The sequence below is a fragment of the Sycon ciliatum genome, chromosome 3 (assembly GCF_964019385.1).
Source record: "Sycon ciliatum chromosome 3, ocSycCili1.1, whole genome shotgun sequence".
Classification (NCBI taxonomy): domain Eukaryota; kingdom Metazoa; phylum Porifera; class Calcarea; order Leucosolenida; family Sycettidae; genus Sycon; species Sycon ciliatum.
In genome coordinates this window covers 6,790,495-6,851,442 of record NC_088645.1, presented here as the reverse complement: position 1 = coordinate 6,851,442, position 60,948 = coordinate 6,790,495, and the positions used below count along the sequence as shown (strand labels likewise).

General features: G+C 48.9%; 2 protein-coding genes across 2 annotated transcripts in view; one reads left to right on the top strand and one right to left on the bottom strand.

The window, feature by feature from the left end:
* Positions 1–357: 357 nt before the first annotated feature.
* Positions 358–27,941, top strand: LOC135811293 (target of rapamycin complex subunit lst8-like). Its single transcript, XM_065324510.1, has 10 exons — positions 358–855; positions 2,411–2,462; positions 2,928–2,977; positions 4,659–4,771; positions 5,617–5,692; positions 6,356–6,442; positions 6,817–6,894; positions 10,786–10,910; positions 25,011–25,153; positions 26,459–27,941. The coding sequence occupies exons 1-10, from the start codon at positions 733–735 to the stop codon at positions 26,578–26,580; spliced, it is 969 nt and encodes a 322-aa protein (XP_065180582.1). The 5' UTR covers positions 358–732; the 3' UTR covers positions 26,581–27,941.
* Positions 27,942–30,106: 2,165 nt separating this feature from the next.
* The window catches only part of LOC135811291 (DNA-dependent protein kinase catalytic subunit-like), a 174,372-nt gene continuing 143,530 nt past the window's right edge, over positions 30,107–60,948 (bottom strand). The window contains exons 91-105 of the mRNA XM_065324508.1: positions 60,858–60,946; positions 59,687–59,771; positions 59,139–59,288; positions 53,495–53,614; positions 53,109–53,256; positions 52,722–52,789; positions 51,735–51,857; positions 50,271–50,368; positions 46,368–46,469; positions 45,370–45,456; positions 44,455–44,526; positions 33,042–33,504; positions 32,023–32,065; positions 31,423–31,509; positions 30,107–30,250 (exon numbers count right to left, since the gene is read on the bottom strand). Coding sequence (XP_065180580.1) covers positions 30,240–30,250; positions 31,423–31,509; positions 32,023–32,065; positions 33,042–33,504; positions 44,455–44,526; positions 45,370–45,456; positions 46,368–46,469; positions 50,271–50,368; positions 51,735–51,857; positions 52,722–52,789; positions 53,109–53,256; positions 53,495–53,614; positions 59,139–59,288; positions 59,687–59,771; positions 60,858–60,946 — 1,746 coding nt within the window. The 3' untranslated portion in view covers positions 30,107–30,239. The remainder of the gene's footprint in view (positions 30,251–31,422; positions 31,510–32,022; positions 32,066–33,041; positions 33,505–44,454; positions 44,527–45,369; positions 45,457–46,367; positions 46,470–50,270; positions 50,369–51,734; positions 51,858–52,721; positions 52,790–53,108; positions 53,257–53,494; positions 53,615–59,138; positions 59,289–59,686; positions 59,772–60,857; positions 60,947–60,948) is intronic.

Here is a 60,948-nt window from a genome sequence, read left to right as displayed (position 1 = left end):
TTGCTTTCACGCAAGGTGCCTTGCCGGACATGTCGTCGACAGCACAGTGTCGGCAGATCCACGTTTGTAGGCTGCAGACCCGGCAGACGTTTTGATCAGCCCGGCCTGGTGGTGAGATTTCGGACCCGGGAGTACTAAAAACTGCTCGCATCCCAGGGTGCTCAGTTTCGCTCTATCCGATCGAGTAAGGCTTCCAGAAAGGCCCTCAGGTGCGCGGCCTGCGGTGCCATAATATACCTCCCGGGCCGCGGGGCCGGGCCGCGGGGCCGGGCCGCGGGGCCGGGCCGCGGGGCCGCCTAGCCTGCAAGGTACCAGTGCAGTAGCTAGCTTGGCACTGTTTTTCCTCGTTTTTTTTGTGCTCTTGACTTGCTTGTCTTGAAACACAAAAAACAAGGATTTGCTTCTTCTCTGATCTTCAGCAGTCAGGGGCTATTTGAAGTTAGTTGTAACAAATGGATCTTCGAGAGCCTCACCGTAGTGTACTCCTATCTTCTTGTAATGTACTGGACAGGACGCAACATACTCTCATCACAGGATTACTCAACTACTAGCATTCATGTTCCATCGTGCCTGAAGGTGGCTAAGGAGTATTACTAGTATTCGCCACAACCCGTTATTTGGCGAGATAAGCTTTTTGCTCCAACGCCTTGGAAAGGTGGAAAGAATATTTGAATAGCTCTTGGTGCTCCTTTGTGGAGCTGACAACCGGCAGAAAAACTGGCGCACCGAAAGATGACTGGAGGTGTGGACAGCAGCGCTGATGTTCTGCTGGCCACTGCCGGCTACGATCACACGATTCGTTTCTGGCAAGCTCACTCAGGCATCAGCCTGCGAACTCTGCAACACCCAGACTCGGTATCCTCAATCAGCGGAGTTCTAGTAATCACATAGACTAGATGATAGTGCTACTGCATGTACCCGGTATGGTAGAAGTCCGTGTATTCGTGCAGGGTTGCATGCTGCGTTGCTGGTGCGTGGGGACAGTGTGTAGTGGGGCTAGCTGTGACTAGAAAGCCATCAGTTTGCACTGCCTCAAGTGCTTATGTTTGTGTACTCAGTGTATCTACGGAGAGAGAGAGGGAGAGAAAATCGTTATGTCGATACGCACAGGAGTTATGTAGAGCACTCTTGCTACGCAGCTGTTGCTGTAGTCACCACTCAAGAAAGTACTGTCGTGGACTTGGAAATCCTGTCGTATGACCGAGGCCGGCGCCCTCAGTGGGTACAGAACGTTGCATGCGCAGTGCACATGTTGATCGTATGCGAACTCACGGCTGCATGGCCAGCGCCCTGGGGTGCTTGACCTCTGACTGGATTTCCTTGCCCCCCCCCCCCCCCCCCGACAGTACGTGGAATAGGTTTGCTAATGGCCTTGAGCAGTGTGGCAGAAAGTCAACCCCTTGGAGGTTGTGTTCCATTACCCATTCCGCACCCGGGGCTGAACATTCTTGAATGTCCAGAATGAGCGAATCTCGGCCATGTCAACCAACAACTGGAGTTGGTAGTGATTCTGTACTCACGATCTATCGTTGTACAAAAATAATCGTAACGGTTCAATTCATACGAGAACGGCTGTCTTGAGCCATTTGTTTGTGCCTAGCAAGCTATGTCTAACGCGCTGTGCAGCGGGTGCAAGAAGGGATTTTGATGTGCTCGGAGTCGTGTGTGTTTGAATTCGCCCGTTGTATCGTTCTGGTTGATCTGAGTGGGACGAGTACTGTAATTTCACAAATTTTCGGTGTACTTTTATTTTCGGTACTTTCGTTGCGTCTGTTTCATACCTAAAATTTCAATACACCGAACAAACGCTAACACACATAATCCAATAGGGAACTGCTTCTATGTACCGAATATTTCTGTTCACCTAACCTGGCCGGTTGCGCTCATACCGAAAATATTGAGCACCGACAATTTCTGAAATTAGAGTACTGTAAATATACAAAATTTCGGCGCTGCAAAATTTCGGCACTTCACGATTTTTGACATTTCGGCGGCGATTTATTTTCGGCGTGGGGTAGAGGGCATGGTATTGCGACAAATGCTGTGAAAAATTTCATCGGCGTTTTAATTTAGGCGTTTTGGGTCGGTGCCGAATATAGCCGAAATTAAATAGCTGCCGAAAATTTGTATATTTACAGTACATCGAAATAGGGAGTCAGATGAACAGATGGCAATGCTATATTCACCTAGACTGCATCTTCAGTGCATCTCTGACTATGCCTCCAGTACTCCCTTCGTTGTATCCACCATCGGGCAGCACGGTTGATGAAAGACGTGCTACCCGTGCCAAAGTCTGCGATAGCTGCTGAGCTCGCAGAGGACTTACAGTAATGTGCGAGTACAATGTACGTGTGTGTGGCATTGTGTGTCGAGTTTATTGCCTTTTCCTTGACTCTTGACTTTCTTTTAGCAAGTAAATTGCTTGGCCTTCTCGCCGGACCGGGTTATTATCGCTGCAGCAGGTAAGATGTACAAGCGGATTGTACTGTGTTGGATGGCGGAAATTAGGGTTGTGTGTGGTCACCTCTGGGGCGGCTTTCATCTGCTTTGTGAGTTGTGTGGAGAGGTGAAAATCGGTGGCCAGGGGAACTATCGACCGTGTTGTGTGTGGGTGGGTGGGTGGGTGGGTATGAAGAAGAGTACGGTAACCCCCAAGAGTGTGCAACTGCCGCCGACAACGCTGTCCCGACTGAATTTCAAGTTGACGTCCTTTCAATGATGCTATGCTCAAAACCTGTCTAAGCCGACTGCTCAAGGAACCTTCAAAATGTGGTCCCTGTGTACCGGTGGTCTCCCTACCCAGGGTCATTTGACTGGGAATGACATCCCTTGACCTTGTTGCTGGTTGTAGTGGTCCTCTGCTACTGGTGGTAGCCTTGACAGGTTTTTGCTGTACGTGTGCTTGTATTGGTGTGGTTAATCTCCAGGCCATCAGCATGTCCGTATGTACGACGTCAACTCGAACAATCCGAATCCGGTGAGTGCCCCTGGCTGAATTGTTTCTGTGCTTTAGTTCTGCGGGATTTCTCTCTGCTCTACTCACCTCCCACCACTCTAGGAGCTGCATCTGCGCCTTGATCCTTGGGGTTGGTGTCATTCCTACGAATGCAGAAAACTCGGCCTCCAGCCGAGTTTCAACATGAGCCGTGGATTTTTTCTGTTTTGTGCCACACTCAAACTGCCCTTGTATGGTCTACGTAGCACTGAACCCTGTCCATAGATGGTGACTGTTGCCCTTGTATGGTACTGAACCCTGTTCATAGGTGGTGACTACTGGAAATTGCCTTTATGGTCACGACGTATTGTTCGCCAATTTCGCGAAATTAGCGTAGTGCGAATATCTAGCCAATGTGAAATCGTATTTCAGTCATGGATGTATGTGTATGGTTACGGTGCTCAACGGACATTTACCATTGTGAACTCGCTGGTCCTGAGTGACCGCGACGTGAACGTGACTTGAACATTGGACAGCTTACAGTACCCCCCCCCCCCCCCCCAAACAGAACAGCAGTTGTGGGCTAGCTGTTAACGAGTGCAATGTTGATGTGACACCAGGAGTATCACTGGCATCCGCTTACTGGTATGCGCAATGTATGTCCTGTAGGATGGTGATCATTCTTACGTAACTAGCCAGACGATCCATTATCCGAATACGCTTTGCACTGAGTGGAAGTGAACTGAATTTTTGCTGCCCCCCCACACACACACACACACAACACCTTTCAATTGGTACTCCTGATACGTAAGTGGCAGCAGATTATCATCAAAATGTATCCCCATCGCGTTATTTCGAGTGGCTAGAATGTGTCTAATTCCCATGGTACTGCCAACGAGGATGAGAAATGGTGAATGTGGCAAAGTTCATGTTTTAGCTCATGTAGGGTCGTTCTTTTTCCCGACCGTACTCCTCATCTGAACCCATTGGAAAAGGGCTCTGTGCCCCGGATGGTGTCGGATAATTGGCACTCTACTGGCTGTGAGTGTATGTACTGTATATCAACACAGTGGGCCACATTTGCATTTCAAAGCGCGATGCGATACCTGATGAGAATCAGAGTATACTATATCCAGGGTGTGCTATATCCAGAGTATGTTACTTCGAAGTACATTCAGGGTATGCTATATCCAGGGCGTGCTATATTCAGGGTATGCTAAGTCCAGGGTATGTTGTATCCATTGTATGTTATATCCAGAATATGTTGTGCTATCCAGGGTTTGTTATATCCATTGTATGTTATATCCAGAATATGTTGTGCTATCCAGGGTTTGTTATATCCATTGTATGTTATATCCAGAATATGTTGTGCTATCCAGGGTTTGTTATATCCATTGTATGTTATATCCATTGTATGTTATATCCAGAATGTGTTGTGCTATCCAGGGTTTGTTATATCCATTGTATGTTATATCCAGAATATGTTGTGCTATCCAGGGTTTGTTATATCCATTGTATGTTATATCCAGAATCTGTTGTGCTATCCAGGGTTTGTTATATCCATTGTATGTTATATCCAGAATGTGTTGTGCTATCCAGGGTTTGTTATATCCATTGTATGTTATATCCAGAATATGTTGTGCTATCCAGGGTGTGTTTATACTGATCTATTCCACTGTGACTGTGACTGTCCGTGTTGTTCTGTTCTGCTACACGTGACTAGGTTGTCAACTATGACGGTATGTCCAAGAATGTAATGGACTGTGGGTTCCAGTGCGATGGACAGTGGATGTGGACAGCTGGCGAGGACAAGACCGTCAAGATCTGGGACTTGCGGTACGTATTCACCAGCTGGATTGTTTGTGCTCCATGCATACATATAATTATACCAGTCTGTATCGGCTATAGCGTACCCTTTTGATTTCCGTGATTTTATCACTATAACCGATGCATCACTATAATATTATGCGATACGATCGGGGGGGGGGGGGGGGGGGGTGCAGAGGTGTTGGTGGTCCTGGGTGTGGTGCTATGCTTCAGGTGCTGGGTTGGTAGTGTGTGTATTACGCTGAAATAACTACAAGTAGAGCAACTCTGCCATCACAGCATTCTTATCACACGACCGGCAAGTCACACAGTCTGCATTAGCAACGCAATGCTGTAACCCCCATTGGATAGTGCTGAAACTCACACAGTCTCACATACTTCAGAAGTAGATTTTCCACACTGCTTTCGTTAGTGTACATATACTGGCATGGGTAACAGTACCTCACATGGTGTTGCCTGATGATTGCACGTTTCAATAAGCTAACCTTGCTGCACTGCTGTTCTGTCTAGACCTTGTTTCTACTGAAGTAAATAAGTATGCTCCTAACTTGATAATACGAGGGTACTGGTATTGGTCGAAACAGCGCTGTACGGAGGACATTTTTTTTGCCAATATCTACAACTTGGAGTCATGTTCCTGGTATGATTGAGGTGGGCCAGAGAGCGCATGTGGTGGAGTGGTGGTGGTTAACTCATAACTAAACTGCTTCATTCCGTGAAAATTGTCAAGAATGTCAGATGGCCCCTCATTATACTCTTGGTAGTAGGGAAAGTAGATTATTGTGTGTCTGTGTGCGTGTGTGTGCGTGCACGTGTTTGTGCGTGCGTGTGTGTGTGGGTGGGTGTGTGTGTAGATCACCGCGTGTAGCGTGTCAGCGTATGTTCCAGGCTGATTCACCCGTCAACTGTGCTGTGTTGCACCCCAATCAGGTGAGCAAATATCACTGTTGTGAGAGATCTCAACAGACCGAATATTGTCTGTCTCTCTCTCTCTCTCTCTCTCTCTCTCTCTCTCTCTCTCTCTCTCTCTCTCTCTCTCTCTCTCTCTCTCTCCTACCCATAAATGGCATGTGCTTTCCAAGCACTAGTATCCTGGTGCTAGTTTCACAAACTGGACTTGACTCTCGTATGCTTGGAGCAGTCTGTGCTGGAATTCTTTAGTGTTCTTTTCCAAAACCGTTTTCCGAACTGGAAGTGCCTGGCTTGACAAGCTGGAATGATTTTCTTGGAAATGGAATGAGTTACGAGAAATGTGCCAGCGTGGATTCACACGGATGCACTCCAGGACAGGCATGTTTGCATTTTCGGATGATTTGCTGCTTCAGTGTTGTCCCATACACGCGTACGCCATGATTAGTGTGCCTGCATGCTCTTAGCTGGCTTGCCCCTTCCAGCCACACTTCTCCCCTTTTCACGTTCACAGGTGAAATGCCATATCAGCGATCCAGTGCATAGGATTTGCCTGCCTGCCATGTGAATCGCCTATTAGCCTCTCTAAAGTAGCCGTTGTTAGCGAAGATTTGAAGATACAAGTCACATTACTGGAAACTGTGTGTGTGGGTGTGGGTGTGCGTGTGTATGCGTGTTTTATAGGGAGAAATCATTCTTGGTGATGCGACCGGCGCTATTCATATCTGGGATCTTCGAAACGATGATGATAGCGGTTCCAGCCATCTTCTGGTAAGCACACTTCATTAGCCCAGCATCCTAAGTTTACTTCCTGTGTTGTTCTGAGCTAAGGATATCGCAAGCATAGACTAACATTACCCTGAGCTAAGGATAGCACAAGCATAGACTAACATTACCCTGACCTAAGAATAGCGCAAGCCTAAACCAGAATTGCCTAGTATCCTGCTATGCACGGTGCTGCATGACTGCCTCACTCCCTGCTTGGGGTTCCACCACCGACCAAGAATGTACATTGTTGCCTGCGTCCCTTTCTGTCTGGGTTTTCACCACTGACCAAGAATGTACAGTGTTGCCTGCCTCCTCTCATTGGCACAGACTGTTGTTGTTCTTGTTGCTCTCCTCGGCACTGGTGTTGTGTGTTGCAGAAACCAGATCATGAAGCATCCATCCAATGCCTAGCTATCAACCAAGATGCCAACTACCTAGCCTCCATAAACAACAAGGTACTTCTTGTAGTTCTCTCTAGATCTCTCTGTCTGCCTCTCCCTCCCTGTGTGTGTGTGTGTGTGTGTGTGTGTGTGTGTGTGTGTGTGTGTGTGTGTGTGTGTGTGTGTGTGTGTGTGTGTGTGTGTGTGTGTGTGTGTGTGTGTGTGTGTGTGTGTGTGTGTGTGTGTGTGTGTGTGTGTGTGTGTGTGTGTGTGTGTGTGTGTGTGTGTGTGTGTGTGTGTGTGTGTGTGTGTGTGTGTGTGTGTGTGTGTGTGTGTGTGTGTGTGTGTGTGTGTGTGTGTGTGTGTGTGTGTGTGTGTGTGTGTGTGTGTGTGTGTGTGTGTGTGTGTGTGTGTGTGTGTGTGTGTGTGTGTGTGTGTGTGTGTGTGTGTGTGTGTGTGTGTGTGTGTGTGTGTGTGTGTGTGTGTGTGTGTGTGTGTGTGTGTGTGTGTGTGTGTGTGTGTGTGTGTGTGTGTGTGTGTGTGTGTGTGTGTGTGTGTGTGTGTGTGTGTGTGTGTGTGTGTGTGTGTGTGTGTGTGTGTGTGTGTGTGTGTGTGTGTGTGTGTGTGTGTGTGTGTGTGTGTGTGTGTGTGTGTGTGTGTGTGTGTGTGTGTGTGTGTGTGTGTGTGTGTGTGTGTGTGTGTGTGTGTGTGTGTGTGTGTGTGTGTGTGTGTGTGTGTGTGTGTGTGTGTGTGTGTGTGTGTGTGTGTGTGTGTGTGTGTGTGTGTGTGTGTGTGTGTGTGTGTGTGTGTGTGTGTGTGTGTGTGTGTGTGTGTGTGTGTGTGTGTGTGTGTGTGTGTGTGTGTGTGTGTGTGTGTGTGTGTGTGTGTGTGTGTGTGTGTGTGTGTGTGTGTGTGTGTGTGTGTGTGTGTGTGTGTGTGTGTGTGTGTGTGTGTGTGTGTGTGTGTGTGTGTGTGTGTGTGTGTGTGTGTGTGTGTGTGTGTGTGTGTGTGTGTGTGTGTGTGTGTGTGTGTGTGTGTGTGTGTGTGTGTGTGTGTGTGTGTGTGTGTGTGTGTGTGTGTGTGTGTGTGTGTGTGTGTGTGTGTGTGTGTGTGTGTGTGTGGGTGTGTGGGTGTGTGGGTGTGTGGGTGTGTGGGTGTGTGGGTGTGTGGGTGTGTGGGTGTGTGGGTGTGTGGGTGTGTGGGTGGGTGGGTGGGTGGGTGGGTGGGTGGGTGGGTGGGTGGGTGGGTGGGTGGGTGGGTGGGTGGGTGGGTGGGTGGGTGGGTGGGTGGGTGGGTGGGTGGGTGGGTGGGTGGGTGGGTGGGTGGGTGGGTGGGTGGGTGGGTGGGTGGGTGGGTGGGTGGGTGGGTGGGTGGGTGGGTGGGTGGGTGCGTGGGTGCGTGGGTGCGTGGGTGCGTGGGTGCGTGGGTGCGTGGGTGCGTGGGTGCGTGGGTGCGTGGGTGCGTGGGTGCGTGGGTGCGTGGGTGCGTGGGTGCGTGGGTGCGTGGGTGCGTGGGTGGGTGGGTGGGTGGGTGGGTGGGTGGGTGCGTGCGTGCGTGCGTGCGTGCGTGCGTGGGTGTGGCCAATCTGTTTAAGCTCATTACCGCGGTTTGGGAGGAGGGCGTAGTACCGCAAGATTGGGTGAATGCAGAGATTATACCGATACCCAAGAAGGGTGACCTCACTAGCTGCGACAACTGGCGTGGCATCGCACTCCTCGACGTCATTGGCAAGCTGTTCGGACGCCTGCTGCAAAACCGATTGCAGAAAGTCGCCGAAAGTGTGCTGCCTGAATCACAGTGTGGTTTCCAGAAAGGTCGCTCCTGCACGGACATGACGTTTGTTGTTCGCCAGGTTGTAGAGAAGTGTCACGAGCACCAATCCAAGGGATTCCTGGTGTTTGTCGATTTGAGGAAGGCATACGATTCTGTTCCGCGTGCTGCACTGTGGATTGTCCTGCTGAAGCTGGGAGTCCCGGAGCAACTGGTCAGCCTTCTGAAGTCTTTTCACGACAACATGACAGCCACGATCATCGTTAATGGTTCCCCCACTGAAGGCTTCCCAGTGTGCAACGGATTGCGCCAAGGGTGTACAATGGCACCAGTCCTTTTCAACTTGTTTGCTGGTGCAGTGATGGAACGTTGGTGCGCACGCGTCCAAGAGCGTGGAGTGTCTGGTTTTCCACTCCGTACCTGTGCCGATGGTCAGCTTTTCAAGAGATCTAAGCGTGGTAATGATATGGTCATCACAGATGGTGAGTTTGCTGATGATGCAGCCTTGTTTGCACCCAGCCACTCGGATGCTCAGCGTATGCTTGAGATATTTGCGGAGGTCAGTGGAGCATTCGGGCTGTCTCTCAACATGGCAAAGACAGTGTTCATGGCTATTGGGCATCAGATCAACGACAGTGACCGTACCCCGCTAAGCGTACAAGGCAACGCCATCCAGCATGTCAGCCAGTTTACATATCTCGGCTCAGTGGTAACACCAGACGGACGATGCCACACCGATGTGTCCAACCGCATAGCTGCTGCATCTAAGGCCTTTGGCAGCCTCTACCCGTCAGTTTTTCGGAACACTTCACTAACATCCAAGACAAAACAACACACGTACACATGCTGTGTGTTGTCGGTGCTGTTGTACGGGGCTGAGAACTGGACACTGTTGCGTGCCGACATACGTCGCCTTGAACAATTCCACAACCGCTGCGTTCGTGTCATTCTCGGCATCTCGCGTTCCAAACAGTGGGAGGACCACCTGTCATCTGCCTCGCTGCATAGAATGTGCGCTACAGAGCCAGTTGCTGACATGGTTGCCCGTCGACGGCTGCAGTGGCTTGGCCACATTGCCAGGATGGACGACCACCGGCTTCCAAAGGCAGTGTTGTTCTCGTGGCTCCATACTCCACGCCCTGCTCATGGCCCCAGGCGTCGATGGCGTGATGTGGTACGCGATGACCTCAAGGCGTTCGGTCTATACACCGGTTGGTACGACCTCGCAGCTGAACGTGGCGAGTGGATCCAGTCCATCTCGGATGCTATTGTTGCACGGCGTTTACGCCTTGAAACGACAGCCAAGTCAGTGTGTTGTGCGATCTGTGAGTGACTCTTCGCCAGTGAAAGCGACTCTTCGCCAGTGAAAGCGGACTTCGGCGGCACAAATGCAGGGAAGAGCGACTGAAGCCGATCCATGAACAGGCCGGTGCTGTGTTGTGCGAAACGTGCCATCGTTGGTTTGCTAGCCGAGGTGGATTTGCTGTGCACAGCTGCTCTCCCAGTCTTGGTGACGCTCCAGTTCCAGAGATTGTTGCACCTCGCCTACCTGATTGCAGCCAATGTCATTATCACTGCCACACCTGTGACCGCTGTTTCCGGAGCAAAGCTGGGCACCACCGGCACAACTGCAACCGCAGAACATGCAGCTCTGGCTCCGAGCACCGCACCATCCCATGCCCGACCTGCTCTCGGAAGTTCACACGTCTCCAGTACCTGGCTCAACACAAATGCAAGAAGTAACTCTGCCCTCCTTGCCTCTTTGAGGCACTGCATCACCTTTAGGTGGCAGTTTCAAGGTTCAAGGTGTGTGTGTGCGTCTCTCTCTCTCTCTATCTCTCTCTCTCTCTCTCTCTCTCTCTCTCTCTCTCTCTCTCTCTCTCTCTCTCTCTCTCTCTCTCTCTCTCTCTCACACACACACACACACACACACACACACACACACACACATCTTCTTCTTCTTCGTTTTTTTGTATGGAGTGACTGCCGTTGTATTGCCTATTGTAAACATCGTGTCTCTTGCCGTGTATGTGTGTGTGTGTGTGTACGTGTGTGTATGTGTGCATGCGTGTGTGCATGCATGTGTATATGTGTTACTGTGTGTGTGTGTGTGTGTTACTGTGTGTGTGTGTGTGTGTGTGTGTGTTACTGTGTGTGTGTGTGTGTGTGTGTGTGTGTGTGTGTTCTGATTGTCAGGGTGACATTTACGTCTGGAGTTTGTCACAGTCCTCACCGGACCACGCTTGCACCCTGACACCCAAGACCAAAGTGAAGGCACATGAGAAATACGGACTCAAATGTCGCTTCAGTCCCGACTCATGGTGAGAGACTCCTCTGGAATAAAGCTGTTGCATATCGATCACATGGCCCCATACGGTACAGCCATGTTGTGTTACAGCCCCAGTCAATCCCTGCATCTTTGGGTCACATGACGGCAGGCACACTGGTTCTAACACCAGCCAATCCCTATATTTAAAACGGGTCACATGACGTCAGAAATGTTGGTTCTCCTCTCCATATGCTATGTAGACGTTGTACACAAATGTGAGTCAAAGAGTTGGTGGACAAGCCGTTGATTATTCACTCTCATTGTAATATCAAAAAGTATTCTTTCTAGACCAAAGAGTGGTATATTTGATAACATTTAATAACGATAGAAATTTTTACGATACTTCTCCAGACGTTTCGTTGTTCTGAACAACATCGTCAGTGGATAAAGAATGGAGGGCTTTGGGTGGTGGCACGGGTTAATAGGGAGTGATGGTGGTGAGATGAGGTGAGGTGGGAAGGTGAAGGTGGGACATACATGTATCTAAGTTAACCCTTTGTGCGCTCAACGAGCGATTTCGCTCGTTTCAAATGCGCGTCACATTTTTGATCGTCGCGCTTGACTGGTTTACCGCATCGCGCCGAGACTTCACCACCGCGTACCTGAGAAAATTTCCGTGACGTAGGTACTAAACATGATGTAGGTCGCCACTAAATTTTTTTTGATAGCACGCTTTGAAAGAGCCTTTGCAATTATGTCAAAATTAGAATTTGGACTTATCCAGCGATGGATGCAGACGAGGCGCTTCGCCTAATACAAGACGCGGACCAAGCAGATCTCCCAGTAGAGGATATCGCTTGCTCTTCAGGCGACGAGGTAGGCGACTCGGACAACGATTTTATTTCGTCTGACGAGGAAGATCGCCTGAATGACGATCTCTTTTCCGACTTGGAGCAAATAGGATCCGATTCGGCTGACGATATCGCTATTCCTGTTCCCGTCGCTGCTCGTGGACGTGGCGCTGGACGAGGCAGAGGCCAAGCAGTAGGTGTCCCCGCGCGTGGAAGAGGGCGAGGACGTGGAGCTGCGACAGGGCGAGGACATTGAGTTGCGACAGGGCGAGGACGTGGAGCTGCAAGAGGGCGAGGACGCGGAGCTGCAAGAGGGCAAGGACGAGGACGTGGTATACAGTACGAAAATTGTAGTGGCTATGATGATGTTGACCAGCTGCAAACCAATACACCTGAGTTCAACATAACTGGCACTGGTTTGAACCTACCTGATAATTTCGCTCCAACATGTGAACTTGATTTCTTCAAACTATATTTCCCGGACGAAGTTGTGGATTCAATTGTCAAGTTTACAAATTTGTATGCGCACGAGCATATCGCTGAAAAAAAGACGTACCAGACGGATGGTGTGTGGAAGGAGACCAACCGTAATGAGTTTTACGGCCTCCTTGCATTTCTCTTCTTCCAGGGATTTCATCCTCTGCCTGCGACGAGGGACTACTGGCGCGTTACGTCGTTGTACAACGGAAACTATGCACGCTGCATGATTCGAACCTACCGGAGGTACTTAGCGCTGATGTGCTTCATCAAGATTGTGGACTTCAGGGCAGAGGATATAAATGATCGACTTCGTAAGGTGCGATACCTTCACGACCATCTGCAGGCGGCCTGCAAGCGTTTGTTCATCCCTGGCAAGTGCGTTAGTGTTGACGAGCGCATGGTCAAGTGCAAGGGACGCGCTCCTTTTACGCAGTATATGCCCAAAAAGCCCGTCAAATGGGGCTTCAAGGTCTTCGCTGCCTGCGACGCCCAAAGCTCCATTGTTATAAACTTTGAAGTTTACACAGGCCAGCAACCTGGAGGTGAAAATGGCCTGACTCATGCTGTGGTGATGCGGCTGGTCAGTGACGTGCGCGCCGGAAGTGTGATCTACACGGACAATTTTTACACTTCCGAAACCCTGGCCACATCTCTTCGTACCAAGCAAATATTGTTGGTTGGCACCGTCCGCGCGAACCGCACTGGATTTCCAGCCGTATTGCGGACCGACATGAAACAGTTCGAGAAACATGCAGAGCGAGGTGCAACACGCTATGTTCGCAACGGAGATCACCTGTACCAGCAATGGAAGGACAAGCGGTGTGTGTCAATGTACAGCAACATACATCAGGGCCATGAGCATGACACAGTAACAAGAAATGTCAAGATTGATGGTGCACACCAGCAAATGGAAGTGCAGAGGCCAATGTGCATCAGAGACTACAACAGCAGCATGGGTGGAGTCGACACGTTCGATCAGCTGATCGAAACGCACCGTGTGCTTCGCAAAACGAAGAAATACTGGAAGAGTCTCTTCTTGGATATGGTCGACGTGTGCGCTGTCAATGCATACCGCCTCTTTCACTTGTGGCAGAGCCAGCATCCAGGGGTGATAAGTCGACGATGCAACTTGCAGCACTCGGATTTCCGCTGTAACCTCATCCGGCAGCTGTCATCGATTGATGAGCATGCACCGCCACCGAAGCGCTCGTATCGCCCAGTGCCTGTTCCGCAGGATGTCCAGGTTCCTGTTGCTCAGCTTCACATACCTGGAGTGAGGAAAAGGAAGAACTGCAGAAACTGCACAGAAGTGGGTAACAAGCAGCACCAGTGTGTAACCTACTGCACTACGTGCGATGTTCACCTCCACATCACGAGCGACCACGACTGCTACGCCGCTTACCATGCACGCCACTTCTTGTGAAGGATATCTTATCTCAGTGCTGTGAGTTTCTATCTTGTCTACTGTATATTTGTACATAAAAGTATGGTTTCATTTCCTTCCTATGGTGCGCTCTGTAAATAACGCGGCTATACACTTGATTATGACAATATGTGCCTAATATGGCAACATTGGTAACCATGGCAACATTCTAACATAGTTTTTTGGATTCAGCCGAACGATTCCATTCAGAAAAACACAACTTCTAATTACATATTCTCAAAAACTGTGGAGTTACAGGGGATTATTGTCGGAATGGAAAATTTGGTCATTTTCTCCGAAACCAGTGGACTCACAAAGGGTTAATGGTGAAGGTTAGGTGCGGGTCGATACAGGTGGGAAGGGGTACACCCTTCGGGTAGAAGTGTAGGTTGGTAGAAGGTGTTGGTGTGCGTAGAAGGTGGAGTGGCGTAATGGAAGTGTCGGGTTGATAAATGTGGGAGAGTGTCATGACTGCGCAGTCATGAACTTACTATTTCCCACGTCGTGCATTATTGTACACATTTCGCGTATGCATGCTTTGACCCCTACTATCTCTTACACTTAGTTACAGCCATATCTGTTGTAAGTTCAAACGGGAGTTCAAACTCTCGCTCCTTTTGGACGCCTTACGTCATAATCGTTTACCGTGTTTTTAGAGCGGAGAACAGTTTTTCTTCTTGGTCTAGTTTTCTGGTTTTTTGGTATGGAAGTTGTGTCCGGTTAGACCTTCTTCTCGTTACAGTGTTTTCGATAAATAGCACTTGATATGATGAGTTTTTGATGTTCTCACGACGGAGACGAGGGACTGTGATCACAGCCACCGTTGAACTGCCCTGGAGTGCAGTAGTAATAGTATTTTAGACCCCCTTATTTTCCCTCGTTTATGTCCGTTCGTGACATGGTGCTGTGACCAGGATAGGATATGATGTCAAGTGAAGACTCTAATCGTACTAGTGAAGCCACTGAAGGTTGTGCTACAGCCACAACATGTCAGGAAGATGACTCCCAGAAGAAAGGCCTGCAGGCCATCAAGGACGCGCAGAAGCGTCGACGCCGGTGCATGCGAAGATACGAGCGCATCAGGGCATGTACTGCGTACATTTTGGAAAAAACAACAGAAAGCTATGTGGAAGTATGGATCGATCCAAAGAGGCTTCAGCCCCAGATTGACGATGCTGTACAGTTGAAACGAGAAATACTACTCACCCAGGATGAGATTTTCAATGTTCTGGACGACTTAGAAAGATGTAGTGTACACGACGAAGAAGAGGAGTGGGAGCGTGAATTTAATGTGTCTTGACGCATTTTTGAAGATGCCCAGATAGCTGTCGACCAAGTCGTATTTGAAGAGGAGAAATTGAAGCGTCAGTCCCAATCCGCCATTCTGGCTGCTCAGCAACAGCACCAGAAAGCCTCAGTGACTTCAGTGGATGCCACCACCAATAGTGCCAGTGCCACTGAGGACATACCAGTAGTTGACGAGGAGGCGCATCAACAAACAGCAGTGCAGCTGGAAGAAGATCCTAGAGACCAGAACGAGTCTCCAGCTATGATCAATGTAGATGGCATCCGACGAGCATCGTCAAGTGTCAGCATACACAGTACACCAACAACGCTGTCCACCATTGAGGTGGCGGCACAGGCAGCAGTAGCAGCCATGCAAGCTGCACGCTCCAGTCCAGTGGTGAAACTTCCTCAGCTGAAACTGTCTCAGTTCAATGGAGACATCATGGACTGGCCAGAATTCTGGCAGACATTTGAGTCCTCTGTTGGTCTTCGTCAATCGTTGCCGGATGTATCAAAATTCACGTACCTCAAAAGCGTCCTGACGGGTGTCGCCGCAGCAGCCATCGAAGGCATTCCAATAACAGCAGCTAACTATCCTATCGCAGTTACAATGCTGAAGGACAAATTTGGACAGCCTGAGCTGATAGTGGCAACACTGTATCGTAAACTGGCACAGCTGCCACAATGTAACAACAGGTTTACTGAAGTGAAGGCTACCATTGACCAAATGGAGAAACTCCTTCGTCAATTGGAAGCTCAGGGAGAGAACCTGGATACTCAGCGCGTCCTCATTCAGCAACTCTTCTCGAAGTTCCCGTTCCAGCTCATCAGCAAACTGGAGGAGCAGAGATCCGACCATACTGTGCCATGGACGGTCAAAACAGTACGGGAGATGCTAGCGAAGTATGTAGCAATGCAGAACACAGTTCGTCAGTTCACCGACAACATCAGCCAGACACCTCAGCCTAAGATACATGGACACCAGCAACAACACCATCGTCCACCAACAATGGGATTTGTATCCAGCCAGGCAAGCCCCAGAAGAGAACCGTCCTGCGTCTTCTGTCGGTCAAGCCATTTCAGTGATGAGTGTACCAACTACTCAACACTGGATTCCAGGAAGGATCAACTGTTGTCCCTACGTAGGTGCTTTGTGTGCCTCAAAGAAGGCCATATCGCAAGGAATTGTGCACACCGTAGTAGAAATTGCTACCACTGTAGCGGAACAGGCCACAGTCGTGCTATTTGTCCCAAGAAGGGTCAACAATATAATCCAGCAGTCGAAGTTCCGAAACACCAGCAAACAAATTCACTGGCCAATGGCAGTCCACAGACAGCAGCAATCGCAGCTTTGTCACCGGCAGAGATGCCAAGCCAAGAGCCGACGGCAATTCCAGATGAAACCACGGAACTAGCCACCACGAGCGTCTCAACACTGAAAGCAGTTATTCAGTCAGCCATGCTGCAAACCGCTAAGTGTAACGTGACTGACCATTGTGGGAAGAAGGTCACGGTCAACGCACTACTGGACAGTGGCAGCCAACGATCGTTCATCACTGCAGCTCTAGCTAAACGACTCCAGCTACCAGTCGAGAATGAAGAGAGGCTCTACCTGAACACCATGGCAGCAACTAAGTCCAAGAGCTTCAATTCGCAATCGTTCCAACTCGCTGTCAACCTCCGAGACGGTAACATGGCACAGATAATGGTGAATACTCTGCCTACCATAACCAACCCAATTGTGAAACAAGCCGTGCAACAGACCGACTTGGCGTTTCTTGAACAGCTGTCTCCAACAGCGCTAGCAGATTCTGTGCCTCACGCAATGGAAACTGTCAACATCGACTTTCTAATTGGTGCTGACTACTTTTGGCAACTGGTGGGCAATAATGTTATCGCACTGCCATCAGGACTCAAGCTAGTCTCCTCCGAATTTGGATACCTGCTCACCGGCTGCAGTTCACTACCGGATGAATGCAGCAATGATGACACGACCTCCCTGGTGGTTACCAGCAGCGGTTCGATTTTCTCAGGAGCTGCAAGCGTCTCCAACCGTAACACAGAGGACAGTGTACTGTCTCAATTCTGGCAACTGGAGAATATCGGAATCAAGGATTCACCCTACGCGAATGATGACGAAATCGCACTGGCGCAATTTCGCAAGACAACGGAATATTCCGATGGCAGGTATTCCATCCAATGGCCATGGAAGCCTGATGACACCAAAGATCAACTTCCTAGCAACTACGGCTTAGCCCTTGGCCGAATGAAATCACCGGCCAAACGACTCGCTACAGACGGACAGCTGCTCGAGAGTTATGACAAGGTGATCCGACAGCAGCTCGCTAAGGGAATCATTGAAGAAGTTCAACTTTCCGGAACCAGTGGTAAACAACACTATTTGCCACACCACCCCGTTGTGACACCAGCGAAGTCAACAAAGGTCAGGATAGTGTATGATGCATCAGCCAAAGCGAGTGCAACATCTCCAAGCCTGAACGACTGCCTCTACCGTGGCCCAGTGCTACTCCCTGACCTCTGCGGCCTGCTAATGCGTTTCCGTCTCAAGCCAATTGTGATTAGCGCTGACGTAGAGAAAGCATTTCTTCAAATTTCTATTCAGCCAAGAGACAGGGACGTCACCCGATTCATCTGGTACAAGGACTGTACCACACCTGAGAAGGTTAACGGCAATGTCACAGCGTACCGTTTCTGTCGAGTGCCGTTCGGTGTAGTCTCGAGCCCATTTCTGCTCGCTGCTACCATTCAGCTGCACCTCACACAGGCCCAGACCGATGTGTCTGGTGCTATTGCACGTGATCTGTATGTGGACAACCTAATAACCACGGTCTACTCCCCAGAAGAAGGTATTCATCTCTACAAGGAAGCCAAGCAGCTGTTCTCAGATGCATCCATGAACCTACGGGACTGGACCTCCAACTCCGACAAAGTGTTGGACAAGATTCAGGAAATCGACCGATTGCCATCAGCATCTACCAAAGTCCTTGGGCTCAAGTGGGATAGCAAAGCAGATAACATCGCCGTGTCCAACAGCATCAATGAGAAATCAGTCGGTCCAGTCACAAAGCGCAGCGTGCTGAACAAAGTGGCAAGCGTGTTTGACCCACTCGGATTGATGACACCATCTACACTGCAAGGGAAGCGGTACCTTCGTCGGCTATGGGAGGAAGGTCTGGAGTGGGATGCCCCATTGTCCGCACCAATGCTCCTGGAGTGGGACAACATCCAATCAGCACTCCGGCAGACGACGACCGTCACCATTCCAAGGTTCATTGGTCCTGCGAGTGCAAGTCAACCGATGAGTCTACATATCTTCACAGATGCATCCAAGGATGCATATGCAGCAGCAGCTTACCTCCAAGTGCAGATTCCGGATTCCAACAAGTACACGGTGAATCTCATCTTCTCCAGATCCCGACTGACCCCGTCAGCCAACAAACCGTCCAAGAAGCAATCGGTCACCATTCCTCGTATGGAACTGCTCGGCGTGGTCATCGGATTCAGGATGGTCAAGTTCATCCAATCCCAGCTTCAACTTCAGAACAACATCCCAACATACCTCTGGACTGATGCCAAGTGTGTTCTCCACTGGCTCACAACGCCCCATCATCTCTCAACATTTGTTGCCAATCGTGTGAAGGAAGTGAAATCCAATCAGCAGCTACAGTTTCGTCACGTTCAGTCCCAGGACAACCCTGCAGACATAGCAACACGCGGTCTTCAGCCAGAGGAGTTGAAGGAGTCTTCTCTCTGGTGGCAGGGTCCTGCATGGCTAGCAGGAGACAAAGAGGACTGGCCAACAGGAAAACTGATCGTCACGCAAGAAGACATTGCAGAAGCAGACAAAGAGAGACGCTCCCCTCTCATTACAATTGGGAACACAGCTGCCGTCATCAACGACAGCACAGAAACGTATTCGCTTCAGGCAGCAGAACAACGTGTTTCATCCCTCAGATCGCTCTTGAGGACTACAGCAATCTGCCTCCGTTTCATTGGCAAAAAGATCTGGAGCAAGGTCAGTAGCAGCACACGAGAGAAGCTACGGCCAAAGATTCCCCTTGCAGCAATGGTCTTTGATGATGCTTCGCGCACCAAGTACGTAGCAGCCAGTGATCTCAGCATCGCAGAGAAGATCATCATCAGACAACACCAACGACAGAACTTCACAGATGCGTTCAAAGCTATAGACAGCGGTACTCGTCACCCCCTTCAAGACCAGCTCGGACTTCGCCTGGATGCTGAAGGACTGCTAAGATGCCATGGAAGGCTAGACACTGCTCAGCTACCTGAAGATGCGACTCGCCCTATGCTGATATCCCGACACAGTAAGCTAAGTACTCTGATCATCCGGGAAGTTCATGCGCGTCTCATTCATGCCGGAGTGTCTCACACACTTGCCCAGATTCGACAGAAGTACTGGCTTCCACAAGGGCGAGCAGCTGTGAAAGCCGTTCTGAGTAAATGTGTCATTTGCCAGAAACACGAAGGGCAACCGTTCCGTCTACCCCAGATGCCACAGCTACCAGCAGAACGAGTACAGCAGTCTCATCCATTTCAGTACATCGGCCTCGACTATCTCGGCCCATTCAGCGTCAACATCAGCAGTACAACACAGAAAGTATGGGTGTGCCTCTTCACCTGTATGGCAACCCGTGCGGTTCATTTGGAAGTAGTGATGGGATTAACAACGGCCCAGTTCGTCAACTGTTTGAAACGATTCATTGCCAGGCGAGGACGACCTGACAAGATCATCTCAGACAATGCGCCACAGTTCAAGTTGGCACAGACGTACCTCGATCAGAAGTGGAAAAAGATCCTAACCTGCCCTGAGCTGGCCTGCTACCTTGCAGAACACAAGGTAACCTGGGTTTTCACCACTGAGTTTGCACCGTGGCAAGGCGGTTTCTATGAGCGACTAGTTGGTCTGGTGAAGCGAGCTTTCCACAAAGCCATCGGCCGCAGTCGATTCACCTACGAGCAGTTCAACACAATCACAACGGAAGTTGAGGCAATGCTCAACACACGCCCATTGACGTATGTACCGTCAGAGTCGACAGATGGAATCATCACGCCAAACCACTTCATTGCCCCAACTCGCTCACTGGGACTTCCTGACGATATCCAGTCAGATGACTACATGCCCCAACGAGATCCAGTCGCTACTATTACGTCGCTGCAGAAGAAGCAGCAAGCTGCACTGGACACGTTCTGGAAGTTGTGGAGAGATGACTATATCCTTGCACTTCGCAGCCGACAGCCAATCAACCATCGTCTCAGGAGGAGCCGAACCACTGATCCCAAGATTGGCGACATGGTCATGATCAAGAACGACCAGCTACCACGTGGAATGTGGAAGATGGGAAAAATCAGAGAACTGCATGACAGCGCGCAGGACGGCAAGACTCGTTCGGCGACAGTACAGACGACCAACTCTATCCTGAACCGACCGATCAACCACCTCTACCCGCTAGAAGTGACCGCAACGGAGGAGAAGGAGAACACTGATGTCATCGACAACGGCAGCACTGATGTTGCTAGCAGCAGGCCTCAGCGCATGGCCGCCCAGAAGGCAAAGGAAAGGCTCAATGCACAAATGCAGGCTGAGCTGGTGTCTGTAGCTTTCACCTTTGTTTCTACATATGTATGTATGTAGACAGTATCTATTCCATTGTCTTTTAATATTCAATGTCACAGTAAAATAGTTTGTTTCTTTTGTTCCTCGGGAGTGTCATGACTGCGCAGTCATGAACTTACTATTTCCCACGTCGTGCATTATTGTACACATTTCGCGTATGCATGCTTTGACCCCTACTATCTCTTACACTTAGTTACAGCCATATCTGTTGTAAGTTCAAACGGGAGTTCAAACTCTCGCTCCTTTTGGACGCCTTACGTCATAATCGTTTACCGTGTTTTTAGAGCGGAGAACAGTTTTTCTTCTTGGTCTAGTTTTCTGGTTTTTTGGTATGGAAGTTGTGTCCGGTTAGACCTTCTTCTCGTTACAGTGTTTTCGATAAATAGCACTTGATATGATGAGTTTTTGATGTTCTCACGACGGAGACGAGGGACTGTGATCACAGCCACCGTTGAACTGCCCTGGAGTGCAGTAGTAATAGTATTTTAGACCCCCTTATTTTCCCTCGTTTATGTCCGTTCGTGACAGAGAGAGTCTAGGTAGGGTGTGGATCAGCAATAGGTGTTGGTGTATGTGGTGGGTAGAATTGGCAAGAGGTGTGTGTGTGTGTGTGTGTGTGTGTGTGTGTGTGTGTGTGTGTGTGTGTGTGTGCGTGCGAAAAAGAGTAAGGTAGTGAGTATTGGTATGCGTGGAAGGAAGATGTGACAGAAGGTGTGCGCTATAGGCAAGGGGTGCAGGAATATTCTGAGGTGGTGGGTGGGACTAAAACAGGAGGTTGTGATTCATCTAGTGATATAATTATATAATATCAGCAATAGCAGCAGTATATACAAAGAGGTGTGTGTGTGTGTATGCGTGTGCGTTTGCAAGCTTTTGGTAGTGTAGTGTGTTGGGGGGGGGGAGAGAGCACCGGGTGCGGGTGTTCTTCTTCTATTGCGATCATTTTTGGATGGGTTGGCAGATAGTGGATGGTGGTAGGCAAGTTATGCCAAGAATCCAGTTCCCATATCTTCTTTTCTTCTGTTGATAGTTGGTTTCTTGTCGCGAATGGCATATGCCTCACGGATCTGGAGCCTCAGCTCATCCCTCTCCGTGAGCTGAGCAATCTCGTACATAATCTCTGGGGTGGCGTTCGGGTGTTCCCTAGCGTAGTGCACACCGAATGCAGACTTCTTGTCATGAGATTTTGCAGCATTTGTGTGCTCTTGGGCCCGGGTGTGCACTTGCCTCCCAGTAGAGCCGACGTATCTCTCGTGACAAAGGTGGCATGTAGCTTCGTACACGGCAAATCTGCAGGTGCATTTCTTCCTGAACATAGGGCATTCGCGCATTCTGCATTTTTCCGGTTCTCCTTTTTTCTTCGTGAGTTCTTGGATGGTTGGGGGTCGAGGGTTAACGAGGCGTGCCGTTATGCCGTTTTTCTTAAGTGCCTGTCGTACTTGGCCGTTAACCTTGTCGGAGATGTACGGTATTCTAAATACCAGTTGTTTCCCTTTTGTTTGTTTACTTGTGTTTCTTCTTCGGGCACCCTGCGCAAGAACGCAACGGTTCTACGCACTGCCGAAAACACACAAGAAATCTCTCAAGATTCGCCCAATCGTCTCGGGATCAGGCGGCATTTTCGAAAGACTCGGTTGGATCCTCCATTTCATCTTCAAGCCATTGCTGCTTAACGTGAGCGCCCACATCAGCAGCACGCGGGACCTAATAGCCCAATTTACGAGCAACGAAAACAAACTGAAGAAGAAAATCCCCATCTCATTCGACGTGATCTCGCTGTACACAAACATTGGCATTGAAGAAGGAATCAGCACCGTCCTCGAATACGCGAACCGCTTCAAAATCAATACCTACTCCCTCACACCGGTCGACCTAAAAGAGCTACTCGGGCTGATTCTATATAACAACGTGTTCCAACACCCAACCCTTGGAACATTCAAACAGACAAGGGGATTGGCGATGGGCAGCAGACTCAGCGGCACAATAGCTATCATCGTCATGGACCGCTTTGAACAGCGCCACATTTACAGAAACATCTCGCCGCCATTGCCAGTGTTCGTTCGCTATGTAGACGACTCGGGAACCGCAGTTGACACTCCTGCGGAAGCACAATCTCTACTGACCAAACTCAACGGAAAACACCCGACAATCAAGTTTGAACTGGAGTTGCCGGACAAAGATGGTTTCCTACCAATCCTGGATATCAGACTAAAGATTCTTCCTGACGGCAAAGTCACACACAAGCTCTACGTAAAAGAAGCAAACAAAGGGATAACACTACACGCAGATTCCCACCATCCAACGGCGGTTAAGATGGCGGTCATTAACAATGAATACAAACGAGCACAAGACAACAGCACGCCTGAGTTTGCGGAGGAAGCCAGACGCCTCATCTCAGATAAACTTGCAGGGAACGGCTATTCTGCAGAACACATCATCAAAGTGCGAGCCCGAAGAAGAAACACAAGTAAACAAACAAAAGGGAAACAACTGGTATTTAGAATACCGTACATCTCCGACAAGGTTAACGGCCAAGTACGACAGGCACTTAAGAAAAACGGCATAACGGCACGCCTCGTTAACCCTCGACCCCCAACCATCCAAGAACTCACGAAGAAAAAAGGAGAACCGGAAAAATGCAGAATGCGCGAATGCCCTATGTTCAGGAAGAAATGCACCTGCAGATTTGCCGTGTACGAAGCTACATGCCACCTTTGTCACGAGAGATACGTCGGCTCTACTGGGAGGCAAGTGCACACCCGGGCCCAAGAGCACACAAATGCTGCAAAATCTCATGACAAGAAGTCTGCATTCGGTGTGCACTACGCTAGGGAACACCCGAACGCCACCCCAGAGATTATGTACGAGATTGCTCAGCTCACGGAGAGGGATGAGCTGAGGCTCCGGATCCGTGAGGCATATGCCATTCGCGACAAGAAACCAACTATCAACAGAAGAAAAGAAGATATGGGAACTGGATTCTTGGCATAACTTGCCTACCACCATCCACTATCTGCCAACCCATCCAAAAATGATCGCAATAGAAGAAGAACACCCGCACCCGGTGCTCTCTCTCCCCCCCCCCCCCCCCCCCCCCCCCAACACACTACACTACCAAAAGCTTGCAAACGCACACGCATACACACACACACAACTCTTTGTATATACTGCTGCTATTGCTGATATTATATATATCACTAGATGAATCACAACCTCCTGTTTTAGTCCCACCCACCACCTCAGAATATTCCTGCACCCCTTGCCTATAGCGCACACCTTCTGTCACATCTTCCTTCCACGCATACCAATACTCACTACCTTACTCTTTTTCGCACGCACACACACACACACACACACACACACACACACCTCTTGCCAATTCTACCCACCACATACACCAACACCTATTGCTGATCCACACCCTACCTAGACTCTCTCCCACATTTATCAACCCGACACTTCCATTACGCCACTCCACCTTCTACGCACACCAACACCTTCTACCAACCTACACTTCTACCCGAAGGGTGTACCCCTTCCCACCTGTATCGACCCGCACCTAACCTTCACCATTAACTTAGATACATGTATTTCCCACCTTCACCTTCTCACCTCACCTCATCTCACCACCATCACTCCCTATTAACCCGTGCCACCACCCAAAGCCCTCCATTCTTTATCCACTGACGATGTTGTTCAGAACAACGAAACGTCTGGAGAAGTATCGTAAAAAATTTCTATCGTTAAAAAAATTAAATGTTATCAAATATACCACTCTTTGGTCTAGAAAGAATACTTTTTGATATTACAAATGTGAGTGCGGTTGTGCATATCCTACACATGGGTGGCTGTGCTAGCATCAGCTGTTTACCCAGTGTGCTGAGTTCCTGTAAATGATATGCACTTGCAACTTGCTTCACTCAATCAGTCGGTCAGGCTGCGAGAGATCCCGATCAATTTATTTATTCTGTACGAGTTCACTGGTACTACGTTGTCATTATCCTGGTCATGTTAGTAAAGCTGTGTTCACAACTGGCGCGTGTACGCGTGAAACCACGCGTTTGTGCGTATATTGCTGGCTTTTGGGGCGCCATGCGTACGGAAACGTGCTGAAATGGAATTCAACATGTTGGAATTTTCAGCGCGTATCAGGCGCGTACCATACATGCCAGTCACTTTGACTGGTGGGGTCAACAAATTAGTACTCGAAGGCGTCGCACGCCCTAAATACGAGTCGAATTGCTGTTTTTTTGTGAAAGCCTGAGCACGCGTTTGGGCACGCATGAACCGCAAGCGTACCGCGTCCACTCGCCAGTTGTGAACACAGCTTAATGTACTGTAATGTGTGTGGTGTTCTCTGTCATTGTTGGCCATGTTGTTCTCTGTCATTGTTGGCCATGTTCTCTGTCATTGTTGTCCATGTTGTTCTCTGTCATTGTTGTCCATGTTGCTTAGTTTGTTGGCCACCACGTCGGCAGACAGCAGTATCAAGATTTGGAACACGGCCGACTGGTCTCTGCGTCAGACCCTGACTGCGGAGAGTCAACGCTGGGTGTGGGACGCTCAGTTCTCTGCTGATTCAAACTACATTGTCACCGGTAAGTGTACTAATATTACAACTACTAGCACGCTGTCCCCGGTAAGTGTAGTTATGTTACAACTAGGGCTCAAACGGTCACGGTTTTACCCCTGACGGTTAACTGCTAAGCTAACGGTCGGTTAACCGGTTATAACCTATAAGCCACGGCAATCCTGCGGACTCTTTTTTAACCGTATATTTGACTATACTCATTCAAAAAATGTACCCTATTCAGTACAACGCAAACTCGTACATTCTCTTGCATGCTCATTCATACATACTCTCACACCAAGAGACCAGATAATGAGATATGACCGAGTTGACAGCCCAGAAATTGCGTACGCGTGCGACAGCCCGTGAAAGTGCACACTTTGCAACGACCTGATACTTGAAAAATTCGATGAAAAGTTACTGCGTAACCGTTATCTTTATCGGTTAACCGTTAATTCTTCGTAACCGGTCTGCAACCGGTTAATCGGACTAATCGTTTGAGCCCTAGTTACAACTACATTGTCACGCGTAACAAGAGTAAATACGCTGAGCGGAAACATCAGTTGAAATGTATACTAAAAAAAGAGAGGACCATAAGTTTACAAGTTATCCGTTTTGTCCAACACTAACGATTATAAGCAGGATACTGTTTAGTCAAAATGTGCAACAATTAGCACCAAACTGACTGATGTGATACTGACATTCAACGACCTGATAATTTGTAAACTTATGGTCCTCTCTTTTTTTTACTTTTAATCCTTGGCTCTCCATCCGAGTTGAAGTGTATTTTCATTATACTTAGTCCACGGTCCTGTATGGCTGCCATGTTCCCAAGGTTCAACACTCATGCAAACATTAGTCCACGGTCCTGTCTTTCTGCCATGTTCCCAAGGTTCAACACTCATGCAAACATTAGTCCACGGTCCTGTATGGCTGGCATGTTCCCAAGGTTCAACACTCATGCAAACATTAGTCCACGGTCCTGTCTTTCTGGCATGTTCCCAAGGTTCAACACTCATGCAAACATTGGCAGTCGTTGGCTGATTGGATTGGCTACTCTTTACCTTGCATGGTTTTGTCTTGGTTGGCTTTTCCACTGCGAGTACATTCATTGTCATACATTCATTGTCAACAGCTTGACTGGCTTTGTTCTGTGGTATGGCTCCGACTTTGCCACATGCTCTACTTGCCATACTGTTGCAGAAGTCACATTGAACGTGTTTGACTGGGTTACATATAATTATGTTGTTTATGGGTGTGTGTGTGTGTGTGTCTGTCTGTCTGTCTGTATGTCAATGTGTGCATGTATGTGTGTTTCCTTTTGTGTGTACAGCATCATCGGATGGCAACGGTCGCCTGTGGTGTGTGGACGACGGGGATGTGCGCCGCACATACAGTGGTCACCAGAAGGCCATCGTGTGTCTGGCATTCCACGACAAATCCCCCGGCTCATAATGCTACAGGCTATTAGTACTTGTTGCCGCTGCTGGGTAGCTGCAATATGGTAGCTACATGGTTGGAGACAACGTCGTGGCATGTGTGCTTGCTATCATCTCGCCTGCTCCCTGGGTAAGGAGATTTATGTCAACTTTGCGCAGCACCGTGCACGGACTGAGCATGCACGGCGCGCTGTTTCTAGCTGGCCTGTGCAGCTGCTTACAGCGTTGTGGACACTACCGCTGCTGAAACTTCTACTGGTAGATAGCCCTTTCCTCTGTGCGTTGTTCAACCTGTTTCTGCAATGGATCTTGCGTTTTGCTGTTGATAATACGTCACTCAAGCCCTTTTTTCCCCTTTTTTGATGATACGTGCTTTCTTCTCTTTGCTCGACATCCCTCTTGATTAGGGTTTTTTTCATGAGCAGTGCTGCCTATATCAGCTTGCTCTAGCTGGCTAGCTTTTTTGCAGAATTACTTTAGCGTGCTGTGCACTCTGTGTGTGTGTGTGTGTGTGTGTGTGTGTGTGTGTGTGTGTGTGTGTGTGTGTGTGTGCGTGTGTGTGCCTGTGTGTGTGTGTGTGTGCCTGTGTGTGTGTGTGTGTGTGTGTGTGTGTGTGAGAGAGAGAGAGAGAGAGAGAGAGAGAGAGAGAGAGAGAGAGAGAGAGAGAGAGAGAGAGAGAGAGAGAGAGAGAGAGAGAGAGAGAGAGAGAGAGAGAGAGAGAGAGAGAGAGAGAGAGAGAGAGAGAGAGAGAGAGAGAGAGAGAGAGAGAGAGAGAGAGAGAGAGAGGTTGTATGTGCGCACAGGTGCGTGCACCTGCATTTCAAATGTCCTATTGCATTCATTACTCTCAGCTTGATTTGGTTGCTATTCCTAACTAACCCCCCACCCCCACCCCTTCTCATCCTCTTTTAGTTGGCTTTATGGGTTGCGGGCTGCCAATAGCCATGTTGAGGTAGACATGATTTTCAAATTTTATTCTGCGTAAGTTTGTGCGGTCATGTGCATGTAGCGAAAGCAGATAGCGAAAGCAGATCTGTTTTCTTTTTCTTTTGTTGTTGTTGTGGTCGTTGTTGATGTTGTTGTGGTCGTCGTTGTTGTTGTTGTTGTTGTTGTTGTTGTGGTGGTCGTTGTTGTTGTTGTTGTTGTTGTTGTTGTTGTTGTTGTTGTTTCAGTCGTTTTGATCGCTGCCGCTGACTATTGGCAGTATTGCAATTGCTGTCTTGGCTAGTTTGAGTCCTCGTTGAGCATACTGCATTCATTGTATTGTTCACTTCTGTGTTATTTTATTTTCACCAGTCTTTTTGCACATTAACACCTTTGTTTGGTATGCGTTCTCACGGAGACGCTACCGGAATATGTTGAGCGAGTCAATGTCGAGTGCTTCTTGCGTATGCTACTACTGGTGTGTGTACGTGTATGCGTGAGCGTGTGTGCGTGCGTGCCGTCCGCTTTGCATCGTGCATGGGCGAAGCCATGGCGACTGGGGGCGTGCATGATCATAGCCACTGCGGGCAGACCGTCTATATGAGCAGTGCATCTGAAAGGGTGGATGGTGGGGCTTGCAGGAGAACCAACAGAGGAGCAGCATAACCTGGGTCTAGAAATAACCTCTGCTGCTCAGCACAAGAAAATGGAGTAAAAAAAGAAAAGAAGAGGTTCTATTTCTCTGATGCAATCAGCACCTCATATCACAGGCATCAACACAATACATACATGTAATGGATGACTGAGCTAGAGGTGAATGAACTGAATGCGAAGGTGATGACCTATTACAATAATCATCACATGGACACAAAAATTTACAATACTCTCACAATGCATGCAATTTCAATCATATGCCTTTAATTTTTGTATAGTTCTTTTCTCTCTTTTTCCACACAAGTCAACCCATTAATTTTTACACAACCTGAAAGACTGGGATTTGTACTCACCATCACCTGTTTACATGTTCCTGGACTCGAACCACTCGGCCATTGTACTCACTACTTGAAACTGCTTACTCCCAGCATGCTAATAAAGTGTTCGGGGTGGGGGGGGGGGGGGGGGGGGAGTGATCCTAGATAGGCGCACACCAAACAGTTGCACATACCCGTGCAGACACAGTCTTTCTGTGCATGGATATACCCCGGATGGTGATTGTCCTTCAGAGACATTTGCATTCTGTTATGTATCTAACTGCATACATGCACGCAGGTAGCTACTTTGCAGACCAGCAGAACACACATAATAGTATACACATACACATGTGCCGATGAAAGAAGAAGGAAGACACACTCACGCAAAGACACTTCACACATGTGCCGATGAAAGAAGAAGGAAGACACACTCACGCAAAGACACTTCACACATGCGCGCCCCCGCATGCGAACACACACACGCACACTCGCACCCCCCCCCCCACACACACACGCACACCGCTCTCAGTACATCACTCAGTACAATGCAACTAGGGAAGGATTAGAGTTAATGCCTGGCAATTAAAATCGTAAAGGCTCATGCAGCCACACACAAATATTGAAAGCAGAAGGGGAGGGATGGGGGGCTGCAACAGGGGATTTGAGAAAGGACCACTTATAATTATAGAATTGGTATGAGTGAAAACAAACAGAAGCAGCAGCAAGTAGTTGCAAACACGCAGCAATTGCATACACACATAAAAATGCCTTTCGCATGCGCTGGGGAAATTCTAAAAAATAGAACACTCTAACGTTTGGTAAAGCGTAAAAATCGAATAACCAAAAGTGGGAAACATGCAATCAAACTATACGTAGGAGTGCATGCGATAGCTGCACGGCTCGAGAAGACGGTGATGTCATTATCATGAAGCCCAAAGAGAAGAATGGGAAAAAGGCCAGGATGCGTGCACACAGATTGCATACAGAATACATGTTGTGGCAAATAGTACACGGCCATTGCAAACTCTGCGTGCATGGGTTGTGTGAGAGGAGAGAGAGTTTACCATGCAAGGCTGCTACATGAGGCTGAGACATCGAGTGACTGCCGGGAAAGCCAATACAAATAATATATAATCTTTTCGTGACCGTGGAAACACGGCAATGCCAAAATGGATGGTTTACAAAATGCCTGCAGCTACCTGCAAGCCATAATTACTTCGAAGTATAATCTTTGACAAACGGGACACATGATACGGTTTTGTGTGTGAAGGGAGGGGGGGGGGCATCATCTCTCCAAACGCATCTGACTTGGCATAGCAATATTCATATTGGAAAAGGAACGCGGTGGAACTCGACTACGAATCACGCCCAGGGAACACCAGCCAGTAGAACATAGGCATAGAAGCTAGAGCAATATTGGGTACTGGGTACCCATGCAACCAGCTAAGTGGGTACATGTCTGTAGACAAACAAACTATGCTGCAGTGTGACCGACCCAGCTAGAGCCAGCTCGTTTACAGCTCTACAGTTATTGGGGGTACTTGTGGACAGCAGGGACTGGGAAGGTTGCCCTTGGGCGAGGGCCATTAGACCCATGGTTCCCAACCCCCGTAGGTGCGACCCAGAATGTTGGGGTCAGTGGCCTGGTCGATGAGACACTCCACTTGCTCTTCAACAGAATGACAGCTCTCACCGACGCGTGCACGGATGTTGAACCTGAAGTCGCCGAGAACGATCGCCTCCAGATGACGGTACTCTGGAGACTTGCCATGACCAAGTTTCAGATCATCTCTGCATGTTTGCATGAACACATACACATGCACACCCACACACACACATGAACACACATACATGGACACACAGACACAGACCCCCCCCACACACACATGGACACACACACACACACACACACACACACACACACACACACACACACACACACACACACACACACACACACACACACACACACACACACACACACACACACACACACACACACATGAACACACACAAAGATACAGAATAGATATTGAAATAAACAAACCATGCTTATATGCAGGAACACAATGCATACCCAGGGGCGTCGCACACGGTACGGTCGCTACGGTTTTGACCGTACCACTTTTTGCCCCAGGTACCCCGTGAATCAATAAATACACTGATCTGGGCTCTAAATTCCAAAATTTTCGGCTCAGCCACCACTCCCCCACGAGTAATTTGTACTTCGGACGGCTGACCGTAGCACACTAAAATACCTTCCGACGTTGCCCCTGATCCTATATGAGTACTTGTGTGATTACACTTATAGTGATCCAGGGGATGTTTTCTTCAACCCCAACCCAATGACGGGCACTACTCATGAGAGAGCTATGCTCAAGAGAAGCTTCTATATTTTATCCGCGTCGATAAAAGGGTACCATTTTTTTTCTTCTCGTTGCAAAGGCAACATTGTAGAGCTTCGGGTCTTCTTGCTGATACGCTTGTGTCACTCTTCGCCACAAACACCCGCCATTGACACTACCACAAACACAGTTTTGATTATCAATGTGTGCCGCAAGTTTGTGAAACAAGCAAATTCTGGCTGTACATATCTCACTCAGCTATCCCACCGGCACACACCATTATACAGCCATATACAGCCATGTACAGCCATGTGCAGCCATGTACGGCCATGTAGAGTACAATAAGCAGGACACGTTCATCTGTTGCACAGCCATTCCATTCGGGTTAGAAGCTGCAAAACAGTTGAAAACGTCGCCATTCAGGTTGAATCCGGCAACAGAACAGGTAGCTAGTCCAAATATCAATTATCAAACTCTATCAATCATGTATTCCTTTCGTTGTCAAGATCGATTACTCAAATGATCATATACATAATAATCGTTTCAGCGCTAGTTTCTTCCACTAGACATGTGCATGAAGCCCTGAAGCCCAACAGAGAGTTGTTAGCAATCCCATACCGAGTGATGTAGGCTGGATGACACCGTTCAGCTTACGACGTGCCTGTCGGATCTTCTGCAACGGGTACCAGGTGGCGTCCAGGGAATCTAGAAACATGACAATACACATGGACACACACAGACACACATGGACATACATGGACACATACACGTCGACACACATGGACATTCATATGGACACACATCACACGTGGACATACACATGGACACATATGGACACACACGGACACGTATGGACACATACAGACTCACATGGGCACACACACACGTGGACACACATGGACACAGACACGCACCGCCACACAGACGCAAGCACGTGCACAGGATACGGTGAGTGTCTGCATGAACGTATCACACTTCTGCATCCTATTTTTTTTAACACAACACACAACTACGCCTACATTGGGCCACTGTCACTCACATGATCAGTTAGTTGACACACTCTGTACAGTCCATAATTCATCCAAAATAGTTCCGATTGCGTCTGAAAGTCTGATTTCGGCCAAATTGAGGCTCAAAAACCCGCTTCAAAATAGAAAGATCTGGAATTTGGACCGCTTCTCAACATGTTTTTGCTGTGGCATGTTGCTCTGTACGTACCTGAGTCAAGACCTTGATCTTTAGCTTGACGACGTGCAAAGTTCTGCAGAGAGGAGAGAGAGAGAGAGAGGGAGGAGAGAGAGAGAGAGAGAGAGAGAGAGAGAGAGAGAGAGAGAGGGAGAGAGAGAGAGAGAGAGAGAGAGGGAGAGAGAGAGAGAGAGGGAGGGAGGGGAGAGAGAGAGAGGGGAGAGAGAGAGAGGGGGGGGGGAGAGAGAGAGAGGGGGGGGGGAGAGAGAGGGGGGGGGGGAGAGAGATAGAGAGATAGAGAGAGAGAGGGAGGGAGAAGGAGAGAGAGAGATAGAGATAGATAGATACATAGAGAAAGAACACCAGAAAGAGGGCATATTCAGAGGTGGAAATATGGCAACGGTATCTATGACAACGAGTATCCATTCTCCTCTCACAGCGTTCTGTTTGAGGAGGAGAAATGGTGGTTAAAACAGACCTGCCGAAATGGCATTTTACATGCCTGCCCACACAACACTCTCTCAGCTGCAAAGTTCCGGAAAAGAGCGCTCCTTGTGTTTGAAAGTATTTCGAAGTATAAAAAAAGGTACGGCAGGCTTGGACTCTCTGTGAATGACGTTCTTGGTTGACCAGTGTGGTGGTGGTGGTGACTGTGATAGCTACAACGCCAGCAGCAACACCACCATCAACAGCGACAGCCTCAGCAGCAGCCTCAGCGGCGGCGGCAGCAGCAGCCTCAGCGGCGGCGGCAGCAGCAGCAGCCTCAGCAGCAGCAGCACCAACGCTACCATCAGCAGCGACAGCCTCAGCAGCAGCAGCAACAGCAGCAGCAGGAGCAGCAGCAGGAGCAGCAGCAGCAGCAGCAAGAGCAGTAGTAGCAGCAGGAGCAGCAGCAGCAGCCTCAGCAGCAGCCTCAGCAGCAGCAGGAGCAGCAGTAGCAGCAGGAGCAGCAGCAGCAGCAGCAGCAGCAGCCTCAGCAGCAGCAGCAGCACAAGACAACACACTGTGCAAAGATAGCAGTCATGCATCATCACGTATACACACCCACCCACCTTCCAGTCCAGTGATGGTTCCTTGACAAACACATCCATGGTACTCAGCAACAGGCTGGGTTGATTGCGCAACGCACGCATAGCATAGATCATAGTGCTACGCAGCAAGCCACCATGAGCAATAGTTGCACTGGCATCATCCCCACCAGCAGCAGCAGCCGGACCAGAACTTGCACTTGTGATCTCCTTCAGGGGCAGCATCAGGTTGGCAAACTGCTGCGTCAGACGGAACGGCATCAGCTCAGGCAGCGGTAGGAACTGCGTGGCCGAGGCGAAGGCATGACCGAAATCGATACCGATCATACCACCAGTACTGAGGGTGTCCAGCATGAAGTTGGAAAGGTGACGATCACCAATCCCCAACACATACTGACACACGTTGATCGTGCCCAGCGTACGGGCAAAGTTCTCGCGCAGCAGCAGAAACGACTCGGCACTGGATGACATGTCCACGTACGCACGCCTATGAGAACAACATGCAACAGCACACACCGCGCAACACAAACAACACACAAACATCAGACAACACAAACACCACACAAACATCACACACCAGACAACACACAAACACCACACAACACGCAACACCATGCAAGAACCACACAACTCCACGCAAAAACACCACACAACACAAACAGCACACAACACAAGCAGACAGTGTCAGGACTGGCTATTAGCCTGTGTAGAGCATGCAGATTCTTCAACCTTGTACCTGTTGCATTGTAGTCTAGTGCCTGTGTCACTGTAGCTTGGTGTGTTAAAACCTGTACAGTAATAGGACTAGTATCCTTTGCATGTGAAGTTCGAACCTACCTTTTTCAGAAGCTTTCCTTTTTTCTTTACTTTCTTCCAATACATGTCTTCTGATTGGCCGAATCTGTGCCATCTCTCTATCTCCTGATTGGTCTAAACCGTTGCTCGTTGTTATGTGAAACCTGAACTCTCTTAGTCTTGGCACATATAAAAAGCTCTGTCTCTGAAGAAAGATCATCCTTCATTTCTTCAACCACTTCTCCTTGCTCTGGTGAGACTTGTTGGTTGTTGTGTGCCCAACCACTTGGGCCACGCTACAACTGGTGGCAGCGGTGGATGTTTCGGTTTTTTTCATGCTATGTTTTTGTTGTTGTGACAATGTGAAGTGATTCCTGGTTCGGAATGGCCCAAGCGCAGCCTAACCAGCAAGTACCGCCGGCCCAGCCGCCCCGTCCGGCCCAGCCTGCTCAGCCAGCCCAGCCAGCCCAGCCAGCCCAGCCAGTTCAGCCAGCTCAGCCAGCCCAGCCAGTTCAGCCAGCCCAGCCAGCACAGCCAGTTCAGCCCGCCCAGCCAGTGCAGCCAGCCCAGCCAGTTCAGCCCGCCCAGCCAGTTCAGCCCGCCCAGCCAGTTCAGCCCGCCCAGCCAGCTCCCGTTCGACCCATCCGGCCATGGGCAACTCTGGAACGTTTTGATGGTGGAGCAGCCTCGGACTGGACTACTTGGCGTGACCACTTCACTCAAGTTTGCCTGGTTAATCAGTGGACGCCGCAGGACCAGGCACAGTACATCCCGTTGTACTTGATAGATAATGCGCAGTGCTACTACCAGTCGCTTCCTGTCGCGACACGCCAGGATGTTCAGCAATTACTGGTAGCTCTGGAGGGTCGGTTTGCTCCACCCGTCAGGACCGACCTCCACAGAGCGGAATTGAAGGCCAGACGACAGCGAGGTGAGGAGGCGTTGTCTGATTACTGCGAGGTGATTCGCCGATTGTCTCGCAGAGCGTACCCTACCTTGCCAAACCTCGTGCAGGACCAGCTGGCATGTGACCAATTCATTGAAGGTCTGGACAGCAGAGAGTTGCGCATGGAGGTACGTCGCCAAGACCCCCGAACTCTTGACCAGGCACTGCAGCAAGGACTTCGAGCACTTGCCATACTCCAAGCGGACGCTACTACTAGTGCGTCTCAGCCAGTGGCCGCGGCTGTCTGTGCTGCCAGGGAAGATCGTTTGGATGCCTTATTAGTAAGGATGGAACGATTGGAAACCGCTCTGTCATCTTTGCAGCGACCGCAGCAGCAGCCCCAGCAGCAACCCCAACAACAGCGCCGCTGTTACCATTGTGGGAGTGCCGAACATCTGATTGCGTACTGCCCGACTGCACCTCCACCCCGGGGACAACGTCAGCGCCCTTCGGGAAACGGCCGGGAGTTGGCATAGAGGGTCCAGAGTCAGCTCCAAACCACCATGGCCCGGAAGTGCTGCCCGCCGCGCCTTCCGATGTAGTATGCCATTCCGTTGCTGTTGACAGTTGCCAGTATGTTATCGGCAAAGTAAGTTCAATATGCATAACTGATGTCCACATGTTAGTTGATTCTGGAAGTTCGATTTCGTTTGTCAGCTCAGCATTCTATCAACAACATAAGCATATAAAATTAAACAAAATTTCTACATCAGTCCGAAGTGTTGATGGCAGTGGCGTGACTGTGGAAGGAGCGGTGGATGTGCAGCTAGAGTTTGGCAGCCTCCAACTTCAGCACACTATGGTAGTTGCAAACATTGAGCCTGACGTACTATTAGGCATAGACTTCCTCCGTAGGCACGGTTGTATTATGGATCTGGGACAAGGCTGTCTGCGCTTGAGCAATCAGACCCTTCCATTAACACAGGGAGTTGGGCCCAAGCACCTTTCATGTCAGAGAGTGGAAACAGACCCCATTCCAGTGCAATTGGCTGAATCTGTTGTTCTACAGGGCTATTCTCAGTTGATAACGCAAGGTAGATTACGTGACACAGAGTTTATGTCTCCATCTTGCGGAATGGTAGAGCCAACAGAGTCGTTCGTAGATAAATTTTGTGTCAGTGCAGCTAGAGTGGTCACGACCGTGAGTGAGAACAGTACTGTTCCTGTCAGGTTGCAGAACCTGCTACCACGGCCTGTCACTATAAACAAGGGTACAGTTGTTGGCATGTTCGAATCTTGCTTTGTTGAGAAAGCCGCAGAAGCCGCGGATGAGCGTGATTGTACTGCTGAAAGCTGTAATGCTGCTGATATGTGTTCTGACCCTGTTGAGTTGTTTGACCTTAGTCATCTCGATACAGAAGAGGCAGCAGCCGTCAGGTCTCTTCTCTCGGAGTTCAGCGACATAATTTCAACGGGAGCAATGGATCTTGGCTCTACCGGTGTTGCCAAACACGACATCGAGACCACTAGCAGCCAGCCTATTCGCCAAGCCCCTAGACGATTGCCGCTTCACCATGCCAATGAGGTTCGTGAACATGTTGAGCAGCTTTTAGCTGAGGGTTTAGTCGATCCTTCCAACAGTCCTTGGGCAGCCCCTATTGTTGTTGTTCGAAAGCCTGATGGAGCTATTAGACTATGTGTGGATTATCGCAAACTCAATGCTGTAACTGTCAGAGACGCATTCCCCATTCCGCGGATTGATGATGCGATAGACAACATGGGTGACGCACAGTATTTCACAACCCTAGATCTTGCATCCGGTTACTGGCAGGTAGAGCTAACTAATGCAGCAAGGGCGAAATCAGCATTTGTCACTCCATTTGGATTGTTTGAATGGAAAGTCATGCCATTTGGGTTGTGCAATGCCCCAGCAACTTTCCAGCGCCTGATGACCATGGTTCTGGGTGATCTTGTGCCAAGCGTATGTTCAGCGTACATAGATGACACCATAACTTTCTCGAAAACATTTCAAGAACATCTGGTTAGACTGCGCCTAGTGTTTGAAAAATTCCGGGCAGCAGGTTTGAAGGTCAAGCCTCGTAAGTGCCAGATTCTGAGCAAGTCGGTTACGTATCTTGGGCATGTGTTCAAGGGAGGTGGTGTGAGCCCTGATCCCAAGAATTGCAGTTCGGTCACCAGTCTCAAACCACTTAGCTCTGCAACCGAGGTTCGTCGATTTGTAGGTTTTGCTTCCTACTACAGGCGGTTCGTCAAGGACTTCGCGACAATTGCAGCACCGCTACACAAGCTAATGCAGAAACAGGCAAGCTTTTCGTGGACGGATGAGTGTCAGCAAGCGTTCGATATCCTGAAGCAGAAGCTCACGTCATTCCCTGTCCTGACGTACCCGGATCCATCCCGCAAGTTTATCCTGGACACGGATGCTTCTGACACTGGTATTGGTGCAACTCTATCGCAGGTTGACGATCAGGGCAGAGAGCAGGTAATTGCGTATGCTAGTAGTTCACTTAGTAAGAGCCAACGTCGCTACGGCACAACTCGGCGTGAGATGTATGCAGTGGTCTTCTTTGTGCAATACTTCAAACATTATTTGCTGGGTGCAAACTTTACCTTGCGAACCGATCACAAAGCCCTTCTCTGGTTGAAGTCTTTCAAGGATTCGGAAGGTATCCTGGCGAGATGGTTGGAGAAACTAGAAGCGTTCGATTTCACAACTGTCCACCGTAGAGGTACTCAGCATGCCAACGCAGATGCATTGTCACGGTTCCATAGCCAACCTGCGGACAATTCGGAGCATCCTGCATCGGCCACTGCCGAGCCTTCAGTAATGGATCCAAATATTACTGTTGTCTGTCCTTCCCAGTCTTCCATTCCTGTCCCTACAGCCGTGCCATCAGTCTCTCCGGATACAGCAGCTGGTGATGCATTGACGCAGGATTCTGGACATCAAGCATACGTGGGTAATGTTGACGTTGAATCACAACCTGCAGAACATGCGAATGATGATAGCAATTTACTTGGAAGCAATTGGGCAGATTTTTTTAGTGCAGAAGATATTCGCAGAGCTCAAGCGGAAGACAGTGACATTGACTGCATGATTGGTTGGCAACAAGCATTGTTAGACAGGCCTAAACGCAGTGATAGTGCTATGAAAGGAGCATCATTAACCTTGATACGTCTGTGGAGTCAGTGGAAACGGCTGGTTCTGCAAGATGGCTTACTGTATCGTACGTACACTTCAGTAGATGGTAGCAACTCATTTCTGCAACTTGTTGTACCTGTCAGTTTGCGACAGAGAATTATGACTGGGATGCAAATGAGTGTAGTGGTGGCCACCTCGCTACTGAACGTACTCTAGAGAAGGTGAAAGCTAGATTCTATTGGCCTTTTATGTCGTCTGACATTGAGCTGCATTGCAAGGCGTGTGCGCTTTGTTCAGCTAGGCGTACCCCAGCACCAACCGCTCGCGCTCCGATGAAGGTGGACCAACCATCCTTTCCACTGCAACGTGTCGCTATGGACATCATGGGACCACTGCCCAGAACAAATCGAGGTAACCTCTACATTGTTGTGATTACTGATTATTTCACGAAGTGGGTAGAAGCGTTTGCCATCCCGGATATGACTGCTAGGACAATAGCTTCGGCACTGATTGATGGTTTCATTTGTCGCTACGGTGTGCCACTGTCTATCCACACTGATCAAGGTGCGCAATTTGAGTCAAATTTGTTCAAATCCATCTGTGAACTGTTAGATATGAAGAAGACACGCACGACTCCATACCATCCTTCTAGTGATGGTTTAGTTGAACGGATGAATCGTACACTTGAGAACATGCTGAGTGCCAGAGTCAATGCCAATCACAATGACTGGGACCTGCATATTCAACGCTGTTTACTGGCGTATCGTAGCGTACATAGTTCAACCAAGGAAACCCCAGCTAGATTGATGTTCGGCAGAGAGCTTAAGTTGCCAGTGGATATTATGTTTAACGACTCCAGAGAACATGTCAAATCTGTACCTGACTATATGATTGGTCTCGAGATCTCCTTGCAGCAGGCATTTTCTCACGCTCGATCAGCTGGCGCTAAGGCACAGAAACGTCAGAAGGACTACTATGATGCAAAGACGACCAAGCCACGGTTTGCGATCAATGACAAGGTGCGCTTACACAACCCAGCTGTGAAAGCAGGCAACACAAAGAAGTTCCTCAAGCCATGGACCGGGCCGTATCGAGTTGTCGAGGTGATCGATGACGTGGTGTACAGGATTGAGCACTGTGATACAGGGAAACTCCAGGTGGTGCACATCAACCGGCTCAAGTCAACGACTCAAGTACCGGAGGAGCAGCACGCTCCAGTGCCAGCACACCTACCTCAACCGGCGCTAATTGATTACGTGCAAGACGCAGTTCCAGTTATTCCAGTTCCGGCAGTTCCAGCTGTTCCAGTTCCGGCTGTTCCAGTCCCGGCTGTTCCGGCAGCTCCCGTTGTGCCGGCCGTTCCGATCATGCCACAGGCAGGTGGGTATAACTTACGCAATCGGGCAAATCTCCAGAGGCCGGTGCGATACCGTCAATGAGAGCCAAGAACAATTGATATGTACAATTTTCTTGTGAAGATTTGAGAGATTGAGATTTGAGTTTTTTTAGATATAGTGTTGGGTTGGCATTTAACACACAGTTTATATAGCTTCTTCCTTGGGTTCTTTCGTTTCATTATTTTTATTTTTACAATATTCACCTTATCACGAGGACGTGATTCAATCTGGGAGGGGGCCATGTAGAGCATGCAGATTCTTCAACCTTGTACCTGTTGCATTGTAGTCTAGTGCCTGTGTCACTGTAGCTTGGTGTGTTAAAACCTGTACAGTAATAGGACTAGTATCCTTTGCATGTGAAGTTCGAACCTACCTTTTTCAGAAGCTTTCCTTTTTTCTTTACTTTCTTCCAATACATGTCTTCTGATTGGCCGAATCTGTGCCATCTCTCTATCTCCTGATTGGTCTAAACCGTTGCTCGTTGTTATGTGAAACCTGAACTCTCTTAGTCTTGGCACATATAAAAAGCTCTGTCTCTGAAGAAAGATCATCCTTCATTTCTTCAACCACTTCTCCTTGCTCTGGTGAGACTTGTTGGTTGTTGTGTGCCCAACCACTTGGGCCACGCTACACCTACACCTGCACAGGTAAAATTCAGTCAAGCAACGATCAGCTATTTCTGTATAGCATCAGCCGAGTCTGAGCAGAACGCCCTTTTTTCTCATCCACAGAGCCTCCTTTCAGCCAGCAATGAGTTGCTTGTCAGCCAAAGCCACAATGGTGGAGATGTCTTTATGGAACTGGATTTGCTAATACTGTAAGACATGTATATATTACGAGGAAGCAAATCTAACGTTTTAACGGATGACATTTCTTCGTTATAATAAGATCCGTTGAGGCCGTACTGCTTCATATATGCTGTGTGTGGATATGGCAAAATACTGCAAGATCGTTAAATGACGGCTTTGAGCAGCAAAGCCAAGTTAGCCCACGCATGCACGTGTTTTGTCACGGTTCGTCACGCGGCACATGAATAAAAAATATTTTTTCCGAAAATGGTGGATGAAAAAATAAATCTTGCGTGGCCGGTTTGCCCTGCCTCGCGTCAGCAAAGCAACTTCCTTGTCAACAATTTCTGTCATCCAGCTAGCCAAAGTGACTCAAGGTTGTGTTTTCTCCGTTTTCTCCTTTGTCTCTCCGCCAAGCTGTACAAGAGTATTAGTTGTGCTAGTCTGCGTAGACAAGCGCTGACTCGTGTGAGCTGGAAGCGCTTGAAAATTCACAACTTCAAACAGCGATCGATCGCGCTTGGTTGAAATATTTATTTGTTGCGTGGGCAGATAGAGTAGCTCATGGTCGCAGTAGTGAATTTCCTGGAGTTCATGAGGCCAAGCAAGAACTACTCGAAGCAGAGGACCAGTTATTTAGGCCTCGACATGGCGAGTGGCGTTGACGCCAACTCAGAAATGGCTGTGATTACCTGTCAAAAAATCTAGCCAAAGAAGTAGACAAGGAGCAGAGGCATTTACATGGACAACGTACGATGGTGGTTTGCAACATGCTACTACTGCTGGAGCGACGTTGAGTGCAGGGACGATCGTTGATCATCTACGTATCAAGTGTGGTTGTCAAACGCTTGTGGCCTTTGATGTGGATATGAAGATTTATGCCCACTGTGCGTTCGTTATGCACCACATCTGCTGTGCACGTGGCATTACCCTATCTCAGGGAGAAATCATCAACCCAGTCATTCTGGGTAAAACTATTCCTGATAGCTGTGCAGGCCAGCACAAGAACCAGTACGCTGCACTTAACAAGGTGCTTATGTTCGTGTGCTTGATGGTCAATGGAATGAGTTCAACTGAAAGCAACGGTTCCGCAGGTCTTCGACAACCTCAGCAAGGTGGTCGGCCCAGCAACAGTGGTGACGGTACTTGGCATAGAAGTCGACAGCGAGGACCAGGTGATGCGGCTACCTGACAAGAAGTTATTTGCCTTTCTAGCGGCTTTGAGTGAGTAGTCCACGCGCACTAGCTACACAACGCCGGAACTGCTGTCGCTGATCGGAACCTTGTCCTTGCCGCAAAGGTGGTTCCTCCTGGCAGGACCTTCATCCGTCAACTCCTGTATCTTAGCTGGACAACTGTCTCAGTCTCTTCAGTCAGTAGTCAACATCAACACGAAAGCTCACTTGGACATCGAATGGTCGCGCTCCTTTGCCGCAAACTGGAATGGCCAATCCTTCTTCTACGATGTCGAGTTTTCAAAGTACCCTGACCTTGAGCTATTCACGGATGCCTCTGATGTTGGCTTCTGCGGTTTCTATCAAGGACAATCGTTTTTGGGGCAACGGGCCGCTGAGATGCAGCATGAACCTATTGTGATTACTCGCTTCCGAGAACTGGCTTCCACAGCCAACCAGTGCCTGGTGCCAACTCCTCCGCTGAACTCGCCGCTCTGATTGCTGCCAGCAATGATCTCATGAGCGACTCAGACCTTTAAGCCCGGTATTTGCGCACACATAATCTGATGTACCCAGTTTCGGCTATGGCCGAGTTCCGGTCCCTGACCGCTACTGCCGGCAGCTCACGGCCAGTGTTTGTGTTCGTCGACGGCGGCTACTTCTCCCGAGTTTTCTCGACTAGGATCCTCAACTGCAACCGGGTGAGCTCCCATTCTGTGCGCATTGGCGGGGCCACACTCATAGCTCACCGGAGTACAAGTGTCTGTGAAGCAGCCATATGCCGTGCAGGCTGCTGGCGAAGTGCAGCATCCGATCACTATGTCAGGCGTGCAGCCGGTATACCCTCTGTGCAATGGCTAGCAGCAAAGACTGGAACAGCCCACGCCCATGTGGTGTTGAGAACAGAAGTGAGGTACATTTGTAGTGTTGTACAGTGTTGTGCCTTCCGCTTGTTGTGCAGTCCTTGTGCCGGTGTGGCTCTGTGGGTATCACTTAGGGGTTTGCCATGGTTACTTGCAGGAAGTTATGCTAATGAGCGATGCCGTGAGAAATGCTTGGTCGTAAACACTGGTTTTTGGGAGGGTCAAATGCATTTGCCTCTCAGTGTTGTGCTGTACTGTCTCAGTGTTGTGACACCTGTATGTTGTTGTGTGGTTGACCCGCCGGTTTGAGGCATGGGTGGTCAACTGTGTATGTTGTATCGGTGTGTTCCCGTTTGAAGTTGCCGGGCCACCATGTGGTTGACCCGCCGAAAATGGAGGCATGGGTGGTCAACTGTGTATGTTGTATCGGTGTGTTCCCGTTTGAAGTTGCCGGGCCACCATGTGGTTGACCCGCCGATAATGGAGGCATGGGTGGTCAACTGTGTCTATTGTATCGGTGTGTTCCCGTTTGAAGTTGCCGGGCCACCATGTGGTTGACCCGCCGATAATGGAGGCATGGGTGGTCAACTGTGTATGTTGTATCGGTGTGTTCCCGTTTGAAGTTGCCGGGCCACCATGTGGTTGACGCGCCGAAAATGGAGGCATGGGTGGTCAACCGTGTATGTGTATCATTGAAGTTGCAATACGTACATTGCTGTGACTCGCCCGATTGCTGTTGCCGGGCACCTACGCATTTATTTGCCTACTTGTGAAGAGATATCTCTTCTGGTTTATTGCATAATTCTTGGCTCAATGTTATCCACGGTGTCGCTCGATGCAAAGTCTCGTAAATATTTATCAAACAAAATTGAAAAAAAACTATGGCAAACCCCACTTCCTTGTATTCTATCTGCTTGGTGTACACGTGTCCACGTTTTGTACGTTTGGCACGCACATGCGTACGTGCGTGCGTATGTGAGAGCGTGTCTGGATAAATGTGCATATTGATGTTTTGGTTGTTTTAAGTTTTATTGTGTGTATGCGTGCATGCATGTGGGTTAAATGACGGCTTTGAGCAGCAAAGCCAAGTTAGCCCACGCATGCACGTGTTTTGTCACGGTTCGTCACGCGGCACATGAATAAAAAATATTTTTTCCGAAAATGGTGGATGAAAAAATAAATCTTGCGTGGCCGGTTTGCCCTGCCTCGCGTCAGCAAAGCAACTTCCTTGTCAACAATTTCTGTCATCCAGCTAGCCAAAGTGACTCAAGGTTGTGTTTTCTCCCCTCCCTCCCTCCCTTTAGACATGACACGTCGGTATCTTGTGCCACATGACGAGGCCCCAAGGAGGGTCAAATGCATTTGCCTCTCAGTGTTGTGCTGTACTGTCTCAGTGTGTGACACCTGTATGTTGTTGTGTGGTTGACCTGCCGGTTTGAGGCATGGGTGGTCAACTGTGTATGTTGTATCGGTGTGTTCCCGTTTGAAGTTGCCGGGCCACCATGTGGTTGACCCGCCGAAAATGGAGGCATGGGTGGTCAACTGTGTATGTTGTATCGGTGTGTTCCCGTTTGAAGTTGCCGGGCCACCATGTGGTTGACCCGCCGATAATGGAGGCATGGGTGGTCAACTGTGTCTATTGTATCGGTGTGTTCCCGTTTGAAGTTGCCGGGCCACCATGTGGTTGACCCGCCGATAATGGAGGCATGGGTGGTCAACTGTGTATGTTGTATCGGTGTGTTCCCGTTTGAAGTTGCCGGGCCACCATGTGGTTGACGCGCCGAAAATGGAGGCATGGGTGGTCAACCGTGTATGTGTATCATTGAAGTTGCAATACGTACATTGCTGTGACTCGCCCGATTGCTGTTGCCGGGCACCTACGCATTTATTTGCCTACTTGTGAAGAGATATCTCTTCTGGTTTATTGCATAATTCTTGGCTCAATGTTATCCACGGTGTCGCTCGATGCAAAGTCTCGTAAATATTTATCAAACAAAATTGAAAAAAAACTATGGCAAACCCCACTTCCTTGTATTCTATCTGCTTGGTGTACACGTGTCCACGTTTTGTACGTTTGGCACGCACATGCGTACGTGCGTGCGTATGTGAGAGCGTGTCTGGATAAATGTGCATATTGATGTTTTGGTTGTTTTAAGTTTTATTGTGTGTATGCGTGCATGCATGTGGGTTAACATATCTTCTCGTTAACTTATGAATTTTGGACAATCGTTAAATTTGCGACTCGTTATAATAACATGTCTTACAGTACATGTACATGTTTAAACATTGCTGCACCCAGCGGAAACACCCAGCGGAAACACCTAGCGGAAACACCCAGCGGAAACATAGCTACAACTAGCGGAGACCTACCTAAGTATGTCCCAGGGCACGGCAGCATGCTTCTCCTTCAGTGCTTTAACAGTTTCCGTGCGGCTGGCCTTCCTGCAACAGCGATTGGGTACGCGAGACACAAACACAGAAAGAGAGAGAAAGAGGAAGAGAAAGAAAGAAAGAGAAAGAGAGAGAGAGAGAGAAAGAGAGTGAGAGTGAGAGAGAGAGAGAGTGTGTGTGAGAGAGAGAGAGAGAGAGAGAGAGAGAAAGAGAGTGTGTGCGTGAGAGAGAGAGGAAGAATCCTAGCAGCACGGCACGCAGCATATAGTGTGAAGCAGAAAACTCTTTCGGTGTGCAACTTTTGCATTTTTACAAATTGCACAGGTTTGTGACAATAATACTTCACGATTTCTTCTCCTCAGTTGGACCATGTCATGTCCATGATCACTGTACTAACAAGTTTGTGTTGATTTACATGTGGGAATGTGTCTTGGTCACAAACCCAGCAGAATCTAATCTCTCGCAAAAGCTTCCCACTTTAGTGACTTCACACTGCACAACACCCCACAGCATACAGCATACAGCACACAGCAATTGCCACTGTGACAGGAGCATCACACCTCACTGTAAAGCCAGCTAGCGGGCATTGTTCAACGTGTCGTCAACTGGAAAGGCAATACATGTACCTGCATTTCTACATGACTGAAAAGCCAGGCTGCATGGGACTGTGCAAGATGTGTGTGTTTGTGTGTGTGTGTGTGTGTGTGTGTGTGTGTGTGCGCGTGCACGCGCATGTGTGTGTGTGTGTGTGTGTGTGTGTGTACGTGTGTGTGCACGTGTGTGTGTGTGTGTGTGTGCATCCTGCTTGCAGTCTGGTTTTCTGTACCCTATAACAGAGTGGCCAAGACATGGACACGGTTTCAGAGTGCTGAATGATGAGTTCGTAGCTCTTACTTGTACATCTCCTTGTACTGTTTCATGGTTTCAGCACTACGCGGCAGATAGCTTGCTACCCACTTGGAATGTTTCCCGGCGGCAGATCTGAGCACACAGCAACACAGGGAACGAAGCGCAGAGATGAAAGAGAGCCTGAATGTTGCTCGCAAGATTATGGACAGGGACAAAAAGACATAGATGGACAGACAATTGATAGACAAATAGACATACGGACAGACGAGTATTTAGTATTTAGTACAGTTTGCCTATCTACTGTTGTGTGAGATAGAGAGAGAGAGAGAGAGAGAGAGAGAGAGAGAGAAACAGGTGTGCAGAAAGAAATACAGTAAAACCAGTGACTAACGACCACCCCTTAGGGCCCAGAGAAAGGGGTCTTTAGTGGCAGATGGTCCCTAGTCAGAGGTTTGCACCGCACAACCATATATGAATGTGAGACTGTCCATGCCTGGCGAAGTGGTCTGTAGTACCAGGCTGGTCGCTAGTCACGGTGGTCTTTAGTTACAGGTTTTACTGTAGCAGGCAGGCAGAGAAACATACCAGACACGGGCAGCCTTACACATACAAATGACAAGGACACTGGGTGGGTGGAAAGATGTACAGATAGATAGGCAGGGCCTGATGACAGCCAACAGTAATTGACTGCTACCAGAGAAGAGATCGGGTCAACAAAAAGAGAAAATAAATATACACCCGGCATAAAACTATACATCAACTTGCAATCCGTGTTCTTCAGTCTCCACACAGAAAGGAAGGTACACACAAAACTGACACAGACACACAGACACACAGACACACATCCACACAGACACACAGACACATACAAACAGACACACACACACACACACACACACACACACACAGACACACACACACACAAACACGTGCACACACACGTGCACACACACACACATGCACACACACACACGTGCACACGCACACACGTGAACACACACACACAAACACAAACACGCATACACACTCTGTATTCTGCTAACCTGGAGGGATCATGGTGAACATTGAGCTCTTCCTCCGTCATGGCCGACAGCATGAAGTCCTTCAGAGGCACCGTGTTCTGCATCCACTCTATCATACCAACACTGAAACCAAGATGAGAAATACGAAAACAGCAGCAGCAGCAGCAGCAGCAGCAGCAGCAGCGGCAAACAAAGCAACAACAATAACAGTAGAGATTAGGACAAAGACAATAGAGACGTTGCGCACAACGAAACTTCGTAAGATTTTGACCGTCCGGGTTCGAGTAACGAAAGTTCCTACTAGGGCTGAAACGAATATTCGAACTATTCGAATATTCGATCGGAGCACGCCTTGTAACGAATATTCTTCATTTCGCTTGTATTCGAATATTCGAGGAGTACAGTTCGATCGGGGTTTGTAGTACCTTGTACTATACTGCCGTGCATCATGTAAAGTACGTGCATGGATGTACATCCGCGATGCATGCAGTGCATGTGGCAAACCAGGTGACAAATCGAGTCAATCGCGTACTGATAGCTGCTACTGGCAAGTCTGGCATGCATATTTGCCACCTCTACTGTACAAGTACTTGATCGGGGACTCCTTTCACAAGTTTTCTGTGCGAACTGCATTCACACACGCAGCCGAGAATGGACCGCGGAGCTCTTCGCGGGTTGAGTTGCACAGCCCAGCGCCCAGAATGGATGCGAGACGACAAACACAAACAAGCGCGCGAGGCATTTTGGTAGCCGAGAAAGGTACAACAATCCGTAAGAAGCGTGAAGCGAAGTTCGTGGCTAAGTTAGTTTGAGAGCCGAGAAAGGGTACACGACGACAAAACAAGCGCTGGCAAATCTAGCTCCGCTCGCGACGAGTTCCTCTTTTCAATGTTCGCTTGACTGTGAGTGCGGTCATTTCGTTGCTCGCGCAGTCTGGAGACACTCTCTTTCCTCACCTGGCGCAGTTGTACTTGTAGTTTTTGTTTCCACTTCCTCAGTTAGTCATGTCTGTTCATCCCAGTCATGTCTGTTCATCCCAGTCGCTCGTCTGTTTGGGACTATAATTATGCTGAAAGACGATCCCAAAAAAGGCAAGGCAAGTGTAAGCTATGCTCTAAAGTACTTACCTTCAATGGATCGACAACGACGAATTTGTGGAACCATGTCCGAACCGCTCACGACCGCGAGTTATCTGGAACTTCGGAGAGCGATAAAAAAGTCAAGCTGGAAACAAACGTGAAGCCACCACCTCCTGGGAGCGTGGCGTCGTTCTTTTCTAAGTCCTCTTGTAGCGATGCCCGGTCGCGACAGATAACGGACCTGCTTGCGATGTGGTGCGCTCGCAATGTTCGTCCAATGTCAATAATCGAAGACTCTGGCTTGAAGGACGTTTTCAAATTCGTTGAACCAGGCTACTCGATGCCATCACATCCCCATGTGACAAACAATCTGAAAAGAAAATTTGATGTTGTGTTGGAGAAAGTGAAGGATCTCCTGGCTGATGTGGATGCAGTGTCCTTCACCACTGACATATGGACTAGCCATGCAACACAAGGGTACATGTCCCTGACGGCTCATTTCCTTCGCGATTGGTCCATGGTGTCGCTGTGCCTTGGTACCGTGTCATTTCCTGAGCGGCACACGGCGGATAACATTGTGGACAAATTTGCTGAGTTGACAGCCGAGTTCAACATCCAGCCATCAGCTCAGGGTGCTCTTGTCCATGACCAAGCCTCGAATACAGAAGTAGCTGGTCGGCGTCTTGAAGTTGATCTGCCGAACTTCTCCAGTGTCACCTGCGCAGCACACCGCCTGCAAAATACAATCAAGCGCGGCCTGGAAACAGCTACTGTCAGCAAGCTATTGGCATCTGCACGCCACTGTGTATCACATTTCAAGCGCAGTGTTGTGGCCATGGAGGGTATCCGGCATCATCAACAACAGACTGGCGACAAGCAATTGAAGTTTGTCCAGGAAGTCGCGACTAGCTGGAACTCAAGCTTGCACATGCTTGAACGGCTCATCCTGCTGTATACACATTTCTGCTGTGTTTACCATGGTTGGCTATCACCCATATCTTCCCGTTTTGGCTGCCATCGGAAGCCATAAGATGTTGAATAAATAAATAAATAAAATAAGCGACCCTGCCGTGACCAAGCCAGGTGACCAGGGACTCGGTCTGTCTGCCTCCCAATATACACAAGCCGAACAGCTTGTGGCATTGCTCAAGCCATTCGAGGTGACCACAATTATCTGGAGTGGAGAGTCATATGCCACGATTTCATGTGTTGTCCCCATGGCTATGGAATTGGCTGAACACCTTCAGGACAACGATGATGGCATTGCTGCCATTGCACGAGCCAAGAGTGCGATGCGCATTGACCTGCTGAACCGCTTCCATCTCCAGGCTGACACAGTGAACTCGGAGAGCATTGCTGCAGCACTAGATCCACGCTTCCACCACCTCGACCGGTTTGATGCCGAGCGCTGTGAGGCTATTGTTGACGAAGTGCGAATGAAGCTGCGGGAAGTGAGCACGATGGCCACACCATTGCCAAGTACTGCCAACCCAGCAGCAAATGAAAATTTTGATGTATGATATGGGTAGGTCGCCATTTGAAAGTATGGAGACCGATCGCGGCAAAAAGTGTGCTTCGCAAATGCAGCGCTCTGCGAAATATTTTGGCAATTTTGATTGTGTTTTCGTTCTGTCACGCTGCTGCTAATAGAGATATAGCCTTCTCCAGCTAATGTCGACATCCTCTAGTCGTCGTAGACACCTGGAGAGAGCTGAAGTAGCGATATCTCCTCAGGATCTGAATCGAAACTGCCAATTTTCATCGCTGAAGCCATCACAGCATTTGCTCTCCAAGTAGCAGCGAGAGGGAGGGCAGCGATGGCATAAAATCACCAAGGCAGGCAGAGGTCAGCCCCTAGTAACTATTTCTTGTCTTCTCAATCTCCAATCCTCGCTGGACGTGAGTAGATCAGCAAAAACTACATATTTCAAATATGAGTTTCATGCCGTTAGGCAATCATCAGACAACTGATGCTATGTATTTCAAATATGAAATAATTGCAATAGTTTGAACATTTGACGCAATTGTTTGCGTCTGGTATTTAGACGATACATCCGTTTTTTGCCCCTTCTGTTGCAGTTCATGCATGCAACTAGTGCCTGTGGTGTCCTTCTGTCACTGGGCGTCCCAATGGCCGTCCCTAATACGTCTATACTTTATTTCAAATGTAGCGATCTCAATTGTCAGAATTACGCACAATTGGCTCATAATTGGGTATTCCGTGTATGCCCTCTACTTATAGCTGCATGCTGGATTACAATATGTTGACAAATGGACCCATTCATTACTATAGATTCAGAAAAACATAACTTGCACACACAAAATGCGTCTAGATTTTATCCTATAGGTCCATCATTGACGAGGAGTACCCTACGCATACATTAGATGCGCGGTACATAAAGGGTTAACCACTTGAAAATGGCAAAGAATATTCGGAATATTCTTCGTTTCGCAACATATTCATTTAGAATATTCTATTCACTTCGATTGGTATTCGTTTCAGCCCTAGTTCCTACGAAGATCTGTCCAAACGCGACCGAAACAGAGCAGATCTACGAAAATATTTTTCGTCACTTGGAGTACTAAAATACTGATATTTTACAACTGTCTTGACTTTTCGCACCCGCGCGGTCGCTGTGTCGACCCACTACGAAATAGTTCACGCGTTGTGCGCAACCTCACGTTTTATGGATATTCGTTAGCTTTTTCGTTAAAATTTCTCGTTACGGTGCTACGAATTTTCGTTGTGCGCAACCTCTCTAATAACAGCAACAGTAGCAGTAGCAATGATTGCAAAAGCAAACTGAAAACACAACGGCACATTCCTGTAGTTCCTGTAGCTTACCGCGGCTTCATGGGAATTACTTCATATGTGCGCAGGCGAAGATTGCGTAGCGAGCAGGCTGGATCACATGCCATTATCTCATTCATCAGCGTGAACAGCTGTACACATAGTGGCACACACGGATGTACCCCCCCCCCCCCCCACACACACACACATAGAGGTAGACACGCCCGCACGCAAGCACACATACCGACACATAAGTATACAACACATACACACACACCGCGCACACCGTAGAACAGAGCACACAGCTTAGTTAGATAATGCGCAAAGTTGCACTAGGAGAAAGACCGCCACAAAAAGACTCACATACGTCAGGCGAAATAGCACGTCATAGTACATTTGAGATCAGCGGGAAGAAGATGACGACGTCCACTAATTTAGTATCTGTGCACACGAATCTGCTGTGTGTGTGACTCTGTGTGTCAGCTATGATATCAACCCCTGTGGTTCCATGCCTAGCATGTACGTCTGAACCATCCTGCAAAGTTTGAATGACGTAGGTTGAGCGATCGCTCCGCGAAACATACTTTTTGAAATTCTCTTCATAGTATATCTTCCATCACTGAAATTTCGAATTTCTTGCTGAGAGGGGTGGCTTGCAACCTCGATATGGCTTGTTCCAGGCATGCTTTGGAGCCATCCCCTGTTGAAGTAGTGGCGGGGATCTGCCCTGCAACTGCTACAACAAAAAAATGATTCGATCTGAGAAAGGGTGAGACCGCGGATCTCGGTTGAATATTGAGTATTTCAAGCCTTTTCACGACGAAGATGGAGTTCTTTTTGGAGATGGACGTCGCGGCAAAGGACATGGTGTCCGACTTCTGGCGTCTGGTGAAGCCAGGGATCATTTCAGTCAGGTCGGCAGCCTAACCGTCGGTAAGCTTGTGTTTGGATCCCGTTCTGCTCGATGTGGTAGATCACAAACAGTTTGATATCGCACAAATTGATCTCAGCATTGTGCGTACGGTATTTCATATTCAGAAAATCCCAAAAAGTGTCTGTGTGGCCGTCCTATGCCACGAGAAACTCCAATCAGGCTCCTATGTCCTCTGCCTTCATGATTGAATGTCCAATTCGTTTGAACAACGAACACAACAATCAAGGACGGCTTTGCAATGAAAAATACAGCTATACTGGAGCTGAAAAGAAGAAGAAAAAAACGTGCTCAGGATGAGACTCGAGTACACGCATACTCTCCCAGCAGGTGAAACGCAAATTTTTGTGAAAAATGCGTGTCGCCGACTGACCAGTAATTTCGCCTGACGTACACTGACCAGAATGAATCATGTCTTCCCACCTACTGTCTGGTGCAACACGACATGCTTGAATGTAGCACACAAAAGAGTTGAAAGACATGCACACACGCACACGCACACACGCACACGCGCGTACACACACACACACACACACACACACGCGCACGCGCACACGCAGATGCACACACACACACACGCAGTGTACCTGTTCAATGCGCTGGTCCAAACGCAGATCTTCACCGCCCTTCACCAGGAACATGTGGTCTTTCTCGTCATTGCCACGGATTGTCAGACGCTTTGGCTTTCGCATGGACGGCAAGATGAGAATCTGCAGCGTGGTACCAAATAGGACACAGGATGATTTAAAATAGGACACAGGATAATAGGACACAGGATAATAGGACACAGGATAATAGGACACAGGATAATACCAAATAGGACACAGGATAATGTCAAGAGTACATAATCAAGTGTGCAGAAGTCCTATCTTGAGCGGCGGAACTTTTTATGGTGTTATTTTTTGGCAAATGTTTGATCAAGTGCAAAGGCTGAATGAAAGGGCAAAGGCTGAAATCATAAACTAAACTTCCACTGTGGGCTGAGGAATGGTCGAGTTGCACACTGTCGGCTAGGCACTCTAGACAATATCCGGAGTTGCACACTGTTGGCTAGGCACTCTAGACAATATCCGGAGTTGCACACTCTCGGCTAGGTACTCTAGACAATATCCGGAGTTGCACACTCTCGGCTAGGTACTCTAGACAATATCCGGAGCAGAGCACGCAGTACAGTACATGTACATCACCACATTCTCACATGTTGCTCGGTCATTCCACACGCCATGCACCTTCAATCATGCATGTGCTTGGTCATGTGACAACGGCATACCTTGGTACTACTGTACAGCAAAGCTTCATGTAATACACAGTACCAGTTTTATGTCCCTTTTAATAGAGGAACATTACACTGTGTGTGTGTTGGTGTGCGTGAGTGCTTGCAAAGCCTTGCATGCCTGCATGTACATACAGTTCTGTTGGGGTTTCACCAAGTTCAACAGCATACGCCATGCCGGTGTGCACGCGCTGAGTTAGCTTTGCCCGCCAATGCTATACAGGCCGCAGCGGTGGCACAGACAAAGTGAAACGTGTACACAACACACAACACTGCAGACACTAGTAGCCGGAATACTCACACGCTCGTCAAAGCCGGCAATCTTGACATGGTACTCTGGCAGTGGCTTGGAACGGCCATGGTACTGTCCTGGATGTGGCACAAGATACACAATTTGAAAATTCAACTCTGAAGTGAGCAAGACCTGCAGAGAAATAGACAACCTGCAGCATATACTAGTACTAGTACTCGTAGTAGGTGATTGAAACTATTCTTCGGCATGTGGGCGGTATCATATGTGTGTGTGTGTGTGTGTGTGTGTGTGTGTGTATGTGTGTGTGTGTGTGTGTGTGTGTATGTGTGTGTGTATGTGTGTGTGTGTGTGTGTGTGTGTGTGTGTGTGTGCGTGTGTGCACGCATATTCGCACATTCGTGCATGTGTACGGGTGTGCACACATACACATCTTACCGGGGATTTCCAACACCTGTTGGAAGTTGCTGGCTTGGAAGTCACTGAGCCATGGCGAGTACTGCTTGAGCAATGCGGGGCCAGACTTGCGTTTACGCACCTCCTCATTCATCTTGCCGTAGATACCGGAGCACACTTGGACAAATTCCTAGAGACAACACAAACAAATTCAAAGTTCGCGCGAGACTCGGCTGCAGGCCGAATTTTCCGCATCCGTAGGGACGCCCTCCTAGAAGACCACTGAAACCAGGACCAAGGGACGCTATTTCCAGTCAAATGGCCCTGGATAAGGAGACCACCTGCTAACAGAGACCATGTTTCGAAGGTCCCTTGAGTGGTCGTCTTAGAGACAAGTTTCACTGCGCACGTCTCCAAAGTGAACATACCTTCATAGTCATGCGCACTAGCTTGTCACCATCCTTGCCAAACTTGGTCTCGAGGTTACGCGAGTAGCTCTGAGCAAACTGACGCTTGACGGGACCTGCGTTGACACTTGACGACTGGGACTACACACATGGTAGGTAGATGGTGTTGAGCAACATATCCACACGTGCAGACAGACAGACAGACAGACAGACAGAGAGGCAGACAGAGAGGCAGACAGAGAGGCAGACAGAGAGGCAGACAGAGAGGCACACAGACAGAGACAGACAGGTGGATAGGCGGATGATGGACAGACAAAGCAATACAGATGGACGAGCAAAGAGAATGCAAATGAACGCACGATCACACGCGTGCACAGACACCGACACAGACACAGATACAGACAAGTACACACATATCAGGGGGCTAGAGATGAACTAATCATTGACAAAATGGAGACAAACACGCACACACTCTCAGCCAAGGACGTGCGCATATGTGTGATTAGTAGCCATTATACCGGGTCAGGCATGCAGGCCATTGCCTGATCAATTTCTGGCTCAAAAAAGTGCCTCAAATCGTTATCACTTTGAAATTCAGCATTTATAGTTCCCAGTATGGTCTATTCCGGGGTGCTGGCCTGGAGACTGGGTACTGGGCACCTGGTTAATCTAAATCCTGGGATTCCAATGACCCTGTGTTTCCGACAACCTACACAGTGAGACCTCGCTTAAGCGGGACTCTTTTATCCGGATCCCTTGGCATCCGGAAGAAAATCGCTGGTAATTGTTTGACAGTATGCATGACGCATACAACATAACCGGACCTTGCGATCCGCATACCGGTGCATGGTTTTGGGTACAGACGCCGGGTTCAAATGTGTACAAAAAGCTTCGTCGCATCCGGTTTTGATGCGTGCAACGTGTACAATATTCACACATGCAATGGGATTCGCATGACCCCTGTGCCCTAGCTAGCCCGAACCTACATTGCATGCAAGAACTCGATTCCATGGACTCATGGAAGCATTATAGCTTGCTTTTGATAATCGTTACTTTCCCTCGTCCTTTGTTTGGTCCTTGATTAGATTGCGTGAATGTCTGCTCCAAGTGCCAAACGAGCGCGGATTGTCCGGAGCGCCGCTCAGAAAGAAACACCTCTGTGCCTACAAGGAGAGCCATAGCAAAGCGTCCTACGATGATATCCAGCGGCACTTCCTCGAAGCTTGGGGCATACGTCTCGGGACATCGACAATTGGCGACATTCGGAGAGACCGGAACAAGTGGCTCTCAAAAGACGACAGCGATAAAACAACACGAGCAGGAGTGGCCAAGCGCACGGACCTCGAGGCAGCGCTATCGTTATGGTTTGATCGTGTTCGAGCGAAAGGTGTTGAGGTGAGCAACTTCATGCTCTAAGACCAGGCCCAGGTCTGATCGTGTTCAAGCGAAAGGTGTTGAGGTGAGCGACTTCATGCTCAAAGAACAGGCCCAGGTTCGATCGTATTCGAGCAAAAGGTGTTGAGGTGAGCGACTTCATGCTCAAAGAACAGGCCAAGGTTTGATCGTGTTCGAGCGAAAGGTGTTGAGATAAGCGACTTCATGCTCAAAGAACAGGCCTATGTGTTTGGACAGAAGCTCCACATAACGGATTTCCTGTATTCACACAGCTGGCTTATGCGTTTCAAGAAACGGGCACGACATCAGCAGCCACAAGCTGCAGGGTGAGTTGGGCAGTGCCGGCAGTGCCGGCAGTGCTGACATGGACGTCGTAGATAAAGGTCGCGCCGACCTCCGTGAGCTGCTTGCTGCACACGAGCCAGACTGTATTTACAATGCCGACGAAACGTGTCTCTTCTACAGACACTTACCCGGACCAGCACTCTCGCCACTGGCTCTGTTCGTGGTAAGAAAAAAAGAAAGGACCGAGTGACTGTGTTGTGCTGCGCCAACGCCACAGGGACGCACAAAATCAAGCCTCTGCTCATCGGCAAGTCAGCGCGGCCTCGAGCATTCGGATGGACTTGGTCTCCGAACGTTTACGTTACGTACCGCAACAATGCGAAGGCGTGGATGACGGGTGTCCTATTTCTCGAGTGGCTTGATTCGTTCAACGCAGAGATGGTCCAGCGCAAGAAGAAGGTCCTTCTTCTCCTGGACGATGCCAGCAGTCACGGCCATGTCCCACAATGAGCCATGTTGCAGTGAAATTTCTGCCACCAAACACCACTGCTCACCTGCAGCCCATGGATGGTGGAATAATCCGCAATGTCAAGGCCTTCTATCGCCGCCACCAGAGCCTGCTGTTCCTGCGCTGCCTGGAAGACGACAAGCCTCAAACTGCCGACCTCAAGCAAGCCATCACCATGCTCAGTGACAGCTGGCGTGAGGTAACATCCACAACAATCGCCAACTGTTGGAGGCACGTTGGGATTCTCCCGCAACAAGAGGAAGGTGACGAAGAGGGGACGGCCACAGAAATGCAAACGATTCATGCCAGTGTTCAGCACGACATCAGCGAGGCAACTCAGCAGCTAGGCCTTGAGAGCACAGCTAGGCCTTGAGAGCACAGCTAGGCCTTGAGAGCACAGCTAGGCCTTGAGAGCACAGTTTCTGCGGAAGACTTCCTTGCTGTGGACGATGGCGTTGCGACTGAAGAAATGATGACTGACGACGAGATTGTTGCGTTCGTGACGGACACCAGCGAAGGCACGGACAGTGGGGATGACGACTCGCCTGTAGTCCTGGAGTGCATCGTCACAGCAGGAGAAGCAGCCTTAGCAGCTCACACAGCGGTTTCCTTCCTCGAGTCTGTCGCCAGCAAAGACCCTGACTTCGTAGCGCTTCTCCACGACCAGAGGAAGATCCTGAGGCAATTCAGCGAAGGGCAACAGTCACTGCTGCACAGCAAAAAAATCAGTGACTTCTTCACCGCAAAGTCTTCCACGTGAACTACAGTGCAGTCGTGTACTGCCGCTCCGTGCTTTGTTTTCTCCCCTGCGCTGGCTGTTCACTTTATGTACATGTTCTAGTACAGGCACGCACTCGATTTTATTCTTCATAAAACAGAGAGGTTCCAGGCTGTCCAAGAGAGTGCTCAATACCGAGAGGCAGAGCTAGTTCAAGCAATAATAAGAGAACGGAAAACGTGTTTTAACTCTGAGTTTCACGCACTGAGCGATCATCAGAAAAAAGCAACAGTCTGACGATCGCTTAGTGCGTGAAACTCAGAGTTAAAACACTTTTTCCGTCCTCTTATTGTTTGTTTTATTCTTCATACGTAGATCGACACAGCTTGCCGATCAGTGCTTGCAGTTGCACTCACTTGTGATCAGTGCTTGCAGTCGCACTCACTTGTGATCAGTGCTTGCAGTTGCACTCACTTGTGATCAGTGCATGCAGTTGCACTCACTTGTGATCAGTGCTTGCAGTTGCACTCACTTGTGATCAGTGCATGCAGTTGCACTCACTTGTGATCAGTGCTTGCAGTTGCACTCACTTGTGATCAGTGCATGCAGTTGCACTCACTTGGGATCAGTGCTTGCAGTTGCACTCACTTGTGATCAGTGCTTGCAGTTGCACTCACTTGTGATCAGTGCTTGCAGTTGCACTCACTTGTGATCAGTGCTTGCAGTTGCACTCACTTGTGATCAGTGCTTGCAGTTGCACTCACTTGTGATCAGTGCTTGCAGTTGCACTCACTTGTGATCAGTGCATGCAGTTGCACTCACTTGTGATCAGTGCATGCAGTTGCACTCACTTGTGATCAGTGCATGCAGTTGCACTCACTTGTGATCAGTGCTTGCAGTTGCACTCACTTGTGATCAGTGCTTGCAGTTGCACTCACTTGTGATCAGTGCTTGCAGTTGCACTCACTTTTGATCAGTGCTTGCAGTTGCACTCACTTGTGATCAGTGCATGCAGTTGCACTCACTTGTGATCAGTGCATGCAGTTGCACTCACTTGTGATCAGTGCTTGCAGTTGCACTCACTTGTGATCAGTGCTTGCAGTTGCACTCACTTTTGATCAGTGCTTGCAGTTGCACTCACTTGTGATCAGTGCATGCAGTTGCACTCACTTGTGATCAGTGCTTGCAGTTGCACTCACTTGTGATCAGTGCATGCAGTTGCACTCACTTGTGATCAGTGCTTGCAGTTGCACTCACTTGTGATCAGTGCTTGCAGTTGCACTCACTTGTGATCAGTGCATGCAGTTGCACTCACTTGTGATCAGTGCATGCAGTTGCACTCACTTGTGATCAGTGCATGCAGTTGCACTCACTTGTGATCAGTGCTTGCAGTTGCACTCACTTGTGATCAGTGCTTGCAGTTGCACTCACTTTTGATCAGTGCTTGCAGTTGCACTCACTTGTGATCAGTGCATGCAGTTGCACTCACTTGTGATCAGTGCTTGCAGTTGCACTCACTTGTGATCAGTGCATGCAGTTGCACTCACTTGTGATCAGTGCATGCAGTTGCACTCACTTGTGATCAGTGCTTGCAGTTGCACTCACTTGTGATCAGTGCATGCAGTTGCACTCACTTGTGATCAGTGCTTGCAGTTGCACTCACTTGTGATCAGTGCATGCAGTTGCACTCACTTGTGATCAGTGCTTGCAGTTGCACTCACTTGTGATCAGTGCATGCAGTTGCACTCACTTGTGATCAGTGCTTGTAGTTGCACTCACTTGTGATCAGTGCTTGCAGTTGCACTCACTTGTGATCAGTGCATGCAGTTGCACTCACTTTTGATCAGTGCTTGCAGTTGCACTCACTTGTGATCAGTGCTTGCAGTTGCACTCACTTGTGATCAGTGCATGCAGTTGCACTCACTTGTGATCAGTGCATGCAGTTGCACTCACTTGTGATCAGTGCATGCAGTTGCACTCACTTGTGATCAGTGCTTGTAGTTGCACTCACTTGTGATCAGTGCTTGCAGTTGCACTCACTTGTGATCAGTGCATGCAGTTGCACTCACTTGTGATCAGTGCATGCAGTTGCACTCACTTGTGATCAGTGCATGCAGTTGCACTCACTTGTGATCAGTGCTTGCAGTTGCACTCACTTGTGATCAGTGCTTGTAGTTGCACTCACTTGTGATCAGTGCTTGCAGTTGCACTCACTTGTGATCAGTGCATGCAGTTGCACTCACTTTTGATCAGTGCTTGCAGTTGCACTCACTTGTGATCAGTGCTTGCAGTTGCACTCACTTGTGATCAGTGCATGCAGTTGCACTCACTTGTGATATTCCTCACTTGTTTTACAGTGTGCTCATGGAATTGTACTGCATGGGATTGTACTGCATGGAATTGTACTGCATGGAATTGTACGCACATGTTCACACCTTTTGATGTGCCACATGCATATATAGATAGTGGGGTATTCAGCTATCCGGATATTTTTGTGGAAAACGGATGTGTGCGGTTAACTTAAGCAAGGTCTGACTGTGCTTCCAACGACCTGTGCTTCCAACAACTTATGATTCCAACAACCTGTGCTTCCCACGGCCCCGTGCTTCCAACGGCCCCGTGCTTCCTACGATCCCGTGCTTCCTACGACCCCGTGCTTCCAACGGCCCCGTGCTTCCAACGGCCCAGTGCTTCCCACAGCCCCGTGCTTCCCACAGCCCCATGTGTCCAATGGTCCTGTGTGCACCCCACTCACTAACCTGACTAGCTCCCAAGGCAGCAGCAGCTGACATAGAGCGATGGTCTAGGATATCAGAGTACAGCTCTTTCCAGCATTGCTTGATGGCAGCCTGATCACGCTGTGACAATGGTACCTCCAACAGTGGACGCATCTCGTGTTCAAACCAGTCCTGAAATTACACACACGCACATGCACACACACACACACACACACACACACACACACACACACACACACACACACACACACACACATACATACATACATACACACATGCAAATGCATACGCACACACAAACATGCACAAACACACACACACACACAAACAGGCACACACAAACACACACAGACACACACACAGGTACAGACACACATATACACAGACACACAGACACATACACACATGCACACACGTGTAAACGTACACACACCGACACACAGACACATACTGATCTTCCTAGATGGTACGACTCGCTGAAGCATGCCATCACAAACTATGCAGATCAGGAGAGATAAATGAAAATAAAACAGACTGCTGGAGCACAGGAGAAAGACGGTGATACATACCTTGAACACATGCTCTGGGAATGTCAGGTGGTCCAAGGCCTGGATGAAGTCGTCCACAAGCGGCAAATTAAGAATCTTTTTCAACCTACGAGCAGCACACGACAAGAGACAACACCGGTGTACGCTGTGTCAAGTCTGGGTACGGTGACACGACAATGAGAGGCTGTGGATAACATACCGGCAAGAGTACATAACCCAAGAGTGTGCAACTCCAGCTATGGGGTCTGCGACGGCAGAACTTCACATCACGTGATGAACCCGTGCACTCTAGTGCATGATAGATACTGGGTTGTACGCAGCCCAGCTTTGGGTACAACTCTCTTGTGGTCACTTTGCACTGTTTGCCAGCATAACCTTTTGAACCATGTCACGTGATGTGAAGTTCTGCCGTCGCAGCACAGCATAGAGGTTGTGCAGGCAGTTGCACACTCTTGGTTATGTACTCTTGATACCGGTCAGGGCGTGTATAGACAATTGGCATATATACAACCTCCACAGAATGTGTAGACAAAATCAGGAGACTGCCCAAACACACACATTTTTAACCCTTTGGGGCCCACAATTATTTCAAGAAATGCACTGCATACGCGAGCCCAGTTACTTATCTGGTCGTAACTTTGGTGTCCTTTGGCCGATTTTGGTGATCTTAGGCTTTCTGGAAAGCTCTTGGCCAGAGGAACACAGCGATAGCCAGCAATCCATCACTCGATCCACAGAACCAGCGCCGCAGCGCGATACGGCGCTCCAAAGCCAGCATTGCGAGCACCCAACTCAAATTCTCTGCCATTTCAACAAATTGCATCGCAGATCGCTCAATTTTTTTTACTGGAGAGCTGAGAAACATGTATTTACGATGACGTGAACTATCTGTAGCTGCGTGGGCCGCGAGTCAGGGAAAACCCCTAAAAACGAGTTCAAAATGCACGCGCTCGAGTTGACTCTGCTGAGCGAATTTAGTTCGAGTCTCGTATCTCCGCTCTCCGACCTCGGATCGCCTTCGGATTTTTTCGAGCCGATAGCTGAGAAAATTCTAATGTCGATAGCTCTTTCGATTGTCCGATTTGGTCAAGGGACAGCCGAGTTACGCCAGGTTGCGCTTTGAAAAGTATGCACTGTACACTGGTACGGATATATCCGTACTATGGGCCTCAAAGGGTTAAAAGCCTCTTACTCTTCGACAGCTTCGTTGCACTGACGTCCTTCACGCGTCTCCTCAAACTCAAAGTCCTCATAGCTGATCTTGAACGGATAGCACAGAGCCT

Coding starts and splice junctions, on each gene's coding strand:
- LOC135811293 (XM_065324510.1), top strand. CDS start 733: ATGACTGGAGGTGTGGACAGCAGCGCTGATGTTCTGCTGGCCACTGCC. Junction 6,443..6,816: donor GCGGTTCCAGCCATCTTCTG/GTAAGCACACTT, acceptor TGTGTGTTGCAG/AAACCAGATCATGAAGCATC. Junction 25,154..26,458: donor TTCAAACTACATTGTCACCG/GTAAGTGTACTA, acceptor TTGTGTGTACAG/CATCATCGGATGGCAACGGT.